Source organism: Nicotiana tabacum, chromosome 10 (genome assembly GCF_000715075.1).
Source record: "Nicotiana tabacum cultivar K326 chromosome 10, ASM71507v2, whole genome shotgun sequence".
In the NCBI taxonomy this organism is placed as follows: Eukaryota; Viridiplantae; Streptophyta; class Magnoliopsida; order Solanales; family Solanaceae; genus Nicotiana; species Nicotiana tabacum.
This window is the reverse complement of record NC_134089.1, coordinates 104,072,184-104,144,272: the sequence shown is the minus strand read 5'-3', so window position 1 is coordinate 104,144,272 and position 72,089 is coordinate 104,072,184. Positions and strand designations below refer to the sequence as shown.

At 38.4% G+C, this 72,089-nt stretch overlaps 2 protein-coding genes and 1 pseudogene across 2 annotated transcripts; all 3 read left to right on the top strand.

Moving 5' to 3' along the window:
• Window positions 1–20,582: 20,582 nt before the first annotated feature.
• Window positions 20,583–22,813, top strand: LOC142164721 (G-type lectin S-receptor-like serine/threonine-protein kinase At4g27290; annotated as a pseudogene).
• A 2,885-nt stretch (window positions 22,814–25,698) lies between these two features.
• LOC107759683 (G-type lectin S-receptor-like serine/threonine-protein kinase At4g27290) lies at window positions 25,699–28,299 on the top strand. The gene is made up of 3 exons (XM_075223871.1): window positions 25,699–25,878; window positions 25,941–26,783; window positions 28,192–28,299. The coding sequence occupies exons 1-3, from the start codon at window positions 25,699–25,701 to the stop codon at window positions 28,297–28,299; spliced, it is 1,131 nt and encodes a 376-aa protein (XP_075079972.1).
• Window positions 28,300–40,868: 12,569 nt separating this feature from the next.
• LOC107797607 (G-type lectin S-receptor-like serine/threonine-protein kinase At4g27290) lies at window positions 40,869–55,652 on the top strand. The gene is made up of 7 exons (XM_075223870.1): window positions 40,869–41,214; window positions 47,166–47,411; window positions 48,165–48,437; window positions 48,554–48,714; window positions 49,160–49,370; window positions 49,560–49,795; window positions 55,246–55,652. The coding sequence occupies exons 1-6, from the start codon at window positions 40,869–40,871 to the stop codon at window positions 49,682–49,684; spliced, it is 1,362 nt and encodes a 453-aa protein (XP_075079971.1). The 3' UTR covers window positions 49,685–49,795; window positions 55,246–55,652.
• Window positions 55,653–72,089: the final 16,437 nt, after the last annotated feature.

Genomic DNA, 72,089 nt, shown 5'->3' with positions numbered 1-72,089 from the left:
TTAATGAAGCATTATGAGTAAGATGTGATACATGGATGATAACGGTAGATGAAAGAAAATTACAATATTACAGAGTTTATAGTCAAGTGAAGGGAAATACAAGAGGTGACAAGCCTTGAGACAACAAAAGAATATATGCCATAAAGTCATATCGTCACTTTGAAAATAAGTTTGTGACTCTAACACGACTACTAGAAGGAAAAGTTAGACCCCATAATAATAGAAATTAGTGTGGATTGGTGAACAAGATAAACTAAACATGAATTAGGGACTGAGCGACTGGTGATAGTCGTCATCATAAGAACTTCAGATTTTGTTCCGCTAATAATAGAATGGACGACAAAGATTCATGAGAAATTCAGAGAATGATCATTCAGGAAGACGCTTCCCTACAGCAAGCAATATGAGCAAAGTTCAGCTTAAGGGACTGTATGTGCTAGTTATACTAAATTTCACCATCGTGAGTAAGGGATTTTGCTATCCTTGGTACAGAAGGATTACCGCAAGGCGAGTAAGAGTCATCGATAATGTGAAAGGATGCCAAAGATGAAAAGGTAAAATATCTATAGGCAGGTCGTTGTAGCTCCAACTCTTAGTACTCCCATAAAGGGGGGAATATGGAATGATAAAAGGAAGAATGCGATAAAAATGAGAAACGGATGAGATTGCACTTATCCAAATGCTACAGATATGCTACAATTCCATAACATTATGCAAATGCGATGTCAAGGAGAAAAAGTAAGGGTTCCTGCACGAGATGTTATTAATAATTAAGGAGCTAGTGCGAGACGTAAGTTAAGACTAAGGAAATAACCCAAAAAAGATTTCGCGGAATATTGACATGAGGATGGGACAACGAGTAGTTAGTTGATTCAAAAAGAGTCTAGCTAAGGCTAGTCAAGAGGATACAAAACAAGACAGCAGATCGTGCAAGATAAAGATAGTAAAACCCGATATAGTGAATTTAGCCCCACAGTTATGATATTGTAATACTTGAGAAATATTCAAATAGGAGTTGGGGTAGTTAAAGGTATCGGGTGCCCGTCACGGCCCATCGGTTTGGGTCGTGACATAAGTGGGTGCACTCCATTTGCTTTGGAGTTGTGTGTTTGGTTAGTATGATTTAGACGTGTCTTGTTTGGTATGGCGGGACTCTGTCCCGACCTTTATGACAATTCTCTTAGAGGCTTGTAGACATATGTCGTGTACGTGAAAGATTGTATGGCCTTGTCGGCCTATGTTTTGAATTTATAAATGATCATGTTGGCCTATTAGGCTCGTATGTCACTTGTATATGATGATGTAATAAGAAATATATGTTACGTTGGTACTCGGTTAAGTAAGGTACCGGGTGCCCGTCACGGCCCATTGGTTTGGGTCATGACAAAAGTGCTCTTAGTGGCCAAAATCATCATCGTATACCAGTTGATTAGGTGGTGGTGCGTATATAACACCATAACCTTTCTCATATCCCATATACATACATATACATATATATATATATATATACGCATATATAACACCGTTTGAATCATATTTCGGCCACTGTGGGCAACATCATCATCATATACCGGTTGATCAGGTGGTGGTGCGTATATAATGCCATAAACTTTTCCATATCCCATATATATACATATATACGCATATATAATGTCATCTGGTCATGAGTCAATGTACATGAATGCAATGCATGAAAAGTACGTTAATAAAATCTTTCAGAATGTCATAAGACCATTTTGCCTTTGAGTAATATCATAAAGTAAACTCTTTTCAACTTTCGTATTTTTCTGAGACCCATGAACAGATGATAAAATATTATGACACAAGAAAATTTAAGAACATAGATATTTCTAATACTTCTATGAATAGAGTCATTCATGGAATTTGTGCATTTTCACGTTTCGTTCGTATCGTATGGATCATGCCAAAAGAAAGAAGGGATAGCCTTAACATACCTAAGTCAATTCTCTTAGCAATCCCTTTAACATACGTTAATTGCGATAACATGTAATGGTAAGATCGAAGTAGGAAAAAATTTATATGATATTCTTGAGAAAGATTGCACCGTACTCCGATATAATTGCAAAACCTCACCTTGATTTGAATTGATGAAGTCTTGCGTTCTTGCATTGTAAGACTTCTCTGTATGGTTGAATTGTAAAGTCCTGAATAACATTTTTTTTCTTTTGGATTGAATTGAATTGAAAGGATATTTACAGAATGTGTAGTGTGACTCATTTTCCCATATCATGCCACCTATTAATAATGACTTATGAGTCATTTTACATTAAAGGAGGGGCTGCCATGTCATAGTTGTTAAATACTTATTCAATATATATTCTCAATTAATTAGGTAATGTCTTGTTACCCGATAATTAATCAATTACCCGCAAATTTGAAAATTATTTCTACTTTACTTAAAATATTACTCATGTTTCACATACCTTATACACCTTACCAGTATGGTCATGTGGTACCTCATATGACATTAGTTCATAAATACCTGGTATTTGAGCTCGGGCTGTATTTTACCTCAAAATGTCAAACTTGGCAAAATTCATTTGCTTTGACTTGCTCCTCCTTTCACCTTCATGAATTTACTAATCGCTTGTGAAATAGCATAATCCTTATAATCTCCAAATAATCTTTTACTTGGACATAAATCGATTATCTTACGATAAATTCAACGTAAAATACTGCAGAGTGCAACAGCGTCGTAACTTATTACTGTGAAGCGTAATATCACAGTACTATAATATTGTCGGGTACAACACTATCGTAACTTAATACTGCAGGACGTAATATTACGTCCCGCAGTATTAAGTTATGACAGTGTTGCACCCAGCAGTATTACATTACGGTGATGTTACGCTTCGCAATATTAAGTTACGACGATGTTGCACCTTGAAGTTGTCACGACCCAAACTGATGGGCCGTGATGGACACCTGGTACCTTACTCAACCGAGTACCAACGTAACATATCTTTCTTATACATCATCATATACACGTGACATACGGGCCTAATAGGCCAACATGATCATTTATAAACTCAAAACATAGGCCGACAAAACCGTACAATCTTTCACGTACACGACATATGTCTACAAGCCTCTAAGAGTACATAATTGTCATAAAGGTTGGGACAGAGTCCCACCATACCAAACAATACACGTCTAAATCATACTAACCAAACACGCAACTCCGAAGCAAATGGAGCGCACCAACATCTTCCGCTGAGCTGATAGCCTACTTGGAGGGTTCTTGACCCGTATATCTGGACCTGCGGGCATGAAACGCAGCGTCCGCAGGCAAAAGGGACGTCAGTATGAATAATGTACTGAGTATGTAAGGCACATAAATACGTACATAATAGACATGGAAGAAATATGGAGTGCATGACTCAACCTGTAAGTCTGAATAACTTTGTAAATCATGAAATAATTATAGTATCATGCATATGCGTATGAATGTCATGTCGTGCATAGGTACATGTTTCATAACATCATCAGCCTTTGAGGGCATCCCATCATATCATATCGGTCATTGTGGGCAAAATCATCATCGTATACTAGCTAATCAGTTGGTGATGCGTATATAACGCCATAACCTTTTCTATATCCCATATACATATATATACATACATACTTATATACACGTATATAACGCCATTTGAATCATATTTCAGCCACTGTGGGTAGCATCATCATCATATACCAGCTGATCAGGTGGTGGTGCGTATATAACGCCGTAACCTTTTCCCATATCCCATATACATATATTTACATATATACGCGTATATAACGCCATCTGGTCATGGGTCAATGCACATGTATGAAATGCATGAAAAATACGTAATAATCTCAATATTCCTTCCGGATAAATTTTTCCAACTGCGTATTATTCTGAGACCCATGAATAGAAAATAATAATATATATATGTGTATATAACGCCATCTGGTCATGGGTCAATGCACATGTATGAAATGCATGAAAAAAATGTAATAATCTCAATATTTCTTCCAGATAAATTTATCCAACTGCGTATTATTCTGAGACCCACGAGCAGAAGATAATAATATTTTTCATGGGGAATTAAGAATACAGACACCACTACTATTTCTATGAATAGAATAATTTATGGAAACCGTGCGTTTGCTCGTTTCTTCTGTATAATTTGGATCATGCGAAAAAAGAGAATGGATAGCCTTAACATACCTGAGCCAGAAAAATTCACTCCTATTCGTTTTAGCAACTAGTGCAAATTTCAGCTTCCAGGTTCACTTGAAATAGTTCAAACAGGGGCCATGTCGATTTCCATAAATCATGTTTCATAAATCATTCATGTAATTTTCGCCCTGCTTCACCTCTGATGTGTTCAAAGCATTTTTGCTAACCCAAGTAGGAACATGAATTTGGACACTAATACTTTCCAACTCAACATAGTGAATTCCCTAAACATGCCCCACATTTGCTTCAGACGTTAAAATATTTGGACATGGATAGGAATTTTGGGGGCCATCATTTTCATCATCCCTGAGTTGGTCAAAAGGGACATGTGCAATATTCTTTTATAATCCCTTTGTCATTAAGATCTTGGGTAGTTTTGTACATCAGTGGTATGCCACTTTGTATGTTATTATGAATCAACCCAGCCCAATAAGGATATCAACACACAAATAGCTATTGGGCTAAGAAAAGCTATTGTACCGAGAACATACAAATAGGGTCTGGCTAATTTGGGATCCGGATTGAGCAATAAGCCCAAGAACAATTCTATTAAAAAGAGTAGCAGGCGGCGATTTGGGTTATGCTTATTGTTGAGAACTCTTCCCTTCGTCTCTGTTCTTCTTGCTTCTCCTTCTGGATTATCTCTTTCTCCCTCGGCTCTCTCTGTCCTTCTTCTCTAGATCTCATTCTTAGTTCTAGTTATTGTTATTGTAATGATTGAATCTTTGAGTTTATGAATTAAATCCATCAATTTCCTCATTTATTCTGTGTTGTGAATTCGGGTTCATAACATTGTATGCCACGTTTTATATAAATGCATGAGTCACTTAATCTATGTTATAAGGCTGTCACGTGGGGGTGGGAGTGGGATTTAATCTTATCCAAATATATTCCCAATTAATTAGGTAGTGTCCCGTTACCCGAAAATTAATCAATTACCCGCAAAATTGAGAATTATTTTCACTTACTTAAAGTATTACTCACTTTTCACATACCTTATACAACTTACTATTATGGTCATATGGTACCTTGTACGGTACTAGTCCATAAATATCGAGTATTTTAGCTTGAGCCGTATTTTATCCCAATATGCCAAACTTGGACGAAAATTCGTTTTCTTTGACATGCTTCCCCTTTCACCTTACAAGTTTACTTAGTACTTGTTTGAAATAGCATAATCCTTATAATCTCCAAATAATCTTTTCCTTGGACTGATGTTAGTTACCTCGTAACTTAATACTGCAAAGCGTAACATCACTGTAATGTAATACTGCGGGACATGACATCTCACTTCCGGGCTCTCATTAATTTATTTATGGCGTATTTTCATGTACGAAAATATGGGGTGTAACATCATCCCCCCCTTTAGGAACATTCGTCCTCGAATGTTGACTGATGCGCTTATCGTTCTCATATCCCATAGCTCTTGTGAATACTTTAGTAGTCCTTTTGCCATCTAGGCAATTATTCTGTAAATAAGTGATGTCTCGCTTGATGTTCTAAAATAACACAAAGAAATTCAAGCAAGTTGAAGGAAGATTACAAGTAGTATAAATAGATATGTATAGGTCGCAAGCTAAAGTATAGTAAAGCGACAAAGTTTTATGATAGGATGTAAGAACGAGAAAAGGCGAGTGAGAAGGTGACGAGAATGGATTAGTCCTCAGGATTAGGACCATGAAAACAAGGGAGTTAATGGATTCTCTATGTTATACAAAACTCACTATAGCCTTAATGAACTCAAAGGAGTCTAAGATTAATAGCATTTAGAAGGAATGAAATGCTGACCTGGTAATAAAATAAGGATATAATTGTAACAGATAAAGGATGACGTTTGGACCTTCAATTGAGTAATGATTTAAAAAAAGAGAGAAAACGAAAAGGGATTCATGAATTGTACGGGATTAAAATACCCACCTTGGGATGCTATAGAATACGGTTATTGCAGTATATTATCGCCGCTAAGTGGATCAGGAAAATTACTTCGAATATTCCTTGATGTAACGTAAGCCCTAGAGGCAAAGTATTACGTAAGAAGTTTCAAGTTATCAGTGGTATATTATGGATCAAAAGTGAGGTGAATCAATAACGGATGGATAAAAGTTATAACGTATGAGAAGAGATTAGGCTGTCATTCTTAAGATGAACAGTAATGTGGAAGCATTAGAGGACATAGATTTATACGTATAGGATAAGCAATGAAAGAAACCTTGATTTGGTAGCAGACCTCAGTAATGAGAAATCGAGGTAAGAGTTATGGTATAATATGACCTGCGTAGATGTAGTAAAGTCATACGAATGGATAACTAGGTCTATGAAATAAGATATAGCAATATTCGTAAGTTCGACAAAATAACAAGCGAAGAACTTCAGGATTGGCTATAAGCTGGAGGAAAAAGGAGAGGATAGTCGCATAGGCACACTTACAAGACCAGTATCGTAGAATCTGTATGATAGAAGGTAGCAACAATTACGAGGTTCAAAGGAATTCGATCACAAGTCATAGCGGGGGAAGAGGCCTAAAGGGGGGAATGCACTGGCCTTTAGATTTATTCACAGAACAACCGCTTAAATGGCAAGGAGAGTATTAAGGTATTCATAAGAGCATCAGTTAACATTCGAGGACGAATGTTCCAAAGGGGGTAATGATGTTATGCCCCACAATATTACGTCGATATTACGTCCCGCAGTATTATATTACGACGATCTTGCACCCTGTAGTATTGTACGTTGAATTTGTCATAAGGTAATTGACATCAGTCCAAGTAAAAGATTATTTGGGGATTATAAGGATTATGCTATTTCACAAGTGATGAGTAAATTCGTAAAGATGAAAGGGGAAGCAAGTCAAAGAAAATGAATTTTCGTCCAAGTTTGGCATGTTGGGATAAAATATGGGTCGAGCGTTAATACCCGGTATTTATAGACTAGTATCATACAAGGTACTAAATGACCATGCCATGATAGTAAGGAGTATAAAGTGTGCTAAAAGTGAGTAGTATTTTAAATAATTTGAGATAATTCTTAATTATATGGACAATTGGGTAATTAATGATTTTTGGAGGAAGATTAGTTGCCCAAGAAAGTCTTAACCAAGACCCATGTAATGACTCTTAGTCATTAAATAGGTGGCACACTTGGGGACTTTAGGCCAAAGCTTACTCATCCTAATGGGGCCCACAAAAACCAACCATTTTGAGAATCTCCTTACCTTTGTTTTTCAAATCCCCTTGTGTTTTTCTCTTTCCTTGTTATTGAATTCCTCTCAACTCTCATTACGTTTTTCCCCTCTCATTTTAATGAAACATAAGATTTAAGAAGCTTTAGAATTTGGAGGTATAAAGGTAAAGCTTATTTTGGGGTACTTGAATTTTTAATCATTTCGATCAATTCCTTGATCATATTTAGATTTTTGTGATTTTGTCATAGATTTTCATTTGAAAGTTTGGATCTTTGTCTAAGACTGTTCCAATTGTGTATGTAAATTTGAGATTTCGACTGGGAAAATCTTGAATGGTCCAATTAATCTATTTTCTCTTTGAGATTCTAAGGGAGTATGGTGATATCTTTCTCAAGAATATCATACGAATTTTTTCCTACTTCGATCTGATGTTAATGTTACGTGTTTTGTCGCAATTGACATGTATTAGAGGGATTGTCAAGAGAATCGGATCAGGTACGTTAAGGCTATCCCTTCTTTCTTTTGGCATGATCCATACGATACGAACGAAACGTGCAAATGCACAAATTTCATGAATGACTCTATTCATAGAAGTATTAGAGATATTTATGTTCTTGAATTTCCGTGTGTCATAATATTTTATCATCTCTTCATGGGTCTTAGAAAAATACGAAAGTTGAAAAGAGTTTACTTTATGATATTACTCAAAGGCAAAATGGTCTTATGAAGCTCCGAAAGATTTTATTAACGTACTTTTCATGCATTGCATTCATGTGCATTGACCCATAACCAGATGGCATTATATACGTGTATATTTGCATGTATATATATATATATATATATATATATATATATATATATATATATATATATATATATATATATATATATATATATATATATATATATATATATGGGATATGGAAAAAGGTTATGGCATTATATACGCACCACCACCTGATCAACTGGTATACGTTGATGATTTGCCCACAGTGGCCGAAATGATATGATGGGATGCTTGCAGAGGCTTGATGATGTTATGAACGCATATACCTATGCATGGTATGATTATGGCGTTATATGCGCACCACCACCTGATCAGCTCGTATACGATGATGATTTTGCACACATTGGCCGATATGATATGATGGGATGCCCTCAGAAGCTGATGATGTTATGAAACATGTACCTATGCACAACATAACGTTCAAACGCATATGCATAACGCTAAAAGTAATTTAGGATTACAGAGTTATCCAGATTTACAGGTTGAGTCAATTACTCTATATTTCTTCCATGTCTGTTATGTACTTATTTATGCGCTTTACATACTCGTTGCATTTTTTTTACTGACGCCCCTTTTTCCTGGGGATGTTGTGTTTCATGCCCGCAGGTCCCGATAGACAGGTCGAGAGCCCTCCAAGTAGGCTATCAGCTCAGTGGAAGATGTTGGTGTGCTCCATTTGCTTCAGAGTTGCTTGTTTGGTTAGTATGATTTAGACGTGTATTGTTTGGTATGGCGGGACTCTGTCCCGACCTTTATGACATTTATGTGCTCTTAGAGGCTTGTAGACATATGTCGTGTACATGAAAGATTGTACGGCCTTGTCGGCCTATGTTTTGAATTTATAAATGATCATGTTAGCCTATTAGGCCTGTATGTTACGTGTATATGATGATGTAATAAGAAAGATATGTTACATTGGTACTCGATTGAGTAAGGTACCGGGTGACCGTCATGGCCCATCGGTTTGAGTCGTGACACTTAAAGTCCAATGAAGCCAAATACTAAATGTCTTACACGTAATCACTTATGATTCCACCTTTCAATTAAGATCCTTAGTCACTTATTTTAAATGGAGGGGCTGCCACATTATGCCACTTAGTCATTATCCATATATATCCCTAATTAATTAGGTAATATCTCATTACCTAATAATTAGCCAATTACCTACATAATTAAGAATTATCTCAACTTACTTAAAGTACTACTCATTTTTAATACACCTTATACATCATACTATCGTGGTCATACGGTACATTGTATGGTACTAGTCCATAAATATTGGGATATTATAGCTTGGGCCGTATTTTATTCCAAATTGCCAAAACTTTGACAAAATTCATTTTCTTTGACTTGTTTCCCCTCTCACCTTCACGAACTTACTCATCACTTGTTTAAAATAGCATAATCCTTATGACCTCCAAATAATCTTTTCCTTGGACTGATGTCAATTACCTTACAAAAAATTCAACGTACAATACTACAGGGTGCAACATCGTCGTAATTTAATACTTCGAAGCGTAACATCATCGTAATGTAATACTACAAGGCGTAACATCATCGTAATATTGCAGGGCTAACATCATTCCCCCCTTTGGAACATTCATCCTCGAATGTTGACTGATGCTCTTATCATTTTCATAACTTATAGCTCTTGTGAATACCTTAATACTCTACTTTCCATTTAGGCCTATTTCCGACGCCATGACTTGTGATCGAATTCCTTCCAATCTCGTAACTGTTTCTACCTTGTATCATACAGCCTCTATGATACTGACCTTATGCCTATGCTTCTCTTCTCTCCTATTTACTTTAGCTTTTAGCCAATCTCTAGGCCTTACTTTGTAAATATATACAAGGCTTAATAAGATGCCTCTCTGGGCATCTATAGGTGTACTGAAGTTCTTCGCTCGGTACTTTGTAGAACTTGCGAATATGGCTATATCTTATTTCATAGACCTGGTTATCCATTCGCATGACTTTACTGCATCTACGTAGGTCATACTATACCATAATTCTTACTTCCATTTATCGTTACTGAGGTATGCTACCAAACTCCCGGTTACTTTAGTTGCTTATCCTTTAGGTATAAATCTCAGTCCTTTAATGTTCCTTCATTACCGTTCGCCTTAAGAATGATGGCCTAATCATATGTCATACTTTGTAACTTTTGCTCATCCATTATTGATTTGACTTAATATTGATCTACAATATACCACCGATAACTTGAAACATCTTATGTAATACGTTGCCATTAGGGCTTACGTTGCATTGAGGAATATTTGAAGTGATTTCCATAATTGTATTTCATAGTATCTCAATGTGATTCACCTTATTGGGGGGTATTCTAATCTCGTGCTATTTTAATCTTGTGCCGTCATCCTTTATCTATCATAATTACACCTGAGGCCCCCCGGGCCTCAAACAAACATACCAACAAACCCTAAATCCTGATACAAACTTAGTTGAACCCTCAAATCACCTCAAACAACATCAAAACACAAATTACGCATGGATTCAAGCCTAATGAACTTTGAAATTTCCAAATTCTACAAACGACACCGAATCCTATCAAATCACGTTGTATTGACCTCAAATTTTGCACACAAGTCATAAATGACACCACGAACCTACTCCAACTTCCATAAATCCAATCCAACCCCGATATAAAAATTCTATTCTCGTTCAAACATTCGCCATTTCAAGCCTAATTCTACTACGGACCTCCAAATAACAATCTGGACACGCTCTTAAGTTCGAAATCACCTAACGGGGCTAATAGAACCATCAAAATTCAAATCTGAGGTCGTTTACACATAAGTCAACATCCAGTTAATTTTTTCAACTTAAGCTTTCAATTAAGAGACTAAGTGTCTCAATTCACTTTGAAATCTCTCCGGACCCAAACAAACTAACCCAGTAAGTCATATAGCAGATGTATAGTACAAAAGGAGCAAAAAATAGGAGAACAGGGCTACAACTCTTGAAATGACTGGCTGGGTCGTTACATTCTCCCCCTCTTAAACAAACGTTTGTCCTCGAACGAATCTAGAAACATACCCGGAGTCTCAAATAGGTGTGGATATCTGCTCCGCATCTCCCGCTCGATCTCCCAAGTATCCTCCTCCACGGGCTGACCTCTCCACTACACCTTCACTGAAGCTATATTCTTTGACCTCAACTTTCGAACTTGCCGATCTAAAATGGTAACTGGCTCCACATCATAAGTCAAATCACCATACAACTGAACCGTGCTGAAATCCAAAACATGAGAGGAATCGCCAATGTACATCCGGAGCATAGAAATATGAAATGTTATATGCACATTTGACAAACTAGGTGGCAAGGCAAGCTTGTAAGCCCCCTCCCCAATCCTTTGAAGTACCTCAAAAGACCCAATGAACCGAGGGCTCAACTTGCCCTTCTTCCCGACCCTCATAACACCCGTCATGGGTGAAACCTTCAGCAGAACCTTCTCCCTAATCATGTAAGACACATCACGAACCTTCTTGACGGTATAGCTCTTCCGTCTAGACTGCTTCGTGCGAAGCCGCTCCTAAATCAATTTAACCTTGTTCAAAGCATCCTGAACCAAGTCAGTACCCAATAGCCTAGCCTTACCCGGCTCAAACCATCCCACCCGAGACCTACATTTTCTCCCATACAAAGCCTCATACGGATCCATCTAAATGCTCGACTGATAGATGTTGTTATAAGAAAACTCCACCAGCGACAAAAACTAGTCTCATGAACCCCCGTAATCATTGACGCAAGCGCATATCATGTCCTCCAATATCTGAATAGTGCGCTCGGAATGTCCGTTCGTATGAAGGTGAAATATTGTACTCAACTCAACTTGAGTGCCCAACTCTCCTTGTATGGCTCTCCAAAACTGCAATATAAACTGCGTGTTTCTGTCTAAAATGATGGAAACTAGCACACCGTGAAGGCGACCAATCTCTCTAATGTAAATCTCAGCAACCCTCTCTAAAGAATAAGTAGTACCAACTAGAATAAAGTGCGCTGACTTGGTCAGCCGATCCATAATCACCCAAATAGCATTGAACTTCCTCGAAGTTCATGGGAGCCCAACAACAAAATCTATGGTGATCCGCTCCCATTTCCACTCTAGAATCTCTATCCTCTGAAGCAAGCCACCTAGTCTCTAATACTCATATTTTACCTGCGACGGTTAAGAAACCGTGCTACAAACCCAACTATATCCTTCGTCATCCTCCTCAACAAATAGTGCTGCCTCAGGTCCTGATACATTTTTGCGACACCCGGATGGATAAATACCGCGAGTTGTGGGCCTCCTTAAGAATCAGCTCCCATAGCCCATCCACATTGGGCACACATATCCGGCCCTGTATCCTCAACACCCTATCATCTCCAATAGTCACATCTCTGGCATCTCCGTGCTGAACCTTGTCCTTGAGGATAAGTAAATGTGGATCATCATACTAGTGCTCTCTGATGCGATCAAATAAGGAATACTGAGATACCATATAGGCTAGAACCCGACAGGGCTCCAAAACATCTAATCTCATGAACTTGTTGGCCAAGGCCTGAACATCAACTGCAAGAGGTCTCTCACTAACAGGAATGAATGCAAGACTACCCATACTCACTGCCTTCCAACTCAAGGCATCAACCACCACATTGGCCTTTCCCAGATGATACAGAATAGTAATATTATAGTCCTATAGCAGCTCCAACCATCTCCGCTGCCTCAAATTTATTTGAACAAGTACTGGAGGCTATGATGATCATTAAATACCTCACAACACACACCATAGAGATAGTACCTCCAAATCTTCAACGCATAAACAATGGCAGCCAACTCCAAATCATGAACTGGGTAGTTCTTCTCATGAGGCTTCAACTGGCGCAATGCATAAGCAATCATTCTACCCTTCTGCATTAAAACACACCCAATACCGGTCCGAGAATAATCACAATACACTGTATAAGAACTAGAAGATGATGGTAGAACTAGAACTGGAGCTGTGGTCAAGGCAGTCTTGAGCTTCTAAAAGCTCTCTTCACACTCGTCCGACCACTTGAAAGGAGCACCATTTTGGGTCAATTTGGTCAAGGGTGATGCAATAGACGAGAAACCCTACACGAAGCGACGACAATAACCCGCCAAACCAAGAAAGCTCTAAATCTTTGAAGCTTAGGACGATCTAGGCTAAGTCTGAACTGCCTCTACCTTCTTTGGATCCACCTGAATACCCTCTCAGGACACCACATGCCTCAAGAACGCCACTAAACTTAGCAAAAACTCATACTTGGAAAACTTGGCATAAAGTTTCTCCTCTCTCAACCGCTGCAACACAATTCTCAAATGCTAGGAGTGCTCCTCCTGTCTACGAGAGTACACCAGGATATCATCAATGAACACAATAACAAACGAGTCGAGATAAGGCTGAAACACACTATTCATCAGATGCATGAATGTTGTTGGGTGTTGGTCAGCCCAAAAGACATCACGGTGAACTCATAATGACCATAACGGGTCCTGAAAGCTGTCTTTAGATTATTTAGGCCGAATCTTCAACTGGTGATACCCAGACCTCAAATCAATCTTAGAAAACACCCTCGCTCCCTAGAGCTGGTCAAATAGATCATCAATACGCAGCAAAGGATACTTGTTCTTGATTGTGGCCTTGTTTAAATGCCTATAATCAATGCACATTCTCATAGTACCATCATTCTTCTTCACAAAAAGAACAGGTGCACCCCAAGGTGACACACTAGGCCTAATAAACCCCTTATCGAGGAGTTCCTGAAGCTACTCCTTCAACTCAGCCAGTGTCATACGTTACGGAGGAGTAGAAATGGGCTGAGTTCCCCGTACCAAGTCAATATCCTTGTCAGGCGGCATGCCCGGCAGGTCTGTAGGAAACATTTTCGAAAAATCTTGTACCACCATAACAAAATCAATAGTAGGGGCCTATGCAATAACATCACTCACAAAAGGCCAAATAAGATAGACAACCATTCCCAACCATCCGCTAGGCCTTTAAATTTTGAAATCACTCTACTTGGAACATAGTCTAGAGAACCTCGCCACTCAATTCGGGGCAACCCCAACATCGCTAATGTCACAGTCTTAGCATGACAATCCAAAATAGCATGACATGGAGACAGCCAATCCATACCCAAGATCACGTCGAAATTAACCATACTAAGCGACAAGAGATCAACTCTAGTCTCCAATCCCCCAATAGTCACTACGCACGACTGATATACATGATCCATACCAATAGTATCTCCTACCGGTGTAGATGCATGAACAGATGAAGCTAAAGACTTATGGGGCATATCCAGATAATGAGCAAATACAATGATACATATGAATAGGTGGAATCAGGGTCAAATAATATAAAAGCATCTCGGTGACATATTGAAACAATACCTGTGATCACTGTGTCTGAAGCAATAATATCTGCTCTGGCAGGGAGTGCACAGAAACATGTTGGATGCCACCTGATTGGCCTCCCTCTCTAGGGCGACCCCTACCTGACTGAGCTCCACCTCGAGCTGGTTGGGCGGGTGGAGAAGTAACTGGTGCTGAAGTCATAGGCTGGCTCCTCTATTGAGCTGGACCTCCTAATAGGCGGGGACATTGCCTCCTGATATGACAAACTCTCCACACTCGTAGCAACTTCTCGGTGCTGGTGGTGGAGACTGAAGGGAGCCCCGAGCACCTAGATAACTGGTAGAAGGTCCTGGCACAGATGAGCCCTGAACCGATGGAGTAGGCTACAAACTCTGAGCTAGTAGGACACTGGGAGATGACTGGCCCTAATGAGAACTGTGTGAACCATGGCCAGATGATGCACCACGGTGAATCAAATGAGTCGTCTAAGCATGTCTATAGGGACGACACCTGCTGTGGTGGAACTGACCTCTAGAAGGAACACCACTCAAACCACCTGATCCACGATTACTCTTGGCCTCTCTCTCAACCCGCTCCTGACTGCGGACCATCTCTATCTAACGAGCAATGTCAACAACCTCATCGAAAGTAGCACCAAATACCCTCCCTCTAGTCATAAGCAACCGCAACTCGAATGTGAGGCCATCAATGAACCTTTTAATCCTCTCCCTATTAGTGGGAACCAACCAAACCCCATGATGGGCCAACTCAGAAAACCTCATCTCGTACTGCGTCACAAACATATCATCCTGACGTAATTGCTCTAATTGTTTGCTCAACTTCTCTCTATGAGACTGTGGCACAAACTTCTCCAAGAAGAGAACGGAGAACTCCTGCCATATAAGTGGTGCTGCACCAACCGGCCTACGCCTCTCATAAGTCTCCCACCAACTGAAGGCAGCCCCAGAGAACTGAAATATAGTGAATGAGACCCCACTAGTCTCCAAAATACCTGTTGTACAGAGAATCCTCTGACACTTTTCCAAGAAACCATGGGCATCCTCCACCTTTGTACCACTGAAATATGGAGCCTAGAGTCTCCCGAACCTCTCCAATATCTTCTACTCATCATCAGACATAACAGAAACCACATGGGCTTGAGCAGATGCAACCTGCTGGGCTTGTAGTGCCCCCAGTGTATGGAGTCCCTGCATCACCTACTCTGGTGTGCGGGCGGTGGGAGTCTGAGTACCTCCCCCAACCTGAGAAGTGGATGATATGGCCGGAGCAGAGACCGCCTGAGCAAGACTGGTGCACACGGTCAGAATCTGAGCTTAGGCCTCCTGAAGGCCTAGAATCACAATGGGCATGGGTGGTGCCTAATCTGGCCCCACAAGATCGTCCACAACTAGGACCTGCTCTTGAACTAGGCAACTTGTGGATCTGCAGGTGTTGCCCTAGCTGATGTACGAGCTGTACTTTTGCCCCTACCGCAGCCTCTACTGCGACCTCAGCCTCTCGCACTGGTGGTACTAGTGGTTGTCTATCCTACTAGTAGTACATATCCTCACTATCTTTGAGAGATTAGTATAACAGAAGTTTAGTTACTAGAATCAATAGATTCGCACGATAAGAATTCAAGAATGTGAAGTTTCCTAAGGGTTCGACAGCCTCTCAAGGATAAGTACAATTATCTCTGTACCGATACACAAGACTCTACTAAACCTGCTTATGACTCGTGAAACCTATGTATCCTAGACTCTGATACTAACTTGTCACGACCCAAATCCTAACCTATCATGGTACTCGAGTATTTTGAATAACCAGAGTATTCATAAAAATGAGGTAACAACCCAAAAACAAGTGCAGAAACATAACTCCTAAATCAGGGTGTCACTGAGCTCATGAGCATCTATACAACCAGTCTAGAAAAAAGTTTCTATGAGAGTCTCTATCCAAGTACAAATAAAGAAAGATAGGGAGGGAGAATCAAGGACTTCGGATGCCGAGCACCTACCTCGTAATTATTCGAAGATCGACCTTTCTCAAATCAATGCCCACCGTGTTCGGAAGCACCTAGATCTGCACACGAAGTGCAGGGTGTAGCGTGAGTACAACCAACTCAGTAAGTAACAAGAATAAATACGGAACTGAAAAATAGTGACGAGCTACACAGTTATAGATCATTTTCAGTAATCTCAACAAGAAAGTAGACATGCTTTCAAATTCGGCAATTTAAGTCAAATCAGTTTATACATTACCAAGTTCAAGTAAAATCAAATACAGTATCTTCCAGAAACTTCAGACATATAGAAGCTAAGTGCAATAACAAATGAAAGCAAGTATAGCCTCTCAGCGCAACAATCAATCAACCTTTCTCAATAGCTCAATCACTCGGCTCTCAGCCCTCAACACTCACACTCAATAAGTATTTGCGCTCACTGGGGTGTACAGACTCTGGAGGGGCTCCTTCAGACAAAGCTTTATATCGCTGCGGCGTGCAACCCAATCCATAATATATAAATAGCCATAAGGCTCGTTGCGATGTGCAACCCGATCCATATACATGCAGCCCTTAGGCTCGTTGCGGCGTGCAACCCGATCCATATATACTCATATAGCTCACAGCTCGACACTCAGGGCCTAACTGAGTCACCAACCTCTCCAGTCTCTCGACTCTCAGAAATCATACAAATCATCCCAACAGAGATAATAACATGCATCAACAAGAAACAATAAGAGATTGAGACATGATACACAAGTAAAAAATCGTGACTCAGTACAAGACAACAAATAGAAGATAATTCAACAAGTACACGACCTCTACGGGTCCCAAAAGTGTCGTCTTATAGTCTAAGCACGATATCTAACATTGTTTACCGTAAAATTTCTATAACATAGGGAGAGCATGTAGCTAACAACAAGTTATTCAATTTTAGAGTTCCACGGAATGGACAAAGTCACAGTTTCTACGGTGCACGCCCACATGCCCGTCACATAGCATGTGCGTCACCTCCAAACCTATCACATAATGCATAATCTAGGGTTTCATACCCTCAGGACCAGATTTAAAACTGTTACATACCTCATCCAAGCAACACTCTACTCCAATATGCCTTTGCCTCACGAATCGGCCTCCAAATGTCCTGAATCTAGCCACAAGTAGTACAATACCATCAATATAGGCTAAAGGAATCAATTCCACAAGAAAAATACGAAATTATAACCTAAATCTAAAATTGGCTCAAACCCGGTCCCCGGGCCCACGTGTCGAAATCCGACCAAAGTCACGAAACCCGAAAGCCCATTCACTCATGAGTCTAACCATACCAAATTTATCAAAATTCGACACCAATTGGTCATTCAAATCCCGAAAATTCATTCTCCATATTCCAAGCCTCAAACCCCCAATTTGTACCTTAAAAACACACAAGCTAGGTGAGAAAATCAATGGGTTACAAGATTATTGATCAAAAACGAGTGCAAGAGACTTACCTCAAGAATCCCCTCGAAAATCCTCTTCAAAATCGCCTAAGACCAAGTTCAAAATGTTGAAATGAAGCCAAAATCGCGAACACTCGTTTTTAAACACTCTGCCCAGGTCTTTCGCACCTGTGGCCATATTTCCGCACCTACGGTAAATCCTCCGCTTCTGCAAAAACCACTTAAGTCACCTGGCTTGCACATGCGCTCCAGGTATCGCACCTGCGGAGGTGCTTCTGCAGCCCATGATCCGCTTCTGTGGAAGCAACCTACGCTCCCAATTCTCTAAACTTTGCTCCTGCGCCCTTTTCGTTGTATCTGCGGCCTCGCAGGTGCGGAAGGAACCTGCGACCACTGACATCTCCTCCTTGCCCACTTCTACGGCTCTCTTGCCGCTTCTGCGGCTCGCACCTGCTCTGCCCACTCTGCAGGTGCGGTTACACCAGTAGCAGCAAGACTTCAGCTATTTCACCAACTCAAAATCAAGTCCGTTAACCATCCGAAATCAACCCGAGACCCTTGGGACCTCAACCAAACATACCAACAAGTCTTAAATCCTGATACGAACTTAGTCGAACCCTCAAATTACCTTAAACAACATCAAAACATGAATTACACACGAATTCAAGCCTAATAAACTTTGAAATTTTCAAATTCTACAAACTACACTGAAACCTATCAAATCACGTCCGATTGACCTCAAAATTTGCACACAAATCATAAATGACACCACAAACTTACTCCAACTTTCGAAAATCCAATCCGATCCCGATATCAAAAAGTTCACTCCTGGTCAAACTTCCAAAATTCCAACTTTCACTTTTTCAAGCCTAATTCTACTACGGACCTCCAAATTACAATCTGAACACACTCCTAAGTCCAAAGTCGCCTAACCGGAGCTAATGGAACCATCAAAGTTCAAATCCAATGTCGTTTACACATAAGTCAATATCCGGTCAACTTTTTCAACTTAAGCTTTTAATTAAGAGACTAAGTGTCTCAATTCACTCTGAAATCTCTCCGGACCCGAACCATCTAACCCGGTAAATCATATAAAATTGTAGAGTACAAAAGGAGTAGAAAATAGGGGAACATGGCTACAACTCTCAAAATGACCGCCCGGGTCGTTACAAGAAGTGACTTGAGAAGAGAAGTTTAAAGGTTTATATGTTCCTTCGGTAAGCCTCACCGTAAGTTGGAGTATAATAAAGTTACGATAAGTGCTATTATAACTATTGATGCAAATTTTAATTAAGAATAGTTTAGTCACAAAAAATATTTTTCTCTAGCAGTTAATTTTTTCTTAATGGGCCAAAGGTAAAAGGTGACCGGATGGAGCAGTAGGCAAAAAGGGGAGAAATTCAAAAATAGTTAGATTTACAAGTGGTCATTCAAAAATAGTCATAGTTTCAAAAGTAATCGAAATTTAGCCACTTTTCATGTAAAGTTAAATTTGAACGAAAACACTGTTCAAAATCCGTAAAAATACTCCAGTATAATGTACTGGAATTTCAGTATAATATATTGGAACTCTAGTATACTAGAGTTTCAGTATACTTATATTGGAACTCCAGTATAATATACCTGTCCATCATAATATACTGGAGATTGGAGCACCGATGCTTCAATCTCTGGTATATTATACTGGAATTTTCCGTGTTGGAGTTCCAGCATAATATGTTGGAAGTTCATACACAGGTGCACCGATTTCCAGTATATTATGCAAGAACTTTTCGTATTGCAACAAAATAGTGGTTATTTTTCAATAACTTTACAAGCGTTGGTTATTTTTGAATGATCAGTCCGAAAACTAGCTAGTCCGTGCTATTTAAACGGCAAAAAGGGATAACACTTTTCTTTTGAAGGCAAAAGGGATAACAAAATAATTAAGACTTAACCAGAGTATATACCAATCTGTAACAAGACGTACGTTAAATTGACTTACCTGAAGTTGTATCTCTGTGTGTAAACATTAATGATGATTCACGATCTTTCTCTCACAAATTCCAAGAAGTCAAGTAGAAGTTAGATTTCTCTTTTTTCAAAGATAATTTTCTCTTCCAAGGGGTAGAAAATTCTAAGGATTTGCTTATTTTTCTCTGTTTTCCATTTTAGTTGTCGTGATTGTTAATAATAATTGATCCAAGATACTTGTCGGGTTAGAAAATTAAGATGTAATTAATTACGTTTTCTCCCTTTTGTCCTTCCTATTAATTATTCTCGAAAATAAAAAACATTGATTTCATGGCTTTAAAAACCTAAATGTGGAGTAAATAAGGGTATACTAGTCAAAAATGCTTCTTATGAATAGTTTCTTAAGAGATATGTAAAAGAGAAACATGACAAATAAAATGGACGGGATTCTTATTGTACTACAATATTTAGAGATAACATGTTCAGAATTCAATGCACAAGCTTCCCTTAATTTCTTGAGTGTTTGACCATTAGTAAGAGAAGAGCAAATCCTATAAGATGAAAGAGTCAAACAACCCTTAATTTCTTGAGAGTTGACCATTCATAAGAGAAGAAAAAACGTGTAAGATGAAAGAGTTATATACAACCACCAAACAGTACTAATGCACGAGACCAATACAAATACTCGTTAAGGCTCAAAGATCACCTGTTTGAAACCAAGGGACCAAACAATTTCCATGAAACGCTTTGCAGGTTTCTATTTCCTTTCTTGCAATATACTGTCATTGCTCTTCATCATTTCCACTGCTTTAGACATTATATCTAAGGATAGCCCAATCGATGATGGCCATACCATAGTTTCAGCTGATGGCTACTTTGAGCTTGGGTTTGTCAGCCCTGGAAATTCCATGAATCGGTTCGTTGGAATATGGTACAAGAAGATATCATCAAAGGAAGTGGTATGGGTTGCCAATAGAGCGAACCCACTGAATGACACATCTGGCGTGGTAGCAGTCAGTGACAAAGGGATCCTACTGCTCAATAGTACCCAAGGCATAATCTGGTCAACGAATTCATCGACATCCTTTAGGAATCCAGTGGCTCAGCTTTTGGACACTGGAAATCTTGCCCTAAAGGACGGAACTGATCTTGTCTGGTAGAGTTTTGATTATCCAGGCAGTACGTTATTACCGGGCATGAAGATAGGCCGTCACTTAGTCACTGGCCTGTATAGGAGTCTTACATCATGGAAGAGCAGTGATGATCCTTCACCAGGTGAATATGTAGCTCGCCTCGATACAAATGGTTATCCTCAAATTATTTTGTGGGAAGGTCCTGTTATAAAGTATTCCACTGGACCATGGAATGGACGTCTATTGACTGGACGACCAAATATGAAACCAAATCCTTATTTTTTATTTGAGTTTGTGAGGAATGAAAGGAGATTTACTACAGATACGACCTTATAAATGCTTCTCTTCCCACCAGGGTGGTCATGATTCCGACAGGTCTAATTCAAGAGCTTGTGTGGATTGACCGCACCCAAAGCTGGTTGCTTTACTCGACAGCACAGATTGATACCTGCGATAGCTATGCCTTGTGTGGCCAATTTGGGAGGTGTAACACCAAGGACTCCCCTCCGTGTGCTTGTTTGAGAGGATTTGAGCCTAAATATCCGATGTAGGAGCCTTCGAGTAACATTATTGTTCTGTTAACACAAACGTCTCATCATTTTAAGAGCAGAAAACTGAATTACCATGACATTATGCAGATGACAGCAGGAAAAGACGACTTCCCTGGGAAAATCGTTTTCAAATTGCTATGGGAATATCGAGGGGTCTTCTTTATCTTCATCAGGATTCCAGATTAAGGATTATACATAGAGATCTAAAGACCAGCAACATTTTACTGGACAGTGAATTGAAACCCAAAATTTCTGACTTCGGCTTGGCTAGAATTTTTGGTGGAGACCAAATTGAAACAAAAACAAAGCGAGTTATAGGGACATAGTAAGTTTGAAAAGTTTGACACGTCATTCTTCATGTTTATCACATCATAATATGACATTGTAGAATTTATGCAGCGGCTATATGTCTCCAGAGTATGCTGTTGATGGGAAATTTTCAATGAAATCAGATGTGTTTAGTCTCGGTGTTCTTCTATTAGAATTAGTGAGCGGAAGAAAGAACAGGACATTTCATCAATCGGGCCACCATCACAATCTTATCGGACATGTAACAAGATATCAATCCAAGATTTTCTTCCCCTTTTTCTAGCTGAACTTGTATTTCATGCAAATCGTACTGGTTTTTTCCTCAGGCTTGGTTATTATGGTATATGAAGGCAAGGCGTTGGAACTAATGGATACATGTCTCAAAGAATCGTTCGTGGAATTTCAAGTGTTAAGATGCATTCATGTGGGGCTATTATGTGCTCAAAAGTTAATGGCAGACAGACCAACAATGGCATCAGTTGTTATCATGTTGAGCAATGAAGAAGTCGGATTACCTCAACCAAAAGAGCCTGGTTTCTTCATAGAGAGGAGTACAGATGAATCAAATGAGAAAGATGCCTCACTGACAATGTTTTGACACTAACAATTCTTGAACCGAGATAGATTGAGGGGCATACTAACTACTGTACTTTTTAGGACACAAAAATTTCTTCTTGATTTTAGAAAACTAGTCTCTGATGTTCAATTAGTTAGATATTCATTATCGGACTTGCATTTACTAGCTTGTTTAGCCTGTAAAAATACAACATTTGGAAACCAAATCCGGTGCTGAACAGTTGTGCAATTATTCTATTATTATGAGATTGATTATCAAAGCTTCACAATTAGGGGTGTACAAAGGAAACCGACAAACCGCACCAACCCGATAATCTGAGTCAAACCGAGAAAAAAAAACCCGACTATGGTTTGGTGTTGGAAAAAAATATCGACCATAATTGGTTTGGTTTGGTTTTAACTAAAGAAAGTCAAACCGAAACCAAACCAACCCGACATTACATATATAGAAATTTTAGATATATTTAATATATAAATATACTTATTGTGATGTAATTTATAAATATTTCTTAAAAAATTTCATAATTTTATCTTTTAAGGTATTATTTCAAGGTTGGACTTAGAACTTTTGAATGTTCCAATAAGTTTTATAGCCATTAATATTAGTAAATTAAATAATGCTAACAAAAGCCCAAACCAAAATCAAATCAATACTAATGCTAACAAAAGACATTCAATTCAATACTACAAACGAGAATGTATTGAATATCTATTTTTTGTTTTGCAATAATTTAGATAAAAATGCATAACCTATTTTTATTTTTCTTTAGCATTTAGTCATTTAGCATGACTCAGTACTTTTAGATTATGTTTATTTTTATTATGACTTTTTAATTAGCAATATTTATATTACATAATTTTATTGTCTTTATTGTTGAATATTTTAGGATAATGCCATGACATATCTCATATTTTGTATTATTTTCTTGGAAAATACTTTATATAGTTGCATCTTACTAGGATTAAAGAAATATTTTGAGCACAAGTTATATGTTTTGTTCAACGAAGATTTTACCGAAAAAACCCGAATAACCCGAAAATCGGAGAAAACCCGAGAGTGAAAACCCCGAGTTTTATTGATTTGGTTTGGTCTTTAGATTTAATAACCCGACACAATTGGTTTGTTTTGGTAATTGTAAAATCTGAATCAACCCGACCTATGTACACCCTATTCACAATGATATTTCTCAACAAATAACAAGAGATAAGTAGTAGATTATACAGTATATGCAGCATGACAAACTTGTCTTTTTGTTTCTCAAATGATCATTGTTTATTGTTGGTAGGCCAACAAATCTTTAACTCCATCAGTACAGAAGTCTATATAGAAACTCTTTATTACTTTTTTTCTTTTCATAATTAGTCTGTTTAAAGAAAAAGACTTTAAGTTCAATATATATATATATGAAGCCTAGTTTGACTGTTCCTCTTTTCCAGTATGGAACCTTGTTTTCTTTACATTGACCTTTGTTTTAGCAATACGCTTTAGATTTAGTTTCTAGAGCACAGAATTGAAAGGAAGAATGCTAGTCATAACGGAAGTTCTGCTCATCAAAACTACTTGAAACGATGTTTTAACTATGAAACAAGCATCTACGGTTTCCTGTCGTTCAAAATAGACCTTCAATTCCAAATCATGTTAAGCAAGTTTTTTTAATCTTCCTGAGGCAACCCTTAAACATATACTATAGTATAAAGAATACAAAGAATTTGCCTGGGGGAAGGCTAATAGTAAGACAAAATGCCACTTGATTAACTGGAAAACACTGACTAAACATAAGAACTAGGGTGGTATTAGCCTATATATAACTCTAATTGGAAAAATCAATCTATTATGACCTCTTTTTTATGGATATTCAACTCTAAGAAGTGAACTCTGAATAATTAAGTCCTTCATCTGGCTTGTCTCACATAATAGTCCCAATACAAAATTCAGTATTATTTTATTCTTTATATGGTTGCATTTTTTATTCCTGCATAAGTAATACCCATATAACTCGTATCTATACTAGAATCTTGATATAATTTTATACTATATCCAATGTGGGATAACAGTTCAAGAATTTGTTGTCCTTGGATAAAACAAGTAAGATTAAAAAAAGCTCCCTTCTGCCAAAATTCTTTCCAGCTTTCTCAAAGAAGGTCAAGGTTACAATTGGAAACTTAAATTTAAAACCAATCATATGTTATTTATACACTACATATCTCTTTTTTAATGTGATGAGCCAAATAATCATAAGTAATAATTAATTCCAGAATTATTAGTTTTAATATATTAAACCTTGATCCTAAGTTTTATTAGGAAGATCGTTTAAAGATTGTTGGACTTGCTGAACCACACAATCGTTTATCTTTCCTTTGGTACGTAATTTTGATTTTTTTTTTTTTATAAAGAAACAAATATGTGAATTCTCTCTTTTGGCTTTTGTTGACTATTATTAAACCACCAAATATGATACATGAATTTTTTTGTTAAACTTAAAAAAGTTAAAAGAAAGACAACACTGGTGTGAAATGTCAATTTCTTAATCGCTTGTAGTGAATCATGTGGTTAAATTCAAGTGCATAAGGAACTTCCAATAACTTGTTTGGCCGTATAAGGAGTATTTTGCCAAATAGTAACTAAGATGTGGACAAGTGTGTCAAAATTGTCCAAATATCCTAAACACACTTTATCATCCAAGTTGTGTCACAAAATGAATTTCTTTTTTCCGGTGCAAAATATAGTTATTTTTTCTCTCTAGTATGTATCAATTACAAAATGGAATGCTCATTGTTGCACTCGGAAATATATAGTTTGTTCACACTAGCCAAAATTCTTCTATGTTCCCATTTGCCTGCTTCCAAAATTTTAACAAACATACTGAGGGAGACGTGGAACTGCCAAAGACTAAGCAATCGTTTGCTTACTGGGGAACTAATCTCGATATAAAATTTGAGATTATATTTATCTCGTGTCTTGTTATAAAATATAGCTAATACCAATATAAAGATATAAAAATCTAGGTATTATCTGTATCTCATATTATATGTGGGCAGGAATATAAATGTTCTGAACCTAACGACCCCTAAGTATCAGTAATACTAGTACTATGCATCGTATTTCCATTCCTTGGCAGCAAATAAGCCACGCCATCTGCTCCCTAAACCCATGATCAAGAGCTGGTTCTCTTATATACTTGGAATTGACCTGCAAAATGAAGTCTTGGTCGTCTTTCAGACCACCTACGGAAGAGAAGACCATGAGAGACAGGACATATTGACTTGTCATATCCACCCTACACAGTTAGATAGATTCTCTTTAACTGTTTTGAAGAAAGATGCAACCAAAGTATAGCCATGGATACATTTCTATTCAGTCTACTAATCTGCTCCTTAGTTTTAATTTAAAAGGTTAATGGTCAAGGGGATATCATAACTACAACTCAGTTTATCAAAGATGGTGAAATTATTGTTTCCTCTGGCGGAACATTCGAATTGGGTTTCTTCAGTTCAGGAGAAACTTCTACAAATCGATATGTTGGAATATGGTACAAGAAACCTTCTGTTATTACTCCAGTTTGGGTTGCTAATAGAGTAGCTCCTGTCACCAATAAATCTGGGGTCTTGAAAGTCATTCAGTCAGGTCTTGTTGTTCTTGTCAATGATACTAATGCCACTGTTTGGTCAACCAATTCATCAACAACTGTGCAAAATCCTGTTGCTCTGTTGCTGGACACTGGAAATTTTGTGGTGAGGGATGTAGATGATCCAAATCCTGAAAATTTCCTCGGGCAAAGCTTTGATTATCCTAGCAATACATTGCTGGCCGGTATGAAACTTGGAACGGACTTGGAGACTGAACTAGAAAGGTATCTTAGCTCGTGGAGAAGTAATGACGATCCTGCTCCCGGGGAATATACTTATCACTGTGATCCCACTGGTTATCCGCAAGACCTTATGAGAAAACGCCCTAATGTGACTTTTAGAGCAGGGCCATGGAATGGTCTTCGGTGGAGTGGTGCACCCAACATGGTGAACAACTCGATCATTTATTTTGGCTTGATCATGAACAGTAGGGAAATTAATTACAATTATAAACTAGTGAACAAATCAGTTATTTCGACGTTAGTGATAAAACCTTTTGGAAAAACTATGCGTATCATTTGGATTGAGAAGACTCAGAGTTGGTTTAACTATCACTCTGCAGATGCAGATTACTGTGACACTTACAAGTTATTGTTGCGGAAACCAAATGTATATGTCACACCTCCTTTTTCCGCACCCGCGAGGGGGGCAGGGGGAGTTTTTTCCAATTAAAGGACAATCGAAACGGGATTGGTTTATTTATTTCAGAGTCGCCACTTGGGAGATTTAGGGTGTCCCAAGTCACCAATTTTAATCCCGAATCGAGGAAAAGAATGACTCCATATTACAGTCTGCGTACCAGAAATCCGGATAAGGAATTCTGTTAACCCGGGAGAAGGTGTTAGGCATTCCCGAGTTTCGTGGTTCTAGCACGATCGCTCAACTGTTATATTCGGCTTATTTATCTGATTTTATACGAATATGAACTTATGTGCAAATTTTAACTTTTAACCGCTTTTATCGTTTACTGTTATTTTTATAGGACTTGCAACGTCGTGAAAACATATCTCGAACCACGTTACATCAATGCACCCGTGGTTATTGACATATCTCGACTCGGTTGAGATTTGGATTTGGGTCACATAAATGTGCACCCGAATTAAGGAGAATAAATTATTAAGACGCGCCTAAAGCAACTAGCGTATTGTTATTTTGGGGAATGCCGAAAAATTCGCTAAACGGCCTGTCCCGAATTCTAAGTGTTTTAATATATATACAGTTAGAGGGCCCCGCGACTTGTGCATTTTTTGTTTGTCGAGGCTCGTCTCCTTCATTATTAAAAGGATTTACAACGTCATGAAAATGCATCTCATACCACGTCACAGTCAATGTGCCCGTGATTAGAGACACATTTCGATTTCGTTGAGATTTGGATTTGGGTCACATAAATGTGCACCCGAGTTTAGGGAGATAACATTATTAAAGGCGCGCCTAAAGCAACTAGTGCATTATTATTTTTTGGGGTAGGGCCGTGAAATTTGCTAAACGGCCCATCCCGGAATCTAAGTATTTAATACATATATTTTGTGAGGGCCCCGCAATTTGTCCCTTTTATTTGGCGAGGCTCGTCTCATTTTATTTATTATTATTATTATCTTTTTTATTTTTTATATTTTTAAAGGGATGCCATTTTTACGCCTTTAACCATACTAAACCTTACAGCTTCTTTACAACTAAAATCTCATAACTTGTTAGAAGTTTAATAAAAAGAGTTTTAGCGAATGAGTATTTCGGGAGTAGTAATAACATGTACTAATAATAATTTTTTTTTTTGAATGAACTAAGGGAAGGAAAGGACGAACAAATTAACGTCAAACTTGTGTCATAAAACAACTAGTCCAACTTAATTGAATGACATCGAATAAACAAGAATCACATAACGCAAAATGAGCAAAAAATGCATACGATGAAAACATAAGCAGAAAATTATCATATCAATTTCTATATTGCATCTTCGAACATTTAACGTAAAGTTTCTTTATCTAATACATCGAGGTTTACTAACCTGAATAAACAGAAACGCATAGAGCCATGGACCGAACCTCTACATCGACCTCAACGGAACAAGGTCGAACTCAACCGAAACAGAAAGCTCAGGCCAAAGGCTGTCGACGACCCGAGATGAAGCAGAAGGGGTCGAGGGACAGTGATGATGCAGCAGCAACAGTTGCTGCTTGCCGGGGCTCCGGTGGTCGTTTGGCGTGAGGAAGGAGCAACTATGGAGGGTCGTTTGGGCAGTGACGACGCAACAGCAACAACTATGGTCGTCGGATTTAATGGAGGGAGTCCGGACAGGTTTGATGGAGCTATGAGGAGTGGACGTGGGCTGATGGTTTTTGACTGTAGGGTCGAGGGTTATAGAGGCCTGGAGGCGAGGAGGGTGACGATGAAGCTGGTTCGTGAGGGATGGTGGGTTGTTGATGGTGGTCGCGAGACGGAGAGGGAGCTGGGGCGACGACCGGGAAAGCAACAGTCGTTGCTGCTTGACAGATGCTGGACGCAGTGGAGGAAACGGTTAGCGGCAACAATGGTGGGTTTCACGGAGGTGGTGTTTGGTGGTGGGAGTTGGTTGCGACGGGGGGATGGAAGGGTCTATTTGGTGTAGGGTTCCGACTGGGTTTTTGTTTGGTGGTCGTGAGGGCAATGATCGACGGAGGGAGCTCCTAGGTTTTTTCTCTTCTTCTTCTTTTGGAAGAAGATGTACAGTACCCAAAAATTTCCAAAATTCCCGTTTTTTCTTTTTCTTTCCAAAAGTCATGCCCGTGCATTTGTAATGGTTTTGCCCAGAAAAATGAGCCCCATGCGTGGTGGGGTTCAAGACTTGTGTCCCCCACGCGTGGTGGGGTTCCCCATGTGTCCTGGACTCGGTTTATTATGGACTAGGTCCGAAAATTAGGCCTAAAACCGGGTAGTTTGAACCCGAATATTATTCTTTTGCCCGGACCTGAAAAATAGGAACACGTTGCTTAACTAGTCCTATGTAAGCAAAATAACTACCAAAAATAAGACTAGTATTTAAACAAAACTATATTTTTTTTAAATATTTTTCAAGATTTAAAATAGCTACAAAATATTAATAAAACTATTTTTTGTAATTTTCGTTTTTTTTTAAATATTAAGATAAAATATGAAGTAATATTTTTTGTATTTTTCAAAGTTAAAATGACTATAAAACATTAATAGAACTATATTTTTTTGTAATTTTCGAAATTATATAAAGTACAAAAATAAAGTGCAATTTTTGTATTTTTTCAAGTTTATGAGAGATACATAAACTAAAATTTATATATATATATATTTTTGTAATTTTTCTTTTTGCAACGAAATAAAGTAAAAATAGTAAAAATAGCTATACTAGACCCAATTTCACATATTCACGCTAAAAATGTGAAAATTCTCGGGGAGGGTCAAAAATCCGGTGTCTACAGCTGCCCCTCTTTGACTGGAAACACGAAGAGTTTTCCAACAAAGAACGACTAGACATGTTTTTGACCCGACCATTACTTGGACGGGCTATACTAAGGAAAGGGAGGGAATGTGACCGAGCCCTGGTATCTGAGATGCCTACATATCCTTGGTTATACAGGAATCAGTCCACGTGTAGTTCGGAAATGAGAGAGATAGTGGAGTGTACCGAGGTGAAGAGTCGATCGAGGTGTCGTTCCGTTGAGGTTCCGGTCCGCGGTCCTGTCATTACAACAAAAATGAAAACTGAAAAAGACTAACTAAGCCTATCAGCTACTTGTTACAAGGATTCCTATCTTTATGTCTTCTGAAACTTGGTCTTGAGTCTTGAATGGTGCTTCATACAGACTTTGGATTTGAACCTTGATACTTGCTAGTTGTAGGTGCTAGTTCTTGAACAGATCACATCTGTTCTCCACTTCCGTATTTTTCTCCTTTTTTGTTTTTCTCCTTTCTTGTTCTTCTTCTTTTCTTTTTTCTTTTATGTTGTGTCCAGCTTTTGTCGACCATCTCAGATGTTGACTCGCATTCTTGAGGCGAGCTTCTTCTATTTATAACTTGGTTGAATGCTGGGGATTTTTGTTGTAGCCTTCTGCTTCCCGGAGCTGGGGACTCCTGTTGTAACCTTCTACCTTCCGGTGGGGTTACTGATTTCCAAAATCTGCAGTATAAGACTAAAATGTATTCCTCTTGTTATACAGGTGGGCGCCTGAAAAAAATTTAAAGACTGAAAAGTATTCCACTCGTTATGTAGGTGGGCGCCTGACAAGAAATTTAAAGACTGAAAAGTATTCCACTCGTTATGTAGGTGGCCGCCTGACAAGAAATTTAAAGACTGGAATGTATGCCTCTGTTCTATGGGCGGGCTCCCAATTTAAACACTTGAAAGTAAAGACTGAATGTATTCCTCTGTTATTATGGGTGGGCTCCCAATTTCAACACTTGAAAGTAAAGACTGAATGTATTCCTCTGTTATTATGGGTGGGCTCCCAATTTCAACACTTGAAAAGTAAAGACTGAAATGTATGCTTCTGTTATTATGGGCGGGCTCCCAATTTCAACACTTGAAAGTAAAGACTGAAATGTATTCCTTTCGTTATACAGGTGGGCGCCTGGATTTAAGAAAATGACTCTTTTTTTCAAAATGGTTTTTTTTAGCATCTTAGGAGAAAGATTCATCAGACTAAGATTTTGATCCTAGGAGAAGGTTCATCAGACTAGGTCTCTATCTTAGGAGAAAAATTCGTCAGACTAAGATTTTGATCCTAGGAGAAGGTTCGTCAGACTAGGTCTTGTTTTTTGGTATCTTAGGAGAAAGATTCATCAGACTAAGATTTTGATCTTAGGAGAAAAATTCGTCAGACTAGGTCTTGTTTTTTGGTATCTTTGGAGAAAGATTCATCAGACTAAGATTTTGATCCTACGAGAAGGTTCATCAGACTAGGTCTCTATCTTAGGAGAAAAATTCATCGGACTAAGATTTTGATCCTAGGAGAAGGTTCGTCAGACTAGGTCTTGTTTTTTGGTATCTTAGGAGAAAGATTCATCAGACTAAGATTTTGATCCTAGGAGAAGGTTCATCAGACTAGGTCTCTATGTTAGGAGAAAAATTCGTCAGACTAAGATTTTGATCCTAGGAGAAGGTTCGTCAGACTAGGTCTTGTTTTTTGGTATCTTAGGAGAAAGATTCATCAGACTAAGATTTTGATCCTATGAGAAGGTTCATCAGACTAGGTCTCTATCTTAGGAGAAAAATTCATCGGACTAAGATTTTGATCCTAGGAGAAGGTTCATCAGTCTAGGTCTTGTTTTTTTTTTGGTATCTTAGGAGAAAGATTCATCAGACTAAGATTTTGATCCTAGGAGAAGGTTCATCAGACTAGGTCTCTATCTTAGGAGAAAAATTCATCGGACTAAGATTTTGATCCTAGGAGAAGGTTCATTAGTCTAGGTCTTGTTTTTTTTGGTATCTTAGGAGAAAGATTCATCAGACTAAGATTTTGATCCTAGGAGAAGGTTCGTCAGACTAGGTCTCTATCTTAGGAGAAAAATTCATCGGACTAAGATTTTGATCCTAGGAGAAGGTTCATCAGACTATGTCTTGTTTTTTTTTGGTATCTTAGGAGAAAGATTCATCAGACTAAGATTTTGATCCTAGGAGAAGGTTCATCAGACTAGGTCTCTATCTTAGGAGAAAAATTCGTCAGACTAAGATTTTGATCCTAGGAGAAGGTTCATCAGACTAGGTCTCTATCTTAGGAGAAAAATTCGTCAGACTAAGATTTTGATCCTAGGAGAAGGTTCATCAGACTAGGTTTTTTTTTTTTACTAAAACCAACTTAGGAGGAAATGCATCTCCTATGGGTGAAACTAAAACAAACTTAGGAGGAAATGCATCTCCTATGGATGAAACTAAAACAAACTTAGGAGGAAATGCATCTCCTATGAATGAACTAAAACAAACTTAGGAGGAAATGCATCTCCTATGAATGAACTAAAACAAACTTAGGAGGAAATGCATCTCCTATGAATGAACTAAAATAAACTTAGGAGGAAATGCATCTCCTATGGATGAAACTAAACAAACCTAGGAGGAAATGCGTCTCCTATGGGTAAAACTAAAACAAACCTAGGAGGAAATGCGTCTCCTACGGGTAAAACTAAAACAAACCTAGGAGGAAATGTGTCTCATACGGGTAAAACTTAAACCAAACCTAGGAGGAAATGCATCTCCTATGGGTGAAACTAAAACAAACCTAGGAGGAGATGCGTCTCCTATGGGTAAAACTAAAACAAACCTAGGAGGAAATGCGTCTCCTATGGGTAAAACATAAACTTAGGAGGAAATGCGCTATAGGTAAAAGTGAAACAAACTTAGGAGGAAATGCATCTCCTATGGGTAAAAACTTTAATGATTTCAAATTAGGAAGTGCGTCTCCTATTGGAAAAGACGTGAAATGTATTCCCTTGTTATACAGGTGGGCGCCTAAAATATGAAATGAATAGACAAAAAGTATTCCTCTCGTTATTCAGGTGGGCGCCTGTCTTCAAACAAACAACTTAGAAAAAATAAAATCCTATTCGAGGGCGGATGAACCCAAAATATCCTATTCGAGGGCGGATGAACCCAAAAGATCCTATTCGAGGGCGGATGAACCCAAAAGATCCTATTTGAGGGCGGATGAACCCAAAATATCCTATTCGAGGGCGGATGAACCCAAAATATCCTATTCGAGGGCGGATGAACCCAAAATATCCTATTCGAGGGCGGATGAACCCAAAATATCCTATTCGAGGGCGGATGAACCCAAAATATCCTATTCGAGGGCGGATGAACCCAAAAGATCCTATTCGAGGGCGGATGAACCCAAAATATCCTGTTCGAGGGCGGATGAACCCAAAATATCCTGTTCGAGGGCGGATGAACCCAAAATATCCTATTCGAGGGCGGATGAACCCAAAATATCCTATTCGAGGGCGGATGAACCCAAAATATCCTTAAGACTTGAAAATGTCTTACCTCGAATACTTGCTGGGGATTGGGATGAATTTTCCCTTTCTACCTTCCCCATTTTTTTTTTATTATTATTATTATTAGCTTCTTCCTTCGAAGACTAACCGCTGAGGATACCGATTTTCACCAAACTTATGTTGGACTCCTCGAAACTGCTAGGGATAACACTGTTGGGTAAAATGTTATCAGCTGGGGGTACATGACTTCCAGAAAATTTTCTAAATGGAAGGAAAATTTTCTGCCCCAGTTTGATAATATCCCTTGTGGCATGCAGTTCTGGCATCAATGCCATTTCCTTTACCTGCTTCAAATCAACAAAATTTGTTAGTTTAAAACATGGTGGTTGGTTGTGATACTCCTACTGGGATGGCTTTTCCTTTTCTCCTTCCTTGCTCTGTATTCAACGACTTGTTGGGGATGATATTATGTGCTGGGGATAATCTCTTCCTGCTGGGGATATCCCTCTTCTTTTGTGGCATAGCTTGGAAACTGGCATTTCCCCGACCTTTTAGTCTAGTATGGATTTTGCCAAATCATGCTCACTGCTCTCCTTGCTTTGTTCACGGGCCTTGTCTTTGAGGTTTATAACCTTGGTTTTGGCAAGGATATCCCTCTTGACGCTCGTCAATCCTTTTGTCAATTCCCTTTTGCTGGGGATATCTTTATTGACACTGGCCTCGCGCTTGTTCCTTGCTGACTATACCATTTGGATGTACTAGTCAGATCTCATCTTGAAAAGCTGATGGCATATTTGAAGTCATTTCACACTTGTTCTGACCAGACAGACTCTATTGGGGATTTTTCTATGAAAGGAAAAAGATAAAAGGGAACAGAATAAAAAGACAGGAAAAAAATGACTCTTTAACAAAAGAAACTATAAATAAAAACCTATCAAATGCAGATACCGACTCTAATGGCCATGACATGCGTATGTGGCCTACCGTCAATCATCTTTCAAGATCTTCAATTGGCGATTCCCCATCTGATTCTCAATCTTATTCGACTTGTAGTGCCCGCAGGGTTTTCACTAGCAAGTCTCTCTCATTTTTGGTTCTTCTCTCAGCTTTCATCGCCTTATGGTGCCTGTGAAGGTTTTCACCAATAAGACTCTCTCATTTTATATCTCTCTCCAGCTGGGGGATTTGGAGTGTTGCCGGTATGACTCTTTCTGTTGGAGATTAGAGTCCTTTCTGTTGTGGAACAGAATGTTATGTTCGCCGGTAAGACTCTTCATTTGTCTGACTTGGCATCTTTTGAAGACTGATCAGAAGGTCTTTCTTTGGACCGTAATGTGGGTTTTGGATAGGCTAGAAAGAAAGGGTATAAAAGGCTCAAAAAATACATTAATTTTGGGCTATTAGTTACAACCTTCGGAATTAGATTTATTTACAACAAACGCAACATTTGCCCCAGTTTCTTGCTTGGGGATATTTTAATTGATTTTTATTTTTATTTTTCAAAACTATGACCGAGCCGTGAAGCGCCTACGTATCCTCTTTGAGGAATCAGGTCAAACGTAGTTCCCAATTCCTCTTTTTCATTTGATTCTTTTTTTTTGTTATCATTTTTCTTTCTTTCTTTTTCTTCTTTCATTTTTTCTCTTTTTCGTTTTGTTGTTTTATTTTCTTTTATTTTCTTTTTTTTTCATGCCATGCTTGCATTTTCTAGTCGTTTTTACTGATTCCGAACGAGGGGTACGAAAGAAAAATAGTAAGGCTCAAAAGGGGTTAACGAAGGATAAAGTGTTTAGGTAGCAGAACAAAATGCCTTCGTCATTTCAGTCTTCAAAACATGCCAAGTGCAAACAACACAATTTAAATTTGTAGTCTCTTCTGATGGTGCTGGACTTGACAATTATATTCAACATTTGTTTGTTCATTTGTCACTTCTAAAGCACTGTTGGGCGACACCCTCATTATTATGAACGACCCTCATGCCAATTTGGCGAATCTCTGCTTTTTAACGGTTTTCTTTGTGTTTAACTTGCCCTAGTTCCACATGACTCGGGCTCCAAATAATCTCAAACCGTTCTTATTTCATTTGAATGCTTTGATCACCTTTTGGGGTTTTATGATTAACTTTTAAGATTAGGCCCAAAGTGTGTGCGCATGTCATGTCACTAGAATCGGCGCTGAACAAAATGACAAAAGGACTAAACAAAAGATGACTGGAAATAATAAAAGACCGGATCTTGCGTTAGCCTACCGGTGAAATGGTTTGAATAACAAAACAAACAAAACAAACCAGAACAAAAATCCTGAAACAAACTGGACAAAATTTAAACAACCGCTATGACAAAACGGAAAGTTAAGACAGTTTGACACAAGACAAAATCCGAATTATAACCCTAACAATCCGAACAACAGAAATGACCACAAAATAAGCCACCACAAGCTTCTCTCTTGCTGACCAAGGAACGAAACGTCCTCCCACTTTATCAAAATTGGCATTTTAGCCACTGAGCTTTGCATCAATACTGCCGAGACCATTACCAGCTTCACCCTCATCAACCTCCGCCGGCCAGTTCTCGAGGGGGTTCGAGTGCTCCATGTCACTGTCATTAATCACAATCCGCCCTTCTTGGATCATTTTCTCCATTTCCCTTTTCAAAGTACGACAGCTCTCAATGTTGTGCCCTACGACATTGGAGTGGTATGCGCATCGCGCTGCCGGATCAAAGTTCCTTGCAAGTGGATCTGGAGTACATGCGGGGAGTGGCTCAATCAAGCTAGCATGCCTTAGCCTTCCAAACAGACTGGCATAAGATACTCCGATAGGGGTGAGAGTCTTTCCTCCTTTCAATAGCCTCTTCATTCTTGCATGTTGACAGGGCCGGAAACCTGATCCAGGTGGCTTTTGGTAGGCTTGTGTAGGTGGGTAGGCATTTTGTGGAGCCGGGTGCCTGGAAAGTGAAGTATGGCGGGGAAAGAAGTGGTGTTGGGGAGCGGAGAAGCATTGAGGAGTGATGGAGCTACTCGGGTAGCTGGGAAAGCTGCCATAAGTGGGTTGGGATGGAGAGTATGGGGGATCTTCCATTATGGTGTTGGGTGCTTGGGAAATGACCGAGCTCAAGAGACTTGGCGGTGGAGGGGGTGGTGCTTTTCCCGTTATCCATGCCTGATACATGTCTGCCACATGCTGTCTCAGCATTCTCACTTCTTCTACCAACCCGCTGTTCCGTTCGATCAATTGTTGTCGGTCATCAGTACCGACCCACTCGGTTCTACGGTTCTGAGCCATTGTCCTTTGATTTTGCTTTGCAGGGAGGAGTTACCACAACCAACCACTTTCTATATATGGACACATCAAAGGGAAGTCATCACGTTAGTGTTAGGGCATTGGACAGACAATCATATATCAGAGATACAATGTACCTAAGCAGTTAGACAATTGTGCCCCCTGAAAATCTTCCACACTCTCTTTTATTTATTTATTATTATATTTTTTATTTTTATTTTTATTTTAGTGGTGGTCGAATCTTATAGAGATTGCCTACGTATCACGTCCCCGCGTGAATCAGACCTTGCGTAGTTCGGACAAAATGAAAGGTAACAGCAATGAAACATTTTTTTTTCTTTATCATTTTTCATAATAAAACAAACTGGGTTTCAAGGGTTGAAAGATGACCAACAAACTCAAAAATCAAACAACCCACATATTCTAGTTAAAAGATTTATAACCTCAAAACAAAAAAGGCCAGCTTCCTTTCCCCATTTGCTAATTTTAACCAAATGGTTATTTTTGCAAATGTAGCTCCTTCCAACTTTCACATGAATTTTGAGGCCGGGGAGGATTATTTTATGACACTTTACAAACTTGTCCGTTATTTTACGAAAATAGCCTTTCGACAACTGAAAGATACTCTAAGGCTATTTCGGCAAGAACGGTTTAAGACGCTGCCGAAGCTGGCTCGGCTTATTTTAACTAAAAATTCAAACGGTATTCACCTGACCGCTGACTCTTTCTTTTTTTTTCAAATTAAAACGAAACCTGGTGTTGCAAACACGGCTCTTCAGCGTCTCGGGGACGAAGATTTTTTAAGGCTGTGTGGGTCAACTGGAAAAAAATCCTAAACATGACCCAAAAGGTGGCTGTTTATGCAAAGTCAGCCTTCGGCGTCCCTTTCGGGAACGTTCGGCTATTTTTGACAAACAGCATCACCCGACTTATTCATGATTCTTTTTATCGTTTTTCAAATTAGCAAACTCAATATTGCAAACACAGCCTTTCAACGTCTCGGGGACGAAAATTTTTAAGGATGTGTGGGTCAACTGGACCAAATCTTAAAAATGACCCAAAGGTGGCTGTTTATGCAAAGTCAGCCTTCCGGCGTCCCTTTCGGGAACATTCGGCTATGTCTTGATAAAACAGCGTCACCCGACTTATTTATTTATTTGCTTTTGGCTTTTTTAGCAAAAGGGGGGTTGGACCCGATGAGGGTTGCCTACGTATCTCACATCCGGTGAGAATCAAACCCGCGTAGTTCGGGTCAATAAACTATTTTTGAGAAGACCCTTTTCCATTTTCTATTCTTTTTTTTTATATAGCAAACAAACAAACTATTATTTTCATTCATAACAAACAAACTAACTAACGTAAAACATTCCTTCTTTTTTTTTTCATTTGTTTTTCTTATTCCAAAGAAAAAGAAAATGTTTTTTTTTTGGAATTTTTACCTTTAATAAAGAAATGCTTTAAAAAAAGTATTTTTTGAATTTTGAATTTTCTAAAGAAGAATCAAAATATTTTCGGATTTTTTATTTATCTATTTTATCTTTTTGAATTTTGAATTTTCTTTTGAATTTTTTTTTGGATTATATATATACTTATTTTGGAACAAATAATAAAATCACATTCAACGCCCGACTCTTTTTATTTTTATTTCTGGCATTTTCATAGACAAACAAAATAAAATAAAATAAAACATTTTAAAAAACCAGACTCTTTTTCATTTTCATTTAATGGCAAAACAAACTATTTTCTTTAATATTTTTGAAAAAAACAAGACAGAACAATGATGATTTTTTTTTATTTTTCCTTTGTTTTAATATAACAAACTAACAAGACATTTTTTTTCATTTTCAAAATTTCGGCAGAGTTTCGATACTACTCGGACATTGGTTTCTTTTTTCTAACAATAAGTAGCCACATCTCTACATTGTTATTTTCTCCTCTTTTTCACGATTATTTTTAATCCGTGGAAAATAATGAAAACATACAAAATCTTTTGAATTTTCATGCTTTGTTTTATATATATATATTTTTATTTTTTATATTTATTATTTCTTTAAAAAATGTGGCATGGGAGACATAATGATTTCCAAGACTTCTTGGATTCCGCAAATGCTCCCCATGCGCTTTTCCCAACAATGAAGCGTGGGGTACATAGGGGAATTCCAAGGCTTCTTGGATTCCACAAATGTTCCCCATGTGCTTTCCCAAAAACGAAGCGTGGGGGACATAGGGGAATTCCAAGGCTTTTTTGATTCCACAAATGTTCCCCATGCTTTTGATTAAAATAAACACTATGCTGGAAATGACCAAATGACCCATTCGCCTTGACTAAATACAACATGTAGCACATAGGATGCCGAAAGATGGTCTATTATTTTCAGGTTGCTTGTCCTAGACGGACCCAACCCCTATGTTGAGTCCCCTAAGTCAAATGCACATGATGCAAATAAACGTTCCTACTAGGGATCCGGCATGTGGCTTTGTTATACTAGGTTCAAAAACCTGGGTCGGTGTTCTAGACAGTGTACCCGAGCGGACAACTCGAGCTGAGGAAGGAGCTCCTTTCCGGGAACCAAAAGGCCAGCCGGCTTAGAAACTTTCCGAGCCTCTTTTATTTAGGGTATGACACTAACAGAATAGGGAGTCTCAACCAGTAAGCACATCCCCGGAGGTAAGAAGAGAAAGGTTTCGGCACAATTTATATACAGTTCAAATAATATTAAAGCGGTAAAAGCATCACTTAGCACATTGAGCCCAAACATATAATAAAATCAGATAATAAATAAAGCCAAATAATAACAATTATTCTAAGCTCGAATTCTTAACCCTGAACCAGTGGTTCCGGGTTATATTATCCCCAGCGGAGTCGCCAGAGCTGTCACACCTCCTTTTTCCGCACCCGCGAGGGGGGCAGGGGGAGTTTTTTCCAATTAAAGGACAATCGAAACGGGATTGGTTTATTTATTTCAGAGTCGCCACTTGGGAGATTTAGGGTGTCCCAAGTCACCAATTTTAATCCCGAATCGAGGAAAAGAATGACTCCATATTACAGTCTGCGTACCAGAAATCCGGATAAGGAATTCTGTTAACCCGGGAGAAGGTGTTAGGCATTCCCGAGTTCCGTGGTTCTAGCACGGTCGCTCAACTGTTATATTCGGCTTATTTATCTGATTTTATATGAATATGAACTTATGTGCAAATTTTAACTTTTAATCGCTTTTATCGTTTACTGTTATTTTTATAGGACTTGCAACGTCGTGAAAACATATCTCGAACCACGTTACATCAATACACCCGTGGTTATTGACATATCTCGACTCGGTTGAGATTTGGATTTGGGTCACATAAATGTGCACCCGAATTAAGGAGAATAAATTATTAAGACGCGCCTAAAGCAACTAGCGTATTGTTATTTTGGGGAAGGCCGAAAAATTCGCTAAACAGCCTGTCCCGAATTCTAAGTGTTTTAATATATATACAGTTAGAGGGCCCCGCGACTTGTGCATTTTTTGTTTGTCGAGGCTCGTCTCCTTCATTATTAAAAGGATTTACAACGTCATGGAAATGCATCTCATACCACGTCACAGTCAATGTGCCCATGATTAGAGACACATTTCGATTTCGTTGAGATTTGGATTTGGGTCACATAAATGTGCACCCGAGTTTAGGGAGATAACATTATTAAAGGCGCGCCTAAAGCAACTAGCGCATTATTATTTTTTGGGTAGGGCCGTGAAATTTGCTAAACGGCCCATCCCGGAATCTAAGTATTTAATACATATATTTTGTGAGGGCCCCACAATTTGTCCCTTTTATTTGGCGAGGCTCGTCTCATTTTTTATTTATTATTATTATTATCTTTTTTATTTTTTATATTTTTAAAGGGATGCCATTTTTACGCCTTTAACCATACTAAACCTTACAGCTTCTTTACAACTAAAATCTCATAACTTGTTAGAAGTTTAATAAAAAGAGTTTTAGCGAATGAGTATTTCGGGAGTAGTAATAACATGTACTAATAATATTTTTTTTTTTTGAATGAACTAAGCGAAGGAAAGGACGAACAAATTAACGTCAAACTTGTGTCATAAAACAACTAGTCCAACTTAATTGAATGACATCGAATAAACAAGAATCACATAACGCAAAATGAGCAAAAAATGCATACGATGAAAACATAAGCAGAAAATTATCATATCAATTTCTATATTGCATCTTCGAACATTTAACGTAAAGTTTCTTTATCTAATACATCGAGGTTTACTAACCTGAATAAACAGAAACGCATAGAGCCATGGACCGAACCTCTACATCGACCTCAACGGAACAAGGTCGAACTCAACCGAAACAGAAAGCTCAGGCCAAAGGCTGTCGACGACCCGAGATGAAGCAGAAGGGGTCGAGGGACAGTGACGACGCAGCAGCAACAGCTGCTGCTTGCCGGGGCTCCGGTGGTCGTTTGGCGTGAGGAAGGAGCAACTATGGAGGGTCGTTTGGGTAGTGACGACGCAGCAGCAACAACTATGGTCGTCGGATTTTATGGAGGGAGTCCGGACAGGTTTGATGGAGCTATGAGGAGTGGACGTGGGCTGATGGTTTTTGACTGTAGGGTCGAGGGTTATGGAGGCCTGGAGGCGAGGAGGGTGACGATGAAGCTGGTTCGTGAGGGATGGTGGGTTGTTGATGGTGGTCGCGAGACGGAGAGGGAGCTGGGGCGACGACCGGGAAAGCAACAGTCGTTGCTGCTTGACAGATGCTGGACGCAGTGGAGGAAACGGTTAGCGGCAACAATGGTGGGTTTCACGGAGGTGGTGTTTGGTGGTGGGAGTTGGTTGCGACGGGGGGATGGAAGGGTCTATTTGGTGTAGGGTTCCGACTGGGTTTTTGTTTGGTGGTCGTGAGGGCAATGATCGACGGAGGGAGCTCCTAGGTTTTTTCTCTTCTTCTTCTTTTGGAAGAAGATGTACAGTACCCAAAAATTCCCAAAATTCCCGTTTTTTCTTTTTCTTTCCAAAAGTCATGCCCGTGCATTTGTAATGGTTTTGCCCAGAAAAATGAGCCCCACGCGTGGTGGGGTTCGAGACTTGTGTCCCCCACGCGTGGTGGGGTTCCCCATGTGTCCTGGACTCGGTTTATTATGGGCTAGGTCCGAAAATTAGGCCTAAAACCGGGTAGTTTGAACCCGAATATTATTCTTTTGCCCGGACCTGAAAAATAGGAACACGTTGCTTAACTAGTCCTATGTAAGCAAAATAACTACCAAAAATAAGACTAGTATTTAAACAAAACTATATTTTTTTTAAATATTTTTCAAGATTTAAAATAGCTACAAAATATTAATAAAACTATTTTTTGTAATTTTCGTTTTTTTAAATATTAAGATAAAATATGAAGTAATATTTTTTGTATTTTTCAAAGTTAAAATGACTATAAAACATTAATAGAACTATATTTTTTTGTAATTTTCGAAATTATATAAAGTACAAAAATAAAGTGCAATTTTTGTATTTTTTCAAGTTTATGAGAGATACATAAACTAAAATTTATATATATATTTTGTAATTTTTCTTTTTGCAACGAAATAAAGTAAAAATAGTAAAAATAGCTATACTAGACCCAATTTCACATATTCACGCTAAAAATGTAAAAATTCTCGGGGAGGGTCAAAAATCCGGTGTCTACAGTATATAGTGTGAATGAGTCACAACTACTATACCAAAAATTATGGAAGCCACCAAATAATAAATAAGACAATAAAGCAACAATAAAAAGAACACTAGAATTTACGAGGTTCGGCCAATTTTGCCTACTTCCTCGGACACAACCAATATTTTATTCCACTCCAAAAATACAAGTGAAATAATACTAAAGAGAGGAGATACAAATGTTTTAATAAGATAAGAAAGCAAATGAGAGGTGTGTTTCAATCCTAAACATTAGACATCCTTTTATAGGTGAAATTTCCATAAACATTTTGCTCACAACCGATGTGGGACTTTAGCAATCAACAAATCTCCACCTTGCAAAATTTCACATCTTTAATTTTCTCTCAGTAACAAATTTTGGTTGTGTCTTCATCTTCAATGTTCAGTGTTTAACAATGTTGATCAAATCCAAACAATGTTGAAACTTGACCGCAGTCACCACTTTTGTCAGCATATCAGTAGGATTCTCTGTAGTATGAATTTTCTTCACCGTGACTCCACCTTCTTCAATGATTTCTCGTACGAAATGATATCGAACATCAATGTGCTTCGTCCTTGCATGATAAACTTGGTTCTTCGCTAATTGAATATCACTTTGACTATCACAAAAAATTGTGATACTTTTTTGTTCAACACCAAGCTCCTTTTGCAACCCTTGAAGCCAAATTGCCTCCTTCACAGCCTCTGTAATAGCCATGTACTCTGCCTCTGTTGTAGACAAAGCAACTGTTGACGGCAAAGTAGACTTCCAACTAATTGGTGCCTTTGCAAAAGTAAACACATAACCAGTAGTTGATCTTCGTTTGTCAAGATCACCCGCAAAATCTGAGTCACAATATCCAACTACAGACTGATTGCCTTCCTGCTCAAAAACTAACCCAACATCTACAGTATTATGAACATACCGTAGAATCCACTTTACAGCTTGTCAATGCTCCTTTCCTGGATTATGCATATATCTGCTAATAACTCTAACAGTTTGTGAAATGTCAGGTCTCGTGCAGGCCATTGCATACATCAAGCTACCAACAACATTTGCGTATGGTACCTTTGACATATACTCTCGTCCAGCTTCATCTTTTGGCGACATAGTAGTACTTAACTTAAAATGGGGAGCAAGTGGAGTACTAACTCGCTTAGTATTTTCATCTATGCCAAAACATTGTAGTACTCTTTTCAAATATTCTTTCTGAGATAAACAGAGTTTTTTTGAACGTCTATCTCTTATTATCTCCATGCCAAGAATTTTCTTTGCCTCACCCAGATCCTTCATCTCGAACTCCTTCTTCAGTTGAATCTTCAACTTATCAATTTCTTCCGAATTCTTGGAAGTTATCAACATATAGGAGAAGATATACAAAGGAACCATCTTTAAGCTTGCGCAAATACACACAATGATCGTACTTGCTTCTTTTGTACCCTTGCCGCAACATAAACTTATCAAATATTTTGTACCATCGTTTAGAAGATTATTTCAATCCGTACAACGATTTTTCAAGTTTGCACACCATATTTTCCTTTCTAGCAACTTTGAATCCTTCTGGCTGAGTCATGTAGATTTCCTCCTCCAAGTTTCCATGTAAAAATCTATCTGAACTAGTTCCAAATCCAACTGTGCTACCAAAGCCAACATAATTCTAATGGAGGAATATTTTACAATTGGAGAAAATATTTCATTGTAATCAATTCTCTCCTTTTGAGCATATCCTTTGGCCACCAATCTTGCTTTGTAGCGAACATCTTCTTGGTTAGAAAATCCTTCTTTTTTTTGCAAATACCCATTTGCACCCAATTGCTTTCTTTCCCTTCGGGAGATTGGCCAATCTCCATGTATGATTCTGATGAAGGGACTGTATTTCATCATTCATGGAAATCCTCCACTTATCTTCTTCTGAACTTTGGACTGCATCTTTATAAGTGGTAGGAACATCATCAGCTACAATTGAGGTGACACAAGCAACTGTCTCTATGAGACAAACAGGTTTTGTTATTGTCTTTTTTGGCATGTTGGTTGCTATTGATTCAAGTTGTTGTTGAGGTTCCTGAGTTGGAATCTCCCTCTCTACTGGCTTTTCTTCTAGAGGATAATCTTTATTTGTTTCCTCCTCTACTTCTTGTGTAGGAAAAATAAATTTTCCCTCAAACTCCACCTGCTTAGAAGCACCCTCATTTTGTTTGGTATCTTCTGTTACCTTATTTACCATAGCAGATTCATCAAAGGTAACATCCCTGCTGAATATTACTTTCTTTGTCATAGGACACCATAAGCGATATCCTTTGACTCCAGAAGTAATCCCCATAAAAATAGCCTTCTTTGCTCTTGGATCTAATTTTGACTCTGTCACATGATAATATGCGGTTGAGCCAAACACGTGCAAAGAGTCATAATCTACAGCAGGCTTTCCATACCATTTTTCAAATGGTGTCTTGCCATCAATAGCAGCAGATGGTAGACGATTAATGAGGTGACATGCATATGTAATTGCCTCAGCCCAAAATTCTTTGCCCAAGCCAGCATTGGACAACATACACCGTACCTTCTCCAGCAAGGTCCGGTTCATACGTTCTGCCACTCCATTCTGTTGTGGTGTATGTCTAACAGTGAAGTGTCGGACGATGCCATCATTTTCACAAACCTTATTGAAATGATCATTTTTGTATTCACCTCTATTATCTGTGCGAATACACTTGATCCTCCTGCCTGTTTGATTCTCCACCATCGTCTTCCATTTGAGAAAAATTCTCAGCACTTCATCTTTGCTCTTCATTGTATACACCCACACTCTTCGGGAAAAATCATCAACAAAGGTTACAAAATAGTGCTTCCCACCCAATGAAGGTGTTTTGGAAGGACCCAAAACATCAGAGTGTACATAATCCAAAATACCTTTAGTATTATGGATCGCTGTACCAAATTTAACCCTTGTCTGTTTTCCTTTGACACAATGCTCACAAAACTCCAAGTTGTAAGTCTTTACTCCTTTTAACAATCCTTGATCTGATAGAGTTTTCAAGGATTTTCCTCCAGCATGTCCCAAACGCATGTACCATAGCCTGGTTGCTTCTGCCTCTTTGTCGTCACTGGACGTCACTGTCGCTGTCCCAATAACTGTATTACCACGATAGCGCTACATGTTATTGTTCTTCCGATTAGCCTTCATTACCACTAGTGCACCAGAGCATACTCTCATCACTCCATTTTCTGCAATAATTTTGAACCCTTTTGATTCTAGGGCTCCCACATAGATGAGATTCTTCTTCAAATCCGGTACATATTGAACATCTGTTAATGTTCTGATCATTCCATCATGGTTCCTTAATCGTATTGAACCAATGTCATATGAGGTAAGAGGGCTGTTATCCGCTGTGTGGATGACTCCATATTCTCCTTCTCGAAATTCCACGAACCAGTCTCTATTGGGACACATATGATAGTTACAAGCCGAGTCCATCAACCATATGTCTGATGATGTTGATGACTCTGTTGTAACAAATGAGAAGTCTGAATCATCAGAATTAGTTACATTTGAATCCATAATGGCCTTTCCATTGTTATGTTTGGCGTTATTCTTCAACTTCGGACAGTCTTTCTTCCAGTGCCCCTTTTCTCGACAAAAAGCACATTCATCTTTGCTGGGTTTAGATCTTGACTTGGATCTTCCCTTCTTTGTCCTCATTTGATTTTGAAGACGAACCCTCACAACCAGTGCTTCTCCTTCTCCGCCCTTTTGTTTTTCTCCCTTTCTTTGTTCATAGCTGTACAAAGCCGAACAAACTTCTCTGAGAGAAATTTCGTCATTCCCATGGAGTAGAGTAGTTTCAAAGTGCTCGTACTCATCAGGAAGTGACCCCAATAACATCAAGGCCAAGTCACCATCATCAAAAATTGCATCCATAATTTGCAAATCTGTGACCAACTTATTGAAACTGGTGATATGTTCGTTCATTGTGGTACCAGTAACATAGGTGAAGCGAAACAGTCTCTTCTTCATGTACAATTTATTTTGACTGTTTTTCTTCAAAAATTTATCCTTCAGTGCTTTCCATAATTTACTTGCAGAAGTTTCCTTTGTGTATGGATATTTCTGCTCTCTAGCAAGGTAGGATAGAATGATACCGCAAGCAACACGGTTGATAATTCTCCAATCTTCTTCTCCAATAACATCTGGTCTTTTTTCTTCAATGGCAAGATCTAGCTCTTGTTGAAAAAGGACATCTAGAACCTCGCCTTGCCACATCCCAAAATGTCCTGATCCGTCAAAAATTTCTACCGCAAATTTCGCATTTGACACAATTCTTGTCATAAGCGAAGATGCCAACGATGACGTATTATTGACACTTGATGTAGATTCTTCTTGTTTATTGTCTCCCATTTTGACACGAATATTATTTAATAGCTGACGACACAAATCAAGATTATTTTCTTTCTGGTGTGGAAGATCAGACTAAGCTGCAACCACATAGCATACTAAGACAGAACCTTGACACAGTTACCAAGATAAATCTTTTCTGATGTGGAAGATCAAATTATGCTGCAACCACAGAGCATACTTAGACAGTAAGCTGACTCTGATACCAATTGTTGCGGAAGCCAAATGTATATAGTGTGAATGAGTCACAACTACTATATCAAAAATTATGGCAGCCACCAAATAATAAATAAGACAATAAAGCAACAATAAAAAGAACACTAGAATTTGCGAGGTTCGGCCAATTTTGCCTACTTCCTCGGACACAACCAATATTTTATTCCACTCCAAAAATACAAGTGAAATAATACTAAAGAGAGAAGATACAAATGCCTTAAGAAGATAAGAAAGCAAATGAGAGGTGTGTTTCAATCCTAAACATTAGGCCTCCTTTTATAGGTGAAATTTTCATAAACATTTTGCCCACAACCGATGTGAGACTTTGGCAATCAACAGTTATGTGGTGCATATAGCACTTGCAACATTCTGAGTGATCCTTTTTGTCAATGTCTTGATAAATTCAAGCCAAAACATCCAGATGATTGGATCAGGTCTGACTGATCGAGTGGTTGTGTCCGAAAACTCTCACTGAATTGCACGGCAGATGGGTTTCTAAAGTATTCTGGTGTTAAACTGCCTGATACACGATTTTCGTGGTTCAATGAGACAATGACACTAGATGAATGCAGGGCAGTTTGCTTGAGAAACTGTTCGTGTATGGGTTATACTAATCTGGACATACGCAATGGAGGAAGTGGGTGGTTGTTATGGATTGGGGAGCTGGTTGACATCAGACAGCTATCTCAATCAGGGCAGGATATCTACATTAGGGTGTCTGCTTCGGATACAGGTACTGTGCTATTTACTGATTGCCTGAGATACGTTCCGTCGAAAGCATCAAATCTAAGAAACTTGTAGAGACCTTTTTGCTTGCCAAAATGAAACGTCCCTGCCTTTAACTTGGCAAGTTTTGAAAGAACTATACAAGGTTACACCTATAATAGGACAAAACTCTCACTATACAATGCTTGTGGTCAAGAATGATTCACTGAATTCAATTTAATAAGTGTTGTGAAAGATCGTGGGTTAACTAGCACACAATTACACACAAAGCAAATAGAGAAGAAAAATCAACACAAGGATTTAACGAGGTTCGGCTAAACCTAATCCTCATGGCAGAAACAGAGATAGTTTTCCACTATGAATAAGGAGAAAGGCACAATACAATCTATAGAATCCTAACTACAACCCCTATATATAGATCCTAAATAGTCCCAAAGCTATAAGAGAAAGGTTTCCCAATTTGACAAGGACAATAGCTTTTCCTTTCCCAAATCTATTAGAACAATGATTTTTCCTAAACCTATAGAAATTATGGGTTTCCTAAAAATACAAGGAAATAATTCAAGTCACAAATAATAGTAAGGCTTACCAGAAAATAAAGAAAGATGATTGTATATACAAGGATCTAGCTGTAAACATTAAGAAGGTTGTGGTTCTACTTCTCCAAACAGATTACTATCCTTTAGGCTGTCCTAAACACTTTCATGCCCGTTTCATTAGAGATGGACTACTTCAATGCCATCAACAAAGCTCATATAAGGCGAAAAAGATAATCCAATTCCACATTATGGAGAAAAAGTCTTCTTGGACCATCTTGTTTTCCAGGAAATAAATAGAACAAGTATAAAGAAGTGGATAAGAACTTCTACTATTAGTAGAAACAACTATTTAAAATTTTTGAATGGCAATGGAAAAAAAGCTGTCATACTTGCAGTAGCTTTGCCACTATTGGTTGCATCGATTCTGCTAGGTCTAGGTGTAGGCCTGATTCTTTACAAACGAAGGAGAGAGGATCCAGTGATTACAACAAAGGGTAAGCAAATCATACAAAACCTGAAGCGGCTAATTACTGTTATTAATTCTATTTATCACTAATATTTCTTGTGGAGCGTGGTCTGAACAAAGTCTACCTACATGTTCAAATCACAGGGAGATTAGATGGTCACAGCAACAAGAATGATAACAGTAATCAAAGTCACTCTGAAGATTTTGAGCTACCACTTTTTGACTTATTTACATTAACCAAGGCTACAGACAACTTTTCATTTGAGAACAAGATTGGAGAGGGTGGCTTTGGACAAGTTTACAAGGTAGAAACCTCCTCAGACTACAAGTAATGATACTCAAGACTCAAGAGCACATTGAACAAAGCTGTCCAATTTCTTTGCTTTACACAAAATGAAAATTAACTCTTGGAGTCAGTACATACAGCAGTGTAGGATAGTATGATGAGTGGAATGAATTATAAGTAGAGAGCCTTATTTCGAGACCAAAAAATGTTTTAGGAAACAAAGGTATTAAATTCAAAGTAAGAAAGGGGCATAAACTTTGAAGCTTCAATCCAACCATGGGAGAAAATTTTGTCCTTTTTTTGGTGCAAATTAGTGGTATGCTTAACAATTTCTAGCAACATCTCCTCTAAATAGAAATGAACTGTGTAAGTGGATGCGGCCAAAACAAGAACTTGACTGGAATAGTAGGGCAAAAATGACCATTCCCTCCATTGAATTTCTAACAGGACTGCAACTTTTACAGGGTGTGTTAGAAGATGGACAAGAAGTAGCAGTGACGCGGCTTTCAGAAACATCAGAGCAAGGACTTCACGAGTTCAAGAATGAAGTTAACTGCATCGCAAAACTTCAGCATCGAAATCTTGTAAAGCTTCTAGGATGCTGCATTCGAGGAGTAGAGAAGATGTTTCTGTATGAATACTTGCCAAATAAAAGCCTTGATTTATATATATATGGTTAGTCTTTCACATCTAGTGTGCGCCATTTCTTTCAATGCAATCAATTGTTATGAGTGATATAAAACACCTCATACTTAAAAAGTTAAAATGCTAATGTTCAAGAAGGGAGCTTCTAATTTGATTTCAAGTGGAGGTTACTTTCGTGTTTATTGAAAATTATTGTAATAAGTTGAAAACATTTGGCAGGTTTAGAAAGGAGCGCAATACTTGATTGGCCTAAGCGCTTCAACATTATTAAAGGAATTGCTCGAGGATTGATGTATCTTCATCAAGATTCTAGGCTCAGAATCATCCAGAGACTTGAAAGCTAGCAATGTCTTGCTTGATATTGAAATGAACCCAAAGATATCAGATTTTGGGATGGCTAGAAGTTTCGGAGGAAACGAGACAGGAGCCAATACACGCCGTGTTGTTGGAACATAGTAAGATTTAATCTTTGACATGTAGTTTATGAGCACTTGCATATCCTGCATTATATAATCCTGCGGTTTCTTTGTTGCAGTGGTTACATGTCCCCGGAAGCCAAATGTATAGAGTATGAATAAGTCACAACTACTATACCAAAAATTATGACAGCCACCAAATAATAAATAAGACAATAAAGCAACAATAAAGGGAACACCAGAATTTACGAGGTTCGGCTAATTTTGCCTACTCCTCGGACACAACCAAATATTTTATTCCACTCCAAAAATACAAGTGAAATAATACTAAAGAGAGAAGATACAAATGCCTTAAACAGATGAGAAGGCAAATGAGAGGTGTGTTTAAATCCTAAACATTAGGCCTTCTTTTATAGGGGGAAAATCCCCCCAAAATTCAAGAGCCCACCGATGTGGGACAAATTTGCCAAACTTCAACAAATCTCCACCTTGGCAAAATTCCACATCTTCAATTTTCTCTCAATAACAAATTTTGATTGTGTCTTCATCTTTAATCTTCAGTTTTCAACAATGTTGATCAAATCCAAACAATGTTGAAACTTGACCGCAGTCACCACCTTTGTCAGCATATCAGCAGGATTCTCTGTAGTATGAATTTTCTTCACCGTGACTCCACCTTCTTCTATGATTTCTCGTACGAAATGATACCGAACATCATTTTGCTTCGTCCTTGCATGATACACTTGGTTCTTCGCTAATTGAATAGCACTTTGACTATCACAAAAAATTGTGATACTTTTTTGTTCAACACCAAGCTCCTTTAGCAATCCTTGAAGCCAAATTGCCTCTTTCACAGCCTCCGTAATAGCCATGTACTCTGTCTCTGTTGTAGACAAAGCAACTGTTGACTGCAAAGTAGACTTCCAACTAACTGGTGCCTTTGCAAAAGTAAACACATAACCAGTAGTTGATCTTCGTTTGTCCAGATCACCCGCAAAATCTGAGTCACAATATCCAACGACAGACTGATTGTCTTCCTGCTCAAAAACTAACCCGACATCTACAGTATTATGAATATACCGTAGAATCCACTTCACAGCTTGCCAATGCTCCTTCCCTGGATTGTGCATATATCTGCTAATAACTCCAACAGCTTGTGAAATGTCAGGCCTTGTGCAAACCATTGCATACATCAAGCTACCAACAGCATTTGCGTATGGTACCTTTGACATATACTTTCGTTCAGCTTTATCCATTGGCGACATAGTAGTACTTAGCTTAAAATGGGAAGCAAGTGGAGTACTAACTGGCTTAGTCTTGTCATCTATGCCAAAACGTTGAAGTACTCTCTTCAAATATTCCTTTTGAGATAAACAGAGTTTCTTTGAACGTCTATCTCTAATTATCTCCATGCAAAGAATTTTCTTTGCCTCACCCAAATCCTTCATCTCGAACTCCTTCTTCAGTTGAATCTTCAACTTATCAATTTCTTCCAAATTCTTGGAAGCTATCAACATATCATCAACATATAGGAGAAGATATACAAAGGAACCATCTTTAAGCTTGTGCAAATACACACAATGATCGTATTTGCTTCTTCTGTACCCTTGCCGCAACATAAACTCGTCAAATCGCTTGTACCATTGTCTAGAAGATTGTTTCAATCCGTACAACGATTTTTCAAGTTTGCACACCATATTTTCTTTTCCAGCAACTTTGAATCCTTCTGGCTGAGTCATGTAGATTTCCTCCTCCAAGTTTCCATGTAAAAACGCAGTTTTTACATCCATCTGAACTAGTTCCAAATCCAAATGTGCTACCAAAGCCAACATAATTCTAATGGAGGAATGTTTTACAACTGGAGAAAACACTTCATTGTAATCAATTCCCTCCTTTTGAGCATATCCTTTGGCCACCAATCTTGCTTTGTAGCGAACATCTACTTGGTTAGGAAATCCTTCTTTCTTTGCAAATACCCATTTGCACCCAATTACTTTCTTTCCCTTCGGGAGATTAGCCAATCTCCATGTATGATTCTGATGAAGGGATTGTATTTCATCATTCATGGCAATCCTCCACTTATCTTCTTCTGAACTTTGGACAGCATCTTTATAAGTGGTAGGAACATCATCAGCTACAATTGAGGTTGCACAAGCAACCGTCTCTATGAGACGAACAGGTTTCGTTATTGTTCTTTTTTGCCTGCTGGTTGCTATTAATTCAAGTTGTTATTGAGATTCCTGAGTTGGAATCTCCTCTACTGGCTCTCCTTCCAGAGGGTAATCTTCATTTGTTTCCTCCTCTGCTTCTTGTGTAGGAAAAATAAATTTTCCCTCAAACTTCACCTGCTTAGAAGCACCGTCATTTTGTTTGGTATCTTCTGTTACCTTATTTACCATAGCAGATTCATCAAATGTAACATCCCTGCTGAATATTACTTTCTTTGTCATAGGACACCATAAGCGATATCCTTTGACTCCAGAAGTAATTCCCATAAAAATAGCCTTCTTTGCCCTTGGATCCAATTTTGACTCCGTCACATGATAATATGCAGTTGAGCCAAACACGTGCAAAGAGTTATAATCTATAGCAGGTTTTCCATACCATTTTTCAAATGGTGTCTTGCCATCAATAGCAGCAGATGGTAAGCGATTAATGAGGTGGCATGCATATGTAACTGCCTCAGCCCAAAATTCTTTGCCCAAGCCAGCATTGGACAACATACACCGTACCTTCTCCAGCAAGGTCCGGTTCATACGTTCTGTCACTCCATTCTGTTGTGGTGTATGTCTAACAGTGAAGTGTCGGACGATGCCATCATTTTCACAGACCTTATTGAAATGATCACTTTTGTATTCACCTCCATTGTCTGTGCGAATACACTTGATCCTCTTGCCTGTTTGATTCTCCACCATCGTTTTCCATTTGAGAAAAATTCCCAACACTTCATCTTTGCTCTTCATTGTATACACCCATACTCTTCGGGAAAAATCATCAACAAAGGTTACAAAATAGTACTTCCCACCCAATGAAGGTGTTTTGGAAGGACCCCAAACATCAGAGTGTACATAATCCAAAATGCCTTTAGTATTATGGATCGCTGTACCAAATTTAACCCTTGTCTGTTTCCTTTTGACACAATGCTCACAAAACTCCAAGTTGCAAGCCTTTACTGCTTTTAACAATCCTTGATATGATAGAGTTTTCAAGGATTTTCCTCCAGCATGTCCCAAGCGCATGTGCCATAGCTTGGTTGCTTCTGCTTCTTTGTCATCACTGGATGTCACTGTCGTTGTCCCAATAACTGTACTGCCACGATAGCGGTACATATTATTATTCTTACGATTAGCCTTCATTACCACTAGTGCACCGGAGCATACTCTCATCACTCCATTTTCTGCAATGATTTTGAACCCTTTTGATTCTAGGGCTCCCACAGAGATGAGATTCTTCTTCAAATCCGGTACATATCGAACATCTGTCAATGTTCTGATCATTCCATCATGGTTCCTTAATCGTATTGAACCAATGCCATATGAGGTAAGAGGGCTGTTATCCGCTGTGTGGACGACTCCATATTCTCCTTCTTGAAATTCCACGAACCAGTCCCTGTTGGGACACATATGATAGCTACAAGCCGAGTCCATCAACCATATGTCTGATGATGTTGATGACTCTGTTGTAACTAATGAGAAGTCTGAATCATCACAATCAGCTACATTTGAATCCATAATAGCCTTTCCATTGTTATGTTTGGCCTTATTCTTCAACTTCGGACAGTCTTTCTTCCAGTGCCCTTTTTCTCGACAAAAGGCACATTCATCTTTGCTGAGTCTAGATCTTGACTTGGATCTTCCCTTCTTTGTCCTCGTTTGATTTTGAGGACGACCCCTCACAAACAGTGCTTCTCCTTCTCCGCCCTTCTGTTTTTCTCGCTTTCTTTGTTCATAGCTGTACAAAGCCGAACAAACTTCTCTGAGAGAAACTTCGTCATTTCCATGGAGTAGAGTAGTTTCAAGGTGCTCGTACTCATCAGGAAGTGACGCCAACAACATTAAGGCCAAGTCACCATCATCATAAGTTGTATCCATATTTTGCAAATCTGTGACCAACTTATTGAAACTGGTGATATGTTCATTCATCGTGGTACCAGGAACATAGGTGAAGTGAAACAGTCTCTTCTTCATGTACAATTTATTTTGACTGTTTTTCTTCAAAAATTTATCCTCCAGTGCTTTCCATAATTTACTTGCAAAAGTTTCCTTTGTGTATGGATATTTCTGCTCTCTAGCAAGGTAGGATCGAATAGTACCGCAAGCAACACGGTTGATAATTCTCCAATCTTCTTCTCCAATAACATCTGGTTTCTTTTCTTCAATGGCCAGATCTAGCCCTTGTTGAAAAAGGACATCTAGAACCTCGCCTTGCCACATCCCAAAATGTCCGGACCCGTCAAATATTTCGACCGCAAATTTTGCATTTGACACAATTCTTGTCATAAGCGAAGATGCCAATGATGACGTGTTGTTGACACTTGATGTATATTCTTCTTGTTTATTGTCTCCCATATTTGACACAAATATTATTTTATAGCTGACGACACAAATCAAGATTATTTCCTTTCTGATGTAGAAGATCAGACTAAGCTGCAACTACAGAGCATACTCAGACAGAACCTTGACTCAGTTACCAAGATAAATCTTTTCTGATGTGGAAGATCAGACTATGCTGCAACCACAGAGCATACTTAGACAGTACCTTGGCTCTGATACCAATTGTTGCGGAAGCCAAATGTATAGAGTGTGAATAAGTCACAACTACTATACCAAAAATTATGACAGCCACCAAATAATAAATAAGACAATAAAGCAACAATAAAGGGAACACCAGAATTTACGAGGTTCGGCTAATTTTGCCTACTCCTCGGACACAACCAAATATTTTATTCCACTCCAAAAATACAAGTGAAATAATACTAAAGAGAGAAGATACAAATGCCTTAAACAGATGAGAAGACAAATGAGATGTGTGTTTAAATCCTAAACATTAGGCCTTCTTTTATAGGGGGAAAATCCCCCCAAAATTCAAGAGCCCACCGATGTGGGACAAATTTGCCAAACTTCAACACCCAGGATATGCAGTCGACGGGATATTTTCAGTGATATCAGATGTCTTTAGCTTTGGAGTATTAGTACTAGAGATTGTGAATGGAAAGAAGAATAGACGATTTGTTCATCCAGACCACCACCTAAACCTTCTTGGACATGTAAGTCCTAAGTGTAACTCCTAAGTAAAAAAGACTTAGTTAATGCATTTAAGTTTAATGTGATCATGGTAAATTACAGGTAAATCTCTACTATAAGCTAATCGTTAACCTGTTAAAAATGGAGAACTAAACAACTATTACAGGTTAAACTATGTTGAGCGTGTAAACATTGTTAGTTTATATAACTTAAATCCTTTGACAGTAGAAGGATCATTATATGCAGGCATGGATACTTGATAAAGAAGGAAGGCAATTGGAGCAGAATCCAGAGGACAGGCCAAATATGTCTACTGTGATTATGATGCTGAGCAATGAAGGCATTTTGCCCCCACCTAGACATCCTGGCTTCTTCACTGAAAGGAATGTTAAAGATGTTGAATTTTCTTGGAGTACACAAACACCAAGTTCTATAAACGAAGTTACCATCACATTGTTGTATGCTTGATAAGAAGCATGTCCATTGTAGTTTCCATGTTTCTTCATTTCTCAGAATTGTATTAAAATGCTCCCCTTCTTTTCTTTATTAGGTATAGTTAGAAGAAAATTTTGTAGTAATTCTATTGTAATATGTCTACATTTTAAGTTAGGCTTTGAGTTCCATTTCCTACTCCTATTCAATTTCACAGAGAAGTTAGATTCAGCTAGCAACAGCTTACTCTTTGCATTAGTTATATAAATCTCTCTCAAATTTTCTTAATTGTGCATATATGTGTAGAAATCCCTTACCACCACATCCACAAGGTAAACCTGCAGCACTATGATCGGCATTTGTGTCACCAAATGCTTTAGCTTGGTCATGGGGGGAATCACATTTTATAAGAACTTGTCTCTGCAAGTTCATCATCTTCGTCCTTTGCAAGAAGCCTCACTTGTCTGTCAATTTCACCTGATTGCAAGACAAAGAAAATATGAAGAGATCAGAAGCAACAAATAAAAGGAAAGAAGACACCGAACAACCAAATTCGAAACTTGCAACTTAATTGTGTAGATACTGGAACTGGAAACAAACTATATCAAGGAGAAGGAAAAGAAAGTGGAACAGTGGCATAAAAAAGAAAGAAGTTCCACAGTTAGAATGAATCTAAGTATCAACTTCACGAACTAACAATATAATTGATTCGCAATAACCACCGGTTGTGGTTTCATGCGGAACCCTCAATTCATCAAACTGTGTGTGTCCATTGTATGGTAAACACATCAATCCACAAACTACCAATTACAACCCATTCATAATATATTCGTCCAAATCCAATTAATGTAGAGTTCTATGAATTTTCTTAATTTCCTTAACCCTAGTTTCCAACTCTTAATCCCATCTCAACTCATCAAAGCAATTTATCTAGTTTACCCATAGTATATAAAAGTCAATTATATAAGCCTTGAGTCTAGAGAATTGTCTTTTCAAGTGTGTCCCTACTAAACAAGGTTCAACTTCCAATTCGCTAAATCTGTATGAGTCAAAATTGAAGAGCTAAACATTTCAAAACCAAACATTGCAGAATATTATTTAAGACTCACATTATTTGCCAGTAGAGGTAGCTTGTTGTAACGTTTATTTGCTGCCCAACAAAGTTGTATTAGTAAAAATTAGACTCGCCATGTGGGTCTATTAAATGGCGATATGTGTCAGTAAAGTTGAAGAAAAGTGAAGAATAACATGTAAAGATGATATGTGAAACACCCCGGGACAAACATACTCGTACTGTGCCTGTTAGTCTCGGAACTGATCATCATAAAATAGCCCAGATCAGGTGCGGGAGAATATCTCATAATTACAAATGAGCAAGGAATCAATTAATCCCGGATTATATGGGATTTACCATCATTACACCATCAGTTACATATCAATTATTAAAATGCAATAAATGATTGTAACGGTCAGAACAAGGCAATCAACAGGCACGGGATTGACTCATCAGTTACGGAATTAACTCATCAGTTACGGAATTCCAGCATTTATACAACTGTTACAAGTCTTCCAAAAGTAATGGATGGATTGAGTAAATGCTCATAATGGATCCATAATTCAAGGAGACTAGTTACTTAAATTTATAAATAGACATACTTTTATCATCATGGGAATCTAATTTTCTTCTCTACAATTCTATACATTGTAATTTATAGCATATTGCTCTCAAGTTAGCCATAGTTCGGCCCTTCAAGCTCTGTTCAGCTCATTATCCTATCAATGATCATTCAATAAGAATTCTTTCTTCTCTGCTTTATTTTTATTATATTATCTGTCATTGAATTTATTTCTCACTTCTCTATCACGTTATATTAACGAAATTTTATATCTTTCAGATTGAATCGGTTGCTTATTGCCCGTCGTATAAAATTATTGCTTTAACCTTGAAAACTATTTTTGGGTTAAACAAAAGTATTTTAAATTTGTTCCCAAAAACTGGTGGGTTGCTCCAATATTAGTTGTTGTTGCTGCTTCTCTTTCAAGTCCCCTCGCAATTCACAAGTATCTCAAACAGCTTGGTATTTTTTGGCATAATTACTCAAATGCCCTTATTTATTACACGGTGTTACACAACTTGATTAGTGTGTGAGACCATTCTCCTACTAATCTCACATAGCTTTCTAATAAATTAGTTTTAGAATACGTGCATTGCTCGTCAACCTCTACTCAAAAAATACAAGATTTCTAAAAAATCACATAATATTATTTTAAAACTTGTATTTGAGTAATATAATAAAAGTTAACCAAAAAACTATAATAATATGAAGCTGATGATTGTTAATTTTATTTAACTAAATCAATAAAGGAAAAAATCTTTGTCAGGTAGAAGTCGTCAAAATCCTATATTTTATTTATGCCACAAATTACTTATTAATTGCAATTATGATTTATCCGACATGAAAAGCATTTGTGAAGAGTAAGAAAATCTATCAACATTTCGTATTAGAATTTCGTGATTTCATTAAAAAAAGTTGCGTATGTGCGTGTGTGTATATATACACACACTTAGTAGTCAAATTTTATGTAGTTTCAAGCTCCTAAATATTAGGAAAATAGGTAAATAACGATTTTGTTTAATATGAGTTCTATCTTAAAATGGCATAAAGGCGAATAACATTTTGTTAGAGAGTTTCGTGCTTTTAATATAATATTAGATTTAGTGTACGTGCGTTGCACGTATTTTTTGCGTCTATCAATAAATAAGTATATAAAATTTAGAGTAAAAATATTATGTGTAATAGCAATTGACGTCGAGATAGTGCAACATTCATTTAATTAGAAAATAGGTGTTATTGACAAAGTAGTTGAATGCAGAGTTATTAGATATCCTCTTAACTTGCAAATATTAAGAATTTAGGTAGGTTAATTATATAATTTTTATATTTACATATATTTTATTGTGCAAAGATAATTATGATATGTTATATTTTATATCTAATCTAATATCTCTTTATAGACCGCGTTCTTGGTGTAAAAAAAATTATTCCAAGTATTAAGTGGTATATATATCATATAGTATGTATGATTATCCTTGGTAAAATATTTTTTAAAATTATATGCATTTTTGGATTTAGTTAAGCTTATTCGAATGTGTGAATAAAATATGATAAAATTTTCTTCTCTTATTAATTACTTAGTACTTTTATCTCCCTCTTCAAGTGTTATTTTTCCTCCTCTACGTGTGTTTATTTTTATACTTCTAATGATTTAACTTTTCAACGTCAATTCACTTTTTCTAAAATAACTTTCTTATCTCTTTTGATTGATTTATAAATGGGAAAGTAAATCTTTTTTAATTTTTCTCATTAGTACATGAATTGTTTCTCGTTAGTACATGAATTTCATGAAAAAATTAAGGTCTCTTATTATATAGATTGGATTTAGACCATCAATTTTATTGCGCGCATACGATTAGCTATGAAATTTTATTTATTTAATTTTGTATTTTATTTTTCTATTCTTCAATCTTAGTGATTACTTTTCTTACAATTCAAGTCAGTCAAACAAATTGACATTTAATGTTCTTTAATAATCCATCATATTACTCAGAAGCTTTGATCCATCAAAGAACAAAAGTTTATATTTCAAGACATGTTTAATGATGATCCATCAAAGAACAAAAGTTTATATTTCAAGACATGTTTAATGAATATTATTTCCTTTTCTTTTTTTTCACCTGCTAGGCTCCTTAAATTTTCAAATTTTAATGAAATTTAATGGCTTAAAATTGAAGATATCCATCAGACATGCATCGTCATATATTCAAGTCTTTTCAAGTGAATTATTTGATTATTTACTCGCAAAATGTGGTCACTGATACATAATACATATAAAAAGTGACAATCAGACCATACCCCCATGGGTGGCCAAGTTGATTGAGAAGAAAATCCTCAAATAGGAGGTTGTAGGTTCAAACCCCCTGCATGCTTCTCGGTGGAGCGATTCCCTAGTTTACAAAAAAAAAATGTTCTATATCTCTAAAATAATGTTCACGCTATCAAAGATTACAAAATGTGATTTAAAATCATAGATGAGTTAATATACGTCTAAAATAAAGTTTATTATGAAAGAATATAACATATATTACACTAATATTAAGAAAGTTGTCACATTTGGTTTTATTTGCTGAAATAATTCTTTCCAAATTTATTTTATACTCGAGGGAGTAATATATCTCTTCGAAAAAATTATTAAAGTGTTTATTATCTAATTTTATTTACCTGTAGGTTATAGAGTATTTGACTTTGTATCCAACGTATCTATGTCCGTATCCAACATATCTATCTGCGCATGGTCATCACCAAGAGGAGTTTTGAATTGTCTACCACACAAATAAGAATTATTAATACGAAAAAGTGATTTCAAATAAGGAACACAAATCAAAGAAGAAAAAGATTATATAAACTAAACTTTAATCGTTTTTAAAGTCCTAAATATTAGGACTTTCAGCATAATTCAAATAATTAAGAAAAATTTAATAATTAAAGTTTTAGTTGATTTTAAATCCCTAAATATTAAAAAATAGTTAAATTATAACTTTTTCCAATGAAATCTATTTATTTTTATCCTTTAAAATATCTTTCACATTAGATAAAATAATTATTAAATTATTTCTCTAAAAATTAAAAATTTAAAATCAACTAAAATTTTGCATATTAAATCCTTCTGTATTTGAACTTCTATGCAATAAGTCATAAATATAGGGCTCACCCATTCTATAAGCATGAAAAAACCGAAACAAAATATTTCCTTTTATGAGAAAAAGAAAACTTAAGGCTCAACAAGATGCAATTTTCTTCGTTGATCAATAAAAAAGAAAGATGTCATCCTTTGTGTCCTAATTTTAATAAAAACATATTCTAACTTATAGACAAAATCTGTTCTTAATGAATATTCATCATTTTTTAATTATTTCAACAAATGATAACTTTTATATTTTTATATATTTAATTATTTAGCAAATACTATTTCAGATCAAATAGATATCAGTACTGTCCATTCAATTACAAAAAAAACATTAACAAAAGAGGAAGAAACTTAAAAACCAGGAAGAAAAATAAAAACTTGACTACTCATGTAGGTTTAATCAACAAAATTTGTGCAACACACAACAGAAAGACGTACATTGGCAAATACTATTTCAAATCAAATAGATATTAGTACCGCTCAATCAGTTACAAAAAATGTCACGACCCGAATTTTTCACCATCGGGAGTCGTGATGGCATCTACTCATGAAAGCTAGACAAGCCGAGTATTATAGATTCATTAACCTTTTTACTTAGCCTTTTTAACAGTTCATATAACGGATGATCAACAACGTCAATATTATAATAAACAGAAATGCGGAAGACGAAAACTAATAGTTTAACCATATATTAGTGCAGAATCCAACATACAACTCTACCCAGAATTTGGTGTCACAATGTCACGGATTATCTACGAATACTACAAACAGTGGTCTGAAAGATAAATACAAAGTTATCTCTGAAATATATAAAAGAAATAGAATGGAAAGATAGAAGGAGACACCAAGGCATGCAGACGCCTGCAGGACTACCTCGGGTCTCCCCCACTGGACTGAAGGCAGCAACCTCATTGTGGTCCAAAAGTTGTAGCACCGGGATCTGCACATAGTACAGAGTGTAATATCAGCACAACCGATCCCATATGCTGGTAAGTGCCTAGCCTAACCTCGGTGAAGTAGTGACGAGGCTAGAACAAGACTACCAAATAAATCTATGTAGTTAAATCATATACAACGGAAAAAATGACATAAACTAGCAGTTAAAGATGGGACGAGAAAACATGTTGCGGTGAATATCATGTACAAACAAAATTTCAGTAAAGAAGTGAAAGGAACACGAAAATCAACTGTAAGCAAGAATGAGAAAATCAATAACAAGAGCACGACATGACCCTTCGTGCTTTTACTCTCGTCATCACCATAAGAATTAATATAATCGGCACGACATCACCCTTCGTACTTTTACCTCACATAGTCATGGCACGGGATTATCCTTCGTGCATTATCACTCATATCATACCACGGAATTATACATCGTGCGGCAGGGCATCACCCTTCATGCTTTTACCTCACAATATCGGCACGGCATCACCCTTCATGCATTAACACTCTCTTACAAATATCATGCACGACATCAACCTTAGTGTTTTTACACTCTTCCTTACCCAAGAAACAATCACAAGGCAATACGGGCAAGGGAATCAATAAAATTACAATAGGATCCCAGCAAGGGAACAATAGCTAACAACAATATCCTGGCAAGAGAAGCAATATCATGAGTAATAACATCCTGGCAAGGGAGATAATATCAAAAGCAATAACATCCCGGCAAGGGAGACAATATCACAACCTCTTCTCTTTTCCACAACTACTTCACAACTCAATTCTCAACTTGAGCCAACACTCTACAATGTTTAATTACCAATAATACTTTCACAAGCCTTGTTCAAAAATAGAAATCATCATATAAAGCATAAACAATACCAAACGGGGTCACATCAATCATAGTATAAGACTCACGAGCATGCTTGACACCGACGTGTAGATACTCGTCACCAAACTTATACGACGTACTAAACAATTAACACATAGCAAATAAGACACAACTTCTAATCCCTCAAGCTAAGGTTAGACCAAACACTTACCTCAATGCCACGAATACAATTCAAGCCTCAACTACTGCTTTACCCCTCGATTCCACTTTCAATTCGCTTGTATCTAGCCACAATTTACTTAATAATATTAATAAATGCTAAATGAATCAATTCTAATGCATGAAAATAGGTTTTCTAAAGATTTCCCCAAAAAGTCAAAAATCGACCCCGGACCCACATGGTCAAAACCCGAGGTTCGAACCAAAACCCGATTACTCATTCACCCCCGAACTCAAATATATAATTTGTTTTGAAATCGGACCTCAAATCGAGGTCCAAATCCCCAAAATTTAAAAATCCTAAGTTATACCAAAACACCCAATTTCCCCATGAAACCCTTGATTTTGAATTGAAATCATGTGAAAAGATGTTATAGATTGAAGAAATGAGTTAGAAATGACTTACAATTGATTTGGAGAATAACTTTTCTTGGGAAAATCGCCGAAGAGAGTTTAGGGTTTGAGCGAGTTTGAAAAATGAAGAATATTCGTCTAAGTTTGATTTTACATAGGTGCACATATCGCATTTCCGATGTCATGTTTGCAAATGCGAACTCGCAATTGCTGCCAAGGCTTCGCAATTGCGAAGGAAGGCCTGCCTTGTTAACTTCGCAAATGCGAACAACCGTTCGCAATTACGAACACTGTTGGAGTCGCTTTTGCGATTGGAATTTCGCAAATGCGAAGGTCACCCCCTGCCCAGTCATTGCAAATGTGATGGTTAGTCGCAATTGCGAAGCCTGCAGACCTGCAATATACCGGCAGTTTTCCTAAGTCCAATTTCATTCCGTGGCCTATCCAAAACTCACCCGAGCCCTCGGGGCTCCAAATCAAACATGCACACAAGTCTAAAAATATCATACGGACTTGATCATGCGATCAATCATCAAAATGACATCAATAACTATGAATTAAACATCAAATTCATGAAATCACTCAAGAACATCATATTTCCATTTTCTCAAATAAAGGTCCGATTTATACTAAACGAACTCCGATTCTTACTTAACTTCACAGATTCAACAAAATTATTATATAAGACCCGTACCGGGCTTCAGAACTAAAATACGGGCCCGATACCATCAGTTTCAAACTTCTTTTCTTTTCCAAAAACTCTTATAATTTCAGTTAAATAATTTCTTTCAAAAAATTATTTCTCGGGCTTGACACCTCGGAATTCGATTTCGGGCATATGCCCAAGTCCTATATTTTATTACGTACCCTATGAGACTGTTAGATCACGGGTCTGGGTCTGTTTACCAAGAATGTTGACCAAAGTCAACTTTAATCAATTTTAAAAGCCATTTTCCTTATTTTTCTTAGATTTCACATAAAAGCTTTCTAAAAATGCGCCCGGACTGCGCACACAAATCGTGGTGAGACGAAAAGAGTTTTTAAGGCCTCGGAACACAGAATGTACTTTCAAAACGAGTGATGACCATTTGGGTCATCACATTCTCCACCTCTAAAACAATCGTTCGTCCTCGAATGGACATAAAAAAAGTACCTGGGTCGGAGAAAAGATGGTGATATCAGCTCCGCATATTGGACTCGGACTCCTAGGTAGCTGCCTCTACAGGTTAACCTCTCCACTAAACACAAACAGAAGGGAAACTCTTCGATCTCAACTGACGAACCTACCGGTCTAGAATAGCTATCGGCTCCTCCTCATAGGACAAGTCCTTGTCCAACTGGACAGTGTTGAAGTCTAACACATGGGATGGATTGTTGTGATACTTCCAAAGTATGGATACATGAAACACTGGATGCACGGCTGATAAACTCGATGGCAACGCAAGTCTGTAAGCCACCTCTCCCACTCGATCAAGAACCCCAAAAGGACCAATGAATTTAGGGCTTAGCTTGACCTTCTGTCCAAATCTCATCACGCCCTTTATAGGCGACACTCGAAGCAACACCCGCTCGCCGACCATGAATGCCATATCATGAACCTTACGGTCGGCATAAATCTTTTGCCTGGACTGAACTGTATGAAGCCTAACCTAAATGATCTTGAACTTGTCCAAGGCATCCTGTACTATATCCGTACCCAACAACCGAGCCTCTCCCGGCTCAAACTACCCAACCGGTGACTGACACCTCCTACCATATAAAGCCTCATAAGGAGCCATCTGGATGCTTGACTAGTAGTTGTTGTTGTAGGCAAACTCCGCTAAAGGCAAGAATTGATCCCACGAGCCTCCAAAGTCAATGACACAAGCTCAGAGAATATCCTCCAAAATATGAATAGTACGCTCGGACTTCCCGTCTGTCTGAGGATAAAATGTTATGCTCAACTCGACCCGTGTGCCTAACTCACGCTGAACTACCCTCCAGAAATGTGAGGTAAACTATGTACCTCGGTCAGAAATGATAGACACGGGAACACCATGAAGACGAACAATCTCCCGGATATAGATCTCTGCCTCAGAAGTATAGGAAACAGCCACAAGAATGAAATGCGTTGACTTAGTCAGCCTATCAACAATAATCCATACCGCATTGAACTTCCTCTAAGTCTGTGGGAGTCCAACAACGAAGTCCATAGTGATATGCTCCTACTTCCACTCAGGAATCTCAATCTTCGGGAATAAACCACCAGGTCTCTGATTACCTATTGACAATTCAAACACCGAACCACATATGCAACAATATCCTTCTTCATCCTCATCCACCAATAATGATGCCGCAAGTCCTGATACATCTTAGTGGCGCCCGGATGAATGGAGTACTGGGAGCTATGGGCCTCCTCTAGAATCAACTCTCGAAGTCCATCCATATTAGGTACACATACGATCCTGCATCCTCAAAACTCCGTCATCTCCAATTGTAACCTACTTGGCACCCCCATGCCACACTATGTCTCTAAGGACAAGCAAATGAGGATCATCATGCTGCCGATCTTGAATACGCTCAAATAATGAAGAACGAGTGACTGTACAAGCTAATACATGACTGGGCTCAGAAATATCCAACCTCACGAACTGATTGGCTAAAGCCTGAACATCCAAAGCAAGCGGTCTCTCACCGATCGGAATATATGCAAGACTGCCCATACTCACTGACTTTCTACTCAAAGCATCGTCCACTACATTGGCCTTTCCCGGATGGTATAAGATGGTGATATCATAGTATTTCAATAGCTCCAACCACCTTCTCTGCCTCAAATTTGGCTCCTTCTGCTTGAACAAATACTGTAGACTCTTGTGATCCGTGAATACCTCACATAACACGCCATACAAATAGTGCCTCCAAATCTTCAGCGCGTGAACAATGGCTGCTAACTCCAAATCATGAACTGGATAATTCTTCTCATGAATCTTCAACTGTCGCGAAGCATACGCAATGACCTTGCCATCCTGCATCAACACCGCACCAAGTCCAATACAAGATGCATCACAAGAAACTATATATGGCCCTGAACCTATAGGCAATACTAATACCGGCGTCGCAGTCAAAGCTATTTTGAGCTTCTGAAAGCTCGCCTCACACTCATCCGACCACCCAAACTGGGTACCCTACTGGGTCAACCTGGTCATCGGGGCTGCAATAGATGAAAACCCCTCCACAAACCGACGGTAATAGCCCATCAAACCCAATAAACTCCGGATCTCTATAGTTGACGCGGGTCTAGGCCAGTTCTTGACTGCCTCTATCTTCTTCGGATCCACCTGAATACCCTCTGCTGAAACAACGTGACCCAAGAATGCAACTAAACTCAACCAGAACTCATACTTTGAAAACATAGCATACAACTAACTATCTCTCAAAGCCTGAAGAACCACTCTCAGATGCTGCTCATGCTCCTCTCGGCTACGGGAATAGATCAAAATATCATCAATGAAGACTATCACGAATAAATCCAAGTAAGGCTTGAACACTCGGTTCATCAAATCCATGAAAGCTACTAGGGCATTGGTCAATCCGAATGACATTACCAAGAACTCATAATGCCGATACCGAGTGTGGAAATCTGTCTTAGGGACATTGGATGCCCTAATCCTCAACTGATGGTAGCCAGTTCTCAAGGAAATCTTCGAAAATACTTTGGCACCCTGAAGCTAATCAAACAAATTATGAATCCTCGGCAATGGGTAATTATTCTTGATTGTAACCTTGTTCAACTGCCGATAATCTATACACATCCTCATCGATCCGTCCTTCTTCTTAACAAACAACACCGGCGCACCCCAAGGCGAGCCACTAGGTCTAATAAAGCTTTTATCAAGCAACTCTTGCAACTGCTCCTTCAATTCTTTCAGCTCAGGTGGGGACATACGATATGGCAGGATAGAAATGGGCTGAGTGCTCGGAGCCAAATCAATGCAAAAGTCGATATCCCTGTCGGGTGGCACATCCGGCAGGTCTGAAGGAAATACCTTAGGAAACTCGCGAACAATAGGCACAGAATCCATAGAAGGAACCTCAGCACTAGAATCACGAACATACGCCAAATAGGCCAAACATCCCTTATCAACCATACGTCGGGCCTTCATATATGAGATAACCCTACAGGTAGAATGGCCAAGAGTCCCTCTCCACTCTAAACGAGGTAAACCCGGCAAGGCTAAGGTCACAGTCTTGGCATGATAGTCCAAGATAGCGTGGTAAGGTGATAACTAGTCCATCCCCAATATGACATCAAAATCAACCATGTCCAAAAGTAACAAATCTACTCGAGTCTCAAGACCCCCAATCACAACTATACATGAACGATGGACACGATCTACCACAATAAAATCACCCACCGGTGTAGACACATATACAGGAGCACTTGTCATCACTAGGCATGACCAGATACGGTGCAAAATAAGATGACACATAGGAGTATGTAGATCCTGGATCAAATAGAACTGAAGCATCTTTACTACAAACCAGAATAGTACCTGTGATAACTACATTGGAAGCCTCAACCTCAAGCCTGGCTGAAAGAGCATAACATCGGGGTTGGTCCCCGCCGCTCTAAACTACATCTCTGGGATGGACTCCTACTGGCTGGACTCAACCTCTAATGGCCTGACCTCTACCTCTAATACCTCTACCTCCACCTCTAGCATATCTACCTCCACCTCTAGCTAGCTGAGCGAGCGGTGGAATACTCGGTGCCTGAACCATGGCACGAAAACCCTGATGCTAAGAGCTGCTCAGTGCTCGAGAGCAAAATCTAGTATATGCCTCGTGTTACCACAAGTATAACAAGCCCCCGACTGCTGAGACTGCTGACCTTGACAACCTAAATAACCACTCTGAAAACTCTGGAGCAGAGGTGCACTAATAGGAGATGGCAGTCTACTATAGGGCAGTTGATCAAAATACTGCATCTGAGAACCACAACCACCTGGAGCACCATGAGAAGCCTGAAGTGCTGAGTGAAACAACCTAGAAGAATGGCCCCTACCAAAAGAATCTCTACCTCCAGGTGAGGCACCACTAAACCTGCCCGAATGACGAGGCCTCTTGTCAGACCCCTGACCACTCCCTTGTGATAGAACCATCTCAACTCTCCTAGCCATATTGGCCGCATCCTGAAAAGAAATCTCGCTCCCCGTCTCCTTAGCCATCTGCAATCGAATAGGCTGAACGAGTCCCTCAATGAACCTCCTCACTCTCTCTCTCTCTCTCTCTCAATGGGAAGTATAAGAAGAGCATGACGGGCCAAGTCAATAAATTTGATCTCATACTGAGTAACAGTCATAAAACCCTACTGGAGACGCTCAAACTGCCTCTGATAGTTCTCCCTCTGAGTGATAGGAAGAAACTTTTCTAGAAATAGCTGAGAGAACTGATCCCAAGACAAAGCCGGTGACCCAGCTGGTCTAGCCAAACAATAATCTCTCTACCAAGTCTTAGCAGATCCAGACAAATGAAAAGCAGCAAAGTCGACCACATTGGTCTCCACTATCCCCATGTTCCGTAAAACCTCATGACAACTGTCCAATTAATCCTGGGGATCCTCAGAAGATGTACCACCAAAAGTAGTAGTGAAGAGTTTGGTGAATCTATCCAATCTCCACAAGGCATCAACAAACATAGCTGGCCCCTCTTCGGTCTGTGCCACAACACCAGGATGAACTATCCCAACTGGCTGAGCTGCTGGAGTCTGAAACTGGGGAGCCATATGCTCCGGAGTGCGAGTAGCAAGAGTCTGGGCTCCTCCTCCAGCTTGAGAGACAGCCGGTGCTACAGGAACCAATCTTGCCTGGCGACACTCTCCATAAGGCCTACTAGACGGACTAGAGCATCTTGAAGTACTGGGTGGCGATGAACCCCTCTAGGACCTGATCTGGTCCTGCTGGAACTGTCTGGGCTAGAACCTCATCGTCAAGCTCAACTTGAGGCTCTGCCGCTGGTGCTGCTGCTCGGGCTCTAGGCTGAGCCCTGCCTCTGCCTCGGGCCCTAGCACGGCCTCGACCTCTACCCCTCGCAGGAGCTGCTACTGGGGGCTCAGGCTGTTGGTTAGCTGATAAAGCGGTATGTGTTCTCACCATCTATGAAAGAACAAAGTGGAAGTTCAATTAGCATGGAGAAATCAAGTAAGCTTGTCCATAAAGTAAGCTTGTACAGGAAAGAATAGATGTAAAGTTTTTCCTAACTCTGTAGTCTCTAGGGGAAAAACACAGACGTCTCCGTACGGATCCCTCAAACTCTACTAAGCTTGTCCATAAATTGTGAGACCTAAGAAACCTAGAGCTTTGATACCAACATGTCACGACTCAGATTTCCCACCCTCGGGAGTTGTGATAGTGCCTACTCATGAAAGCTAGGCAAACCGAGTATTATAGATTCATTAAACTTTTTACTTAGCCTTTTTAACATTTTAATATAATGGGTGATCAACAACGGAAATATTATAATAAACAGAAATGCAGAAGACGAAAACTAATAGTTAACCATATACTAGTGCAGAATCCAACATATAACTCTACCCAGAATTTGGCGTCACAATGTCACGGACTATCTACGAATACTACAAACAGTGGTCTGAAAGATAAATACAAAGTTTTCTCTAAAATACATAAAAGAAACAGAATGGAAAGATAGAAGGAGACGCCAAGGCCTGCAGATGCCTGCAAGACTACCTCGGGTCTTCGCCACTTGACTGAAGTCAGCAACCTTATTGTGGTCCAAAAGCTACAGCACCGGGATCAACACAGAGTGCAGAGTGTAGTATCAGCACAACCGACGCCATGTGCTGGTAAGTGTCTAGCCTAACCTCGGCGAAGTAGTGATGAGGCTAGGACAAGAATCCCAAATAAACCTGTGCAGTTATATCATATACAGCAAGTAATAATGACAAAAATTAGCAGTTAAAGATGGGAAGGGAAACATGCTGCGGGGAATAACATGTACAAACAAAATCTCAGTAAAGAAGTGAAAGGAACATGAAAATTCAACTATAAGCAAGAATGAGGAAATCAATGACAAGTGCACAACATCACCCTTCATGCTTTTACTCTCGTCCTCACCATAAGAATCAATATAATCGGCACGACATCACCCTTTGTGCTTTTATCTCACATTGTCATGGCACAAAATTATCCTTCGTGCATTATCACTCATATCATGGCACGACATTGTACATCGTGCGGAACGGCATCACCCTTCGTTCATTAACACTCTTTCACAAATATCATGCACGGCATCACCCTTCGTACTTTTACACTCTTCCTTACCCAAGAAACAATCACAAGACAATATGGGCAAGTGAATCAATAAAATCACAATAGGATTCCGGCAAGGGAACAACAACATAACAACAATAGCCCGACAAGGGAAACAATATCATGAGTAATAACATCTCGGTAAGAGAGATAATATCAAAAGCAATAACATCCCGGCAAGGGAGACAATATCATAAACCTCTTCTCTTTTCCACAATTACTTCACAACTCAATTCTATACTTGAGCCAATGCTCTACAATGTTTAATTACCAATGTCACACCTCCTTTTTACCACCCGAGAAAGGGATATAAGAGAGTTTTTCCATTTAAAGTGACATAATTTGAAATGGCCACTTGGGATAATTTATGGTGTCCCAAGTCACCGATTTATTTTTAAATCCCAAATCGAGAAAATGTTCGACTTTATTTAAAAGTCTGTGAACTAAAAATTCTAGGCAAGCAATTCTGTTAACCCGGGAGAAGGTGTTAGATATTCCCAGGTTCCGTGGTTCTAGCACGGTCGCTTAGCAATTTATACTTGGCTTAAATTGTTTAACTACTCATTTTAGGACCTATGTGAATTTACCTTTTAACCGCTTTATTTCACTTGATTTATTCGTAATTAAAGTATTGAGCTACGCGTACGTATACTCTTTTCCTTTGGCGCGCCAAAAAATCATGTCACGCGAACGTGTCCACAATTAATAACGTTTTGTTTATTTATTAAGAAAGTTTGGTTGAAGTTGCATGAACACATCCCTCGAGTTACTTTTTAGAATTAAATTCGCAATTATGTTACGCGAATGTATATATAATCACAATAATAGTGTAAGTCGAGCCTAAAGCAAACTATGAGTGTTTAATATCTAAGTTGTAATACTAACATGAGGGCCATAGGTGATGGGTTTTGTTTGTATATGGCACACCTCAATTTTATTTTAACAAGGGTTGCATTTCACGTAAGCAAGACTATGGATACTTGTATATAAATCCTAATTTGAAGTTCAACCCAAGAATCTTTTAACTTAAAGTGTGAGAGGGCTATGCTTTTAAACTATTTCTTTTGAAAAAGAGTTTAGGCTTGGGTGTCCATCACTTGATTAAATCAGGAAACATTCAGCTTTGAAAAGCTTCATTTGGGCTCAAAGTTTGGCCCAACAAGAAAAGAACTCCAGGGCTCTTGCCCCTGTTGGAATTTAATCGAGTTTTTGCCCACATTAGGCCATAGACGGGCCCAATTGTAATTGTTTAATGCCTGGGCCTATCTACCTCTACCCTTAACTATACATACATACTTATGACAAAGACCTTTCTGATTACACGTTTAAACAGGAATAGAATATAAAGACTAAACATATTCTGTTACTGAAAATTAATCAACTGAACATAAAAATGATCCATGATAAAATGGCTTCTAGACTAACTTAATGTTTGGGCCTATAGACTAGGCCCAAATCATCTGTGGTCAGTCTCTCACTTGGGTTGGAAATTCAGCCCTTTTTTTATCAAACGAGCAGCCTTTGGTTCTGCTCCGTGGGCTCAAAACCCAGCACCACTACTATTTTGTAAAACATGACAAACACAAAATTAAGCTCCTAATGCATCTGTTCTGAATCCTTGATACACGACACTAATACCTGATTTATTATAGTTTTTCAAAGTAGAATAAACAACTTTCAAAATCAACACCTTACATTAAGACTTGTTACATAACCTAACCATATTAAAGGCTTAACTATTACAAATTTTTATAACTGATATCATGAAGAATTCCTGCCTCTTTTGGACATGATTTGTCCATTAGAGCTTGGTCTTCTCTTGTTAAGGCAGCCTGATTCCCACTTTCTAGCTTTGAACCTGCTGATTTGGCCAACCAGTGACCAAATCTGCAGGCAGCAACTCATAGCCAAACAGACAAAGAAAGAAAACAAATGGTTTTGAGTAAAGAGGAAGCCATTAGATGAGAGAAAGAAGGAAAAACATAACCAACACACTTCATAATCAACATTAATAACCAAGAGTTTAGCTATAAGACAAAGCTACTTTTACAAAATAAAACCAGCAAAAGGCACTCATGCATTGGCTAAGTTATATGCTAAATCATTTCAAGCCTTTAAGCACACGTAACCAAAACCAATTAAATGCATATCAAGACAAACTAACTGCTATCATGAAAGGCTTTCACATGCCATTTACAAATCCAATTTTACATTATTTCAGAAAATCATTACATATAGAGAGCTGAGGCTAAATACCT

What these genes read in the sequence shown, in the direction of transcription:
- LOC107759683 (XM_075223871.1), top strand. Translation starts at nt 25,699, where the DNA reads ATGATCAAGAGCTGGTTCTCTTATATACTTGGAATTGACCTGCAAAAT. An exon ending in TGAAGAAAGATGCAACCAAA is followed by an intron (nt 25,879 to 25,940) that starts GTATAGCCATGG and finishes TTAATTTAAAAG; the next exon opens with GTTAATGGTCAAGGGGATAT. An exon ending in TATTGTTGCGGAAACCAAAT is followed by an intron (nt 26,784 to 28,191) that starts GTATATGTCACA and finishes CTGAATAAACAG; the next exon opens with AAACGCATAGAGCCATGGAC.
- LOC107797607 (XM_075223870.1), top strand. Translation starts at nt 40,869, where the DNA reads ATGGAGGGTCGTTTGGGTAGTGACGACGCAGCAGCAACAACTATGGTC. An exon ending in GGTGTCTGCTTCGGATACAG is followed by an intron (nt 47,412 to 48,164) that starts GTACTGTGCTAT and finishes AGCTCATATAAG; the next exon opens with GCGAAAAAGATAATCCAATT. An exon ending in CCTTGATTTATATATATATG is followed by an intron (nt 49,371 to 49,559) that starts GTTAGTCTTTCA and finishes AACATTTGGCAG; the next exon opens with GTTTAGAAAGGAGCGCAATA.